General features: G+C 40.3%; 1 protein-coding gene across 2 annotated transcripts; it reads right to left on the bottom strand.

Moving 5' to 3' along the window:
* Positions 1-39,998: 39,998 nt before the first annotated feature.
* Positions 39,999-71,855, bottom strand: SLCO4C1 (solute carrier organic anion transporter family member 4C1). 2 transcript variants are annotated; one of them, XM_054186654.1, is made up of 13 exons: positions 71,620-71,855; positions 66,070-66,333; positions 59,456-59,650; positions 56,708-56,804; positions 55,689-55,810; positions 54,658-54,773; positions 54,203-54,347; positions 52,446-52,641; positions 47,637-47,790; positions 45,445-45,632; positions 43,323-43,387; positions 41,982-42,119; positions 39,999-40,840 (listed from the first exon to the last, which is right to left on the bottom strand). In XM_054186654.1, the coding sequence occupies exons 1-13, from the start codon at positions 71,831-71,833 to the stop codon at positions 40,716-40,718; spliced, it is 2,019 nt and encodes a 672-aa protein (XP_054042629.1). In that variant the 5' UTR covers positions 71,834-71,855; the 3' UTR covers positions 39,999-40,715. The 2 variants fall into 2 exon arrangements, with proteins under 2 accessions (XP_054042629.1, XP_054042630.1); XM_054186655.1 differs by having other exon boundaries at positions 70,467-71,759.
* Positions 71,856-72,089: the final 234 nt, after the last annotated feature.

The raw sequence follows: 72,089 nt of genomic DNA, 5'->3' as shown, positions 1-72,089 counted from the left end.
GTAAAATGGTCAGTAGCAGATCAGATTCAAACTGGCTTTGTAGTACCATGTCAAGATTAACACTGAAGCTGGACAGAAGGAAGACAACTATTTCTGACACCAGAGGACTGAAATTTGCAGGAATTTCACACCACTAAAAGCAGCAGGGAACTATCATCAGTCCAAAACCACTTACACTATCCACCAGGTACAGAAAATCCATCCAGACTAAGTCCTGTCCACCCAGTAGACTGTCTGCACCAGTATGGGAGATATGAAGGCTTATAAGGAGGATTTATTCCCTCGACTTTACCGACATGACCTGGTGGCCATCTTCACTCCCACATACTGGAGGGAACAAAGCCATGAAGTTGCACAGTCCTAAGGCAGGGTAGAGCTGAGCTCATATCTTTAGACCGATGGTTGCACAGTGAAGGTATTATTCCCCACCTCCTCTGTGAGGTGTCTTTCTCCACTTTCTTATAAACCTTGTAGACTTCAACCAGCTCAAATGTTTCTGTAGCTGACATATTCCGGGTGCTCTCATGATATCACAGATGCAAGGTTAACTTGGTGTTTTTTTCCTGTAAGCCCATAACAGTTTCTTTTTTGTTGTCCTGTGAAATTGTTTCACCTTGTTTTTCTCACATCTTCACAAGTTAAGAGATAGACAATAAAGATCTAGAATATCCCCTCAATAAAACATATACTCCCATTAGTGCTGATACCGATTATAAACCTGATCAGCAAGATTTTCAAATGGCAGAAATTGTATTAAAGTCACAATAAAATATGTAATGCCACATATGTGAATAAAGTCTAAATTAAATTTAAGAAAATGTACTTCAGCAGGAGGAGAAACTCCATATTGACATTTTCCAGCATCCTTCATCTTGTTATGAGGTAAATAGCGATGAATCTTTCAGCACAACAGAAAAATTTCTTCTGGCTTCAACTGGCCTTTTTCTCCACTTGGTAACTACAGTAGTAGAGCCATTGAAAAAAAAAAAAAAAAGAAAAAACTGAATTGCCCTCAATTTCTACCAGAATAAACATTCAAAATATAAAGATATTCTTAAGTTTAAACATGGTGCTATGGTGCTTAGGTTATGTCAACAGCTATAATTTAAAGGCCTTTGCTATTGTAAATTTTAGCCATTTATTTTTGCATTTTTTTAGTAATTGGATCTAGATTTTTTTTTAATTATTGTTGCTACTGTTACAGTGATCAAAAAGTAAAGTACATGTGGTTAAGTAACTTGTTTACGGTCAGGTAATGAGTCAAGGTTCATACATATAGGGACTGCCAGTCCAAAGTACTGCTAAGCACTTAACTGGGACTTGAGTAAGCAACACTTAAGTCGAGAAAAAAAAAAGAGAATGCTGGTTCATTCATGATGGTGCCAGTTATCAAGACTATGTAACTCCATAGAAGTACACTACTGTGGGAGGTACATTACTGGAAGCATGCACAGTCAGTAATTATTTGAATGCTACATTAAGTTAACTGTAGCACAGACATCACACCAACAAGAAGAAAATATAACACTGAAGGAATTAACACTGAACAAAACTTATGTCAGCAAGTATTAATTTAATCTTGTACACATCTCAGAAGATCTTCAAATTAATGAAAGTTTGTTTATCTAAAACAGATTCCAAAAGTCACTGAAGTACATTTCCTTGAATCTCTTTCTTGGCAATAGACCTACTAGTATTTGAAGTAGATTCTGACATATAAAATCATCTCTGTGTTATAACACATTATGAATTCCTGTTTGTAATATCTATGGCTTCGATATCCCATAACGACTTCTCTGTATGCCTGGATATTTTTTTACACTTTGCTATTGATACTTGTAAATATGATGTTGATAGCCTCTGATGGGGTAACCAAAGTTGATGACATCTGTTGGGGGGAAAGACTAAGCAAAATAGTCCCCATTAACCTAGAAAAGAGATGACTGAGGAAAGTTAAGACACATGCGTAAAACCATGAATGGCATGTAGAAAGTGAATAACAAATGACTGTTCGGTATTTTTATGGACTATCCATCTTTTATTCTTGAAAAAAATGAAAATCCACTGAAGTTTAAATCACAAGATGCATAATCTTAGATCCTACTCATTGTAATAATTTTACAGCAACAGAATCTGTGGGACCTAGACCCCAAACAGTAAAGCTTATCATGTTTTATGTGTGTTTCAGCTGCCGTAGCACTGAACACAAGGGAAAGTCAAAAAGGACAAGCTTATACTCTAAATCTAAAAAACTGTGTTATCATGAGGTTAATTAGAGGTTTCAGAAACTCGAAGTGTGACAATTTTAAGCCAGAGTTTACATTAACTGTGTGGTCGATTTATGTACTAAATTGGTTTATTAGCCGGTTGTGAGGTAATAGAAACAAAAATATGACAGGTTTGCATGGTACTTTTTGAAGTTAGGACAGGAAAATATATATATCAAATATGGGTTACTAGATAGGAAATTTGCTTATCATTAACTTTTCTTTACTGCCCTTTCCCAGGCTAATTAAGGAACAATTTTTCAAATCAAAATTTTGGAAACAGACCTTAGAGCATCATCACAAACCTCATTTCTGTTACTGAGATGAAAAGAGTCATATTATGCATCAATCTTTTGTTGCACTTTTGTTGCACTTTTATTCATCTGTGTGCTTTAATGAGTGCATAAAGTACATCATCTTCTCGCCAAGTTCTGTAAATAAAGATCATAAAGTTTATTATTGCTTAACGTATATTTCACTAGCTGGAAAACAGACTCTAGTTGCAAGGCCACAAATATTGGCATACTTCCATTCTTTCTCTTTACATTGGTCTGCATTCATTATTATTTAGTTACTTCAGCCTTGTTGAAAAATGTGCCACTGCACCAAGGAAAAATAAATTGCCTGTTCGCTGCAAGTCCTGTTTGCTTTCAGAAAAAATGGCAGCACAATGGAGCTCTTTGATGTAGCAAATACAAGCACTCTCCAAGTCGCAGACAGTCTTCCCTCACAAAATGGGTCAGACTATTAAAGAACACATCTGAGCTAATTAAAAAAATGGTAAGCCTTGTTCTGTTAATTAAAACATATTTTATTTAAGTGGGCAACTTTGACCTCCAATGTGCTCTGGGAGTTGACTCGTTTTCAAAGACAATGTAGAACTATCTCAGTCCCAGTGAAAAGGTAGCTGAAACTTACAGCCATCATATTTTTAGATGACTAGTTTTACCATCAGTATGTCTTCCTCTGGGGGCGGGGAAGGGAAGCATGCATATTTGAGTATTTTAATCCTAAAGGACTCAATTTTTGCAGCAAACTTCCCTGAAAAACAGGACATTGTTTCATGTTGTAGGGTCAGAACAAGGGATTGGGAGGAGACCTGTCAATACAATTGAAGATAGTATCTGCTCTCCATCGATATTTTCTAAGAGATATTTTCCATATCCCTTAAATGATCCTTCGTCAATATCCAGGAAGTTTGAATGATGAATGCGAGGTTCAGCTCTAGATGAGACAAGACTCCACGCTCCGCAAATCTTTGGCATCCTTGTTGCAACCATTTGGTTGCACTCTGTGCCGTAATTCATTTTCATGTCAGTGAAATACCCATCCCAAAGATCTGTGCAAAAATGAAAACAATAGGATCCTACTTGTCCAGATGGCCTCTCTCAACAGCAGCAACACCCAGTCCTGAGGTACTAGAACTTCAAATATCAGGACTACCTTCTGCTAGCTGCTCTGGAGGGGTGCAACATACAAACCCTGATCTCTTCAGAGTCCAGTCCCTACTAGTCCCCAGGAAGGATGTGAAAACACCTACTGATGAAGAGGACATCACACAGGGCAAGACTCAAGAGCCACCAAGTGGTCAGGGATTCACCAGAACTTTCCCCTAGAGGGGAGTATAAAGCCCCCTTTCTGGCATATATCAGAACATTGCTTGATATTTGAGGGCACTTTATCCAAACGAAAAACACTCCATAAAATATCATACAAATTTCAATGAATCATCATGATTGTGTGGGAAAATTCTGTATCCATGTTCTCCCATGATTTCCCTGCAAGTAATGCCACTCTTGGTAATTGAATGTGTGTATCGTTGGCAGGTGGAAGGGTGTTGTTTTATTTCGTTTTTCCTTAACTCCTGGCACTGACTGGATGATTTCCTGATATATGCTGCTGCAGGAAGAGGATACATAGCAATACTAAAAAGCATGCCAGTGGTCCTCACTTAGTACCTCATAGAAGCTGACACAGAGATAATAGAATCAATTTTCTTATACATAAAGGAGAATCTCAGTTGCTCTGCTAACCTGCGTATCTCGGCTCCTTAGTCATTACAAAGACAGTGAAAAGACATCACCATTTCTTCCCAAAACCATTCAGAAAGTTCATGTTTAAGGAGGCTGAGAATCTGATGCAGGAATTCAGACATGTAATCCATTACTTAAATATATGAAGAAGTTATTATGGTTCTGCTACTGTTTTAGAAGAGAGTCCTATAGTCACCGCTGTGATCTGCCAGCCATAACATCTGTAACCTATAGATTTCTAACATGAATGAGGCAGTAATTACTTTTTAGATGGCAGTGGGGTCTTTAAAATCTGTAAAATGCAATTATTGGTGCTACAGCCTAAGTAGTTGTATATTATTGAACATACATTATAGCCAACTGTGATAAGTAATGTTGTAAAGAAGTTTATAGAGTTCAGTAAAGTTGTAAGCAGAAGCACAATAATGACTGTGTATTGAGATAGCCTAAATGGACTGCTTGGACCAAAGCCAGCTGCCAGCAGGCTATATTTCAGTGCTATCTATTAGAGTCAGCTTCATTATTGCTTTTCTGTTTACTGCCACAGGAGAGAATACATAGTAATTTACAGATCCATACCTTCATTCAATTATCTCCGCAATCTAGCTTCACTTGAGATTCTCCTGTGCTTTAAACTAGTGCATCACACTGTTATGATTAGCTGCTTAAAAACTTACTTGTTGCGTTCATAAATCCAGCCCACAATCAGCATCTGCTTATCAAAAAAAAAAAAAAAAAGACAAAAGGACCAAGGTTTGGTAGTTCTGTATTAATATTTCTCCCAACACATACTTTCGCACTTTAATTACAAAGTCTTTGGATCATTTCAAGTTGATAAATGAAACTACTACTAACAAAAGATTGTTTAGACTCTGCTGAAGCTCTCTTATTTACTTAGCAGATATTTCAGCACCAATTAATCTCAAGGACAGTTCAGTGCTTTAAATTCAGTGGTTTATATGATCCCTGGATATAACTACTATGTCAGCTTGTTAGATCCTGCGGTACATTCAAGAGAGCCACTGCTGACACACTAATGTAAGATCAGTATCATCTTCATACACCTATTTCTATTTCAGTAGGAGGTATTTCAACATACACTGTTGGCTGCAAAGCTCAAACTTTTTACTTCTTTAAAAAACTCCAGAAGATCCTACTAGAAAAGAGAAGCAGATGGCTAGTCACCGGTTGATAAGGAGGAATATAGGAATCTACCTACCTCTAAATATAAAAATATCTGTTCATAGCACTTCTTTATTTATTTACATTTTAGTATATGCAAAGAGATAACCTTGTATGTCCCATCCAGACATTAGACACTTTCGATGTTTATAGCCAAGTAGTGAATTGGCTTACACTACTTACACACTTACAAACTTACAAAATTACAAACACACTTACAAACATACAAACTATACACCATTAACTTTTTTTTAATGAATTTACTTCTATGCATTTCATAAGAAAATTTCAGCCCCTTCAGGTAGTCATAGATACTCTAAAAAGTCAGTTCCTCAATAATCTCTGCGAAAATCGTTTCAGCATGTAAATTATGGACGAGCCATTAACTATGAATATTCACTCTATTGGTTTTGACTGAACATGAAAATGTCATTATAAGATTTTCCTTATTACAGAGCTGCAAAACAAATGTGCCACAGCTTTTCTTCCCACAGCAGATATGCCAGTGACTGCGCTACTATTGACTGAAGAGGGGAAGTTCAGGCTGCTTTGCAAATCTTTTCCTAAATACAAAATACTAAAGACTTAGTTCCAATTATTTAAGAGTTAATAAGGGAATTTTATCTCCACTTGCTATGTCACACTTTGAACTAGTAGTCCTACTACGACATTAATATTGCTGGAGATACTACAGGATTACTTATAGCAGGTGAATATCTAAAGTCTTATAACGCTGGCAGTCCATTCCAGTGCTGCAGTCATAATCTACTCAACAAAATGCAACTGAAAGCAGATCAAAGTTTCCCTACGAAAAAAAGAAAGGTACTTGTATTTCACTAATTATTTTATTCCAAAATCTTGGAAATTTTTATTGATAAATGACAGGGGGCCTGCAGGAAGGACAGGGAGGGACTCTTTATCAGGGAGTGTAATGATAGGACACGGGGTAGTGGCTTCAAACTGAAAGAGGGGAGATTTAGATTGGATATCAGGAAGAAATTCTTTATGGTGAGGGTGCTGAGGCACTGGAACAGGTTGCCCAGGGAAGCTGTCAATGCCCCATCCCAGGAAGTTTCAAGGCCAGGCTGGATGAGGCTTTGAGCAGCCTGGTCTGTTGGGAGGTGTCCCTGCCCACCACAGTGGGGTTGGAACTAGAAGGTCTTTAAGGTCCCTTCCAACCTGAACCATTCTGTGATTCTGTGATCATGTCATTGAAAACAAAAAGTGTATGTTGGGAGGAAGCTAACATTTAGATGTAGAAGTGTAAAGCCCTGTATAAAGTGTATCCATTAACTTAATGCACAAAGTGCCAAAATTCCAAGCTCCCAGTACATATCCACATGTATTTGAACTTTATAAGTAGTGTCATTGCAGAAAATAACAAAAGAAATTCGGCACAACCCTGAGTATCACAACATGTTCTTATATAGCGTACATGACTGACACCTTTTACAGAAGTATGTCTGGCAGTGCCATTTTAGTGCTTACTTATTAAATTTCATGCTATGCAAAAAGACCAAGCACCAGCTCTGTTGGATAAATTGCACTATATTACTTAGCTAAAGTGGTTTTAGAGAATTAACTGTCATTGCTGGGTTTTGCATTGTCGTTTTAGGGTCTTATCTCCACAACTCTGATATATTCAGCATGAACATGAAACTAGTCAAGTTTATAAAATGTTTAAAATATTAAACATAATATAGTCATTTTATGTCCAAAACCAAGTAAAAATAAATCTAAACAGGTAACACTAACACTAGAATTGAGGTCAAGCCATCTGACAAGCCATAATTCATTTTATACCCTTAAAGTACTGTTTATAATACTACTCTCTGCAGTATAGGCAAGAAGCAACCCCTAGTTAATAAAACATACAGTAATCTCTGTCAGTTACACACCAATAACTCCAAAAAGCTAAAGTACATGAACAGATTTCACATGGAAAAGACAGTCACTTTTAAGAGAAATCCCAGTAACTACCCATAGCCAAATGATCAATTACCCACCTTCGAACAAGCTTAATCTTTAAAATGATGGATAAAATGAAACCTAAGTCTGTATTTACCAACTGTATTTTTATAATTCACAGTGGAATAGAAATATGAATTTTATATGAGTACATCAGTAACATTGAAGTGTCTCAGCAGTAGTAAGTACCTATCCCAAAAAAGGTTTAATCCTTGCATTTGCATAACATCTCTGCCTTACCAGGGACACCTCAGTGAGAATAACTGTTTAGCCCACAGAGGATGAACAAAAATACTTTAAAATATGTGTATACACAAAGATCTGGGAGTTTGGGTTGATGGCAAGTTGAATAGGGGTCAACAGTGTGCCCTAGCAGCCAAATGGGCCAACCATGTCCTGGGTTGCATCAAGGACAGCATAGCTAGCCAGTCAAGGGAGGTGTTTGTCCCACTCCACACTGCACTGGTGTAGCCCCATCTTGAGTACTGTGTACAGTTTTGGACACCTCAGTACAAGAAGGACATCAAATTATTAGAGTGTGTCCAGAGAAGGCAAACCAAGATGGTGAAAGATCTTGAGGGCAAGACTTATGAGGAGCAGCTGAGGTCAATTGGCTTGTTCAGCTTGGAGAAGGGAAAGCTGAGGGGTGACCTCATCACAGTCTACAACTTCCTCAAGGAGAGCAGCAGAGTGAGAGGTGCTCCCAGAGGTGATCCCAGCAGAAGGAGGGAGACAGTGAAAGGACACGAGGAAATGGTATGAAGCTGTGTAAGGGGAAGTTCATATCGGATTTTAGGAAACATTTCCTTAATGGGAGGGTGGTTGGTCACTGAAACAGGGTCCCCAAGGAAGTATTCGTGGCACAAAGCCTGTCAGAGTTCAAGGAGCATCTGGATTACACTCTTAGTCATATGGTTTAGTTTTAAGAAGTCCTAAAAGGATCACAGAGTTGGACTTCATGATACTTATGGGGCCTTTCCAACTCGAGATATTCTATGATTCTATGCATTTTGAGGGGTGTTGCAAGCAGGAAAAGGGAGGTGACTCTATCCTCTCAACTCAGTCCTGGTGAGACATGGGTCTCACCGGGGTCTCACTCTATGGGTGCTGCATACAGGTCTGGGTGGCCATGTGCAAGATAGACATAGACATACTGGAGCAAGTTCAGCAAAGGTACACGAAGACTATGAAAGTTCTGTGAAGCTTCTGTCGTATGGGAAAATGATGTTCAGCCTTGAGAAGAGAAAGCTCAAATTCTCAATGGGTGCCAATAACGAATGGGGAAAAGGAGACAGATAGTGAAATATAAGCTATCCCACTTAAACATGAAAATTCCATTTAAACATAAAAAACCTTTTTTTTTTCTTTTATTGTGCGGTGGTCAAACACTAGAACAGGTTTCCCAGACAGTTTGTGGAGTGTCTATTTGCAAAGATATCGAAGAGTGACTGGACAGCAGCATGGGAAACCTGTTGTAGGCCCTGCTTGAGCAGGGGGATGGAGTATGCAATATCCAGAGTTCTCTGCCAACATCGGTCACTCTGTGATGTTGGATCCGAATTCTGAGATATGATAGTCATCTGTGATTGAGTTTTGAAAGTTTAGCACTGAAAGGAGTCTGAATTGGTTTGTAATTACTTGTTTCTTTCATAATATTAAAAAAGGTGAGTGTGTCTACACCTAGTTAACTGGGCTGCCATTTTCTCCCATTTATCTTGAAATTTTTTTGCAATTTTCACATTGAAATATGTAAACTAATATTATTGCCATCATTCCATAGTAAAAGAAAGTAACCCATCAGAATTAATCAAGCACGCAGAGATATTAGACATACACTTATGAGAAAAAATCCTTTTTAATATTTTCAGACTAGCAGACTCTCTTTAACAAAACAAAATGAAAAAAAAAGCCCAGACGACGTAATTCAAACAGGGCCCCTGCAAGAGCACAGGGCTAAGCGCTATGGCACTTGGCTCAAGGGAAATGGGCCCTGCAAGAGCAGAGGGCCAAGACCCACGGGCCTGTGCTCTGGGAGAGATGCACCCAAAGAGCACAGCTCCAGGCCCCACGATAGCCAAAGCAGGGCAAGGAGATTGTGGCAGGCCAGATGGAGAAACTCCACGGTGTTCCTCTAAGAGCAAAGAGAGGAAACAGTGGGCACAGGCCCAGGAGAAGGGGGAGAAGTCAGCACGGGTGAGGACAGCAATGCCACCTGCATTATTAGTAACACTGAGAGTTCTTCTGTAGCTTTCATGCCTGTATTTTGTTTCTCTGAGCATTAGATCTAGACTACTAAGGAGAGACTTCTGGTCTTCTTGGGGGCCAGCTGATGATGCAGCCCTGGTTTCAGCAGCTCCCAGAATGTTCTTCTAGTGCCGCCTGAGGGCTGGCCTCATGTTGGGTGGTGAAGAGGCCTCAGGTGGAATGTTCTTCTACAGCTGCCTGTGGGCTGGCCTCATGTTGGGTGGTGAAGAGGCCTCAGGTGATGATGCAGCCCTGGTTTCAGCAGCTCCCAGAATGTTCTTCTAGTGCCGCCTGTGGGCTGGCCTCATGTTGGGTGGTGAAGAGGCCTCAGGTGATGATGCAGCCCTGGTTTCAGCAGCTCCCAGGATGTTCTTCCAGCGCTCCCTGTGAGCTGGTCTCATGTTGGGTGGTGAAGAGGCCTCAGGTGATGATGCAGCCCTGGCTTCAGCAGCTCCCGGGATGCTCCTCTAGTGCCGCCTGCGGGCTGGCCTTTTGTTAGGTGGTAAAGGGGCTTCGGATGTTGATGCAGCCCTTATTTAACCAGCTCCTGGGATGTTTTTTAGCTCTCCCTGTGGTCTGGCCTCTTGTTTGGTGGGGAAGAGGCCCCAGGGCTGCCAGCCCTCCTCTTTCGCGGTCGCCGTGGCTCCGCAGGGGAGCGTTCCCTGCCCTCGCTGGAAGTGGGGGGATCTGGTGCGGTCTCCTCCTGAGGCTCTTCTTGCTCCCCCAGGATGGGAACGGGGGCAGAAGGGCGGCTGCCAGGATCCCCACCAAGGGCAGCCGTGGAGGTGCTGGGGAGCTCATCCACGTCGTGCCCCGTGGCAGGGCTGCTGGAGGGGGCTGGGCTGGGTGCGGGAGAGGCCCCTCGGGAGGCAGAGGGGCTGTGGGCAGCCGCAGGGCTGCCCTCCTGCTCTCCAGCAGCATGGGCATCCTCCAGCCCCAGCAGGCGGTGGGCCTCCCTGCTGCACAGCCGCACGACGGCATCAATCAGGTCGTTCACAAATGCCGCCGTGCGGTCATGCAGGAAGAGCCCCAGCAGCCTGCCCAGGACCTCTTCATCCAGGCCGACGAGGACGAGGCTGGACATGATGAAGTCCTGCACGATGGCTGCCTGCAGGTGGTCGTCCTCAAATATCAGCCCCAGCACCTCGTGCAGCCAGGGCAGCAGGGGCTCGAGGAGGGCTGGGGGGACCCAGAAATGTGTCACCCACGTCTCGGCCTGGAGGCTGCCCACTGGAGCCCTGGGCACCTCTCCAGCAGCCGGTGGTGGGGATGCTGCAGGGCTATGGGGGACGTGGTGGACGGCCAGTGGTGATGCCGAAGGTGGTCTCACGACATACTCTTCAAAGTCATCGTCCCCCCTCACTGAGTGCACGATGGACTCCACCTTCCCCTTGCAGAGGGGGCACTCAGGCTTGGTGTCAGCCCACTGCCGGATGCACGTGAAACAGAAACAGTGGCAGCATGGCATCACGAAGCTGGCCTCGTCCCAGCTGTCCAGGCATATTGGACAGCGGTTGTCCAGCTCCGTGGCCATGCTTTCCGTCTGCTGCAGTGGGCTGACGAGAGCCGGCGATCACGAGCCGCTCCTTCTCACTGGTGCTTGCAGCAGCCGGTGTCGCGCTAGAAGAGGAAGAGAGGCCATGGTCATTGGCTGGCCTGGGCAGGGGTGAAGAAAACACTCAGGTCCCTCAGGAAGCAAACCCTCCCAGCTCCCCAGGGTGAAGCTTCCCTGTACAGCTCACCTCTGCTGCTGCAAGCGTGCCTGCGTGTCCCGGCTGCCTGACTCTGGCAGGGCCGCGGAAAACCTGTGAAGTGGGGCTGTGTGGACGTGCGCTGGGAGCTGCAGTCAACAACTCTCCAGGCACGACCCCCGACCCCAGCGCCAACCCAAAGCCTTGCTCGACGCTCCAGGCTTCGTGTGCTCACTCAGCTGGAGCGAAGGCACGAGCCAGCTAGGTGAGACTTGTAGCCTGGATATAGGCAGCGAGGGAGGCGTGGTCACATTCCATCCCTTGGAATGGTGACGTCAGAACCCATCGCTCAGGGATCCCACAGCCCGTTCCTTGGGGATGTCCAAACGGGCTGCCTTCGCACATGGCGCTCGCCCCATCGGAGCTGCAGAAACAGCGGATGCATCTGGGGTTACCACACCACCACTGCCCACTCCCTCTCCCACCTATTGTCCTGTGCTTGGCATTGGTGTTTCGTGCCAGTCACTGAGGTCTTGGCTGCATCTTCCCAGGGTCCCATCTGGTTTCTGCAGCCATGGAACACATCTCCAGGATATATGGCAAGAGGTTCATTTGGTAACATCCCATGCCTCTCTGGGAGGCTGCCGGACAAAGTCCCACAGGCTCTCACCACACCCCAGCACTGCTGGCCAGTCCTCTGGGTTCCCCTGGTTCCTCCGGTGGGGAGTCAAGGGCAGCACTTGGCTCTATTGCAGGGAGTTTTTCCCGTCTTTCTTTCCTAGCCAGAGGGCACAAGGCTGATCCTCTCTCTGCTGAGTGCCCATCAGGCCTCACCTGGGCACTGTGTCCCATTTCAGGTCCCTCCTTCAGCAATGGGCCCACATGTTCTCTAGTGTTCTGGAGAACAGAACTGTAACTGTAGCATTACAGCATTGGCAGGTAAGGGAAGAGCAGCTGATATGATCTACCTGGACTTATGCAAAGCACATCCTGATCTCTAAACTGGAGAGACATGGATTTGACAGCTGGACCACTCGGTGGATAAGGAATTGGCTGGATGGTCGCACTCAAAGAGTTGCAGTCAATGGCTCGACGTCCGAGTGGTGACCAGTGATGAGTGGCATTCCTCAGGTGGTTGGTATTGGGACCGGCGCTGTTTAACATCTTTGCCGGTGACATAGCCAAGTGCAAGGTCCCGCACCTGGGTCAGGGCAACCCCAAGCGCAAATACAGACTGGGCAGAGAATAGATTGAGAGCAGAACTGAGAAGAAGGACTTGAGGGTATCGGTTGATGAGAAGCTCAACCTGAGCCAGCAATGTGTGCTCACAACCCAGAAAGACAACCACATCCTGGGTGGCATCAAAAGAGGCATGGCCAGCAGGTCGAGGAAGGTGATTCTACCCCTCTACTCTGCTCTCGTTAGACGCCACCTGGAGTACTGCATCCGGCTCTGGGGCTCCCAGCACAAGAAGGACATGGATCTGTTGGTATGAGTCCACAGGAGGGCCACGAAGATGATCAGAGGGCTGGAGCATCTCTCCTATGAAGACAGGCTGAGAGAGTTGGGGTTGTTCAGCCTGGAGAAGAGAAGGCTCCAGGAAGACCTTACAGCTGCCTTCCAGTATCTGAAGGGGGCCTTCAAGAAGGAATGATTCATCCCCGAGTTTCATCATATGGGGCTTTTTTGGCCTGGAGGAGCTATACACATTGTCAGTGGTAGGGTGAATTTGCCTAATGGCACAGGAGCACGAGTCTGTGAGTTAGACAAAGCAACTGTTCAGCTGGAAAAGCTTATGAAAAAATACTAGTTGCCTGAGTCTCCAAGCTCAGGCGAATAATTTGAAGGAAGATGGGGAGGGACTCTTTATCAGGCGAGATGTAATGGTTTGAAACTGAAAGAGGGGTGGATTTAGATTCGATATCACGAAGAAATTCTTTTCTGTGAATGTGGTGAGACACTGGAACAGGTTGCCCAGAGTAGTTGTGGATGCCTCATCCCTGGAAGTGTTCAAGGCCAGGTCATACGAGGCTTTGAGCAACCTGGTCTAGTGGAAGGTGCACCTGCCCATGGCAGAGGGATTTGAACTAGATTATCTTTATGGTCCCTTCCAACTCTAACCATTCTATGATTCTATGATATCTTTTATAATCTCCTGATTTTATCTTGAGGATACTGCAAATATAATCAAGTTAGCGAATGGCTAGAGCAACCTTTAGGTACTGTAGATGTATTTTTGCTTGGTGTTGGGCTTTACTGTGAAACGATATGGTTGCAGTACTGGGTTAGAGAGATGAGCTAGGATATGGTCTTGATTGTAACGTGTTTTTTCTAATAACCAAGTTCATTAGCGGCTATTGTCACTTGTGGGTGATTTAAGCCATTCCATGGGGGATAATTTTATACCTTTGAATGCAGACCAGTTCATAGTATCTACATTTTACGGTAGATAGCACCATGCTTCCACTTCACAAGACAAAGTTAGAGAAGAGATGTGTGGGTTTTGATCGGGGATTCTTTCCTTCATTCTTCAGTGCAAACTTGCCCAGTCATCTCATACTCTACTTGTGCAAATATTATCTGTGCTTTTAGCAGCACTTGGGGCAGCCATGGTTCTGCCTGTCTTCAGTTGCAGTGATGGATCTGTTTTAATTTTCATGCTTTCGTGACAGTTGTCCACATTACATCTACAAGAAGACTCATTGATGGAAATATTCACTTCCTCGTTAGTTTAGGAAAAACAATAAAAACACAAGAGTGGTTTTTGTATTGCCATAATGGCTTTAGTTGTTGGTGTAATTCAGAAAAACCTTTGCCCATTTCAAAAAGCGATTCAGCACACGGGGGCAGCCATACTCATGCACCCTGAGAGAAGTGCAATGTCTATGCAAGGCTAATAACACTAAATCAGAAGTAGGACCTGCAGAAAGAAAGTTGTGTTTTTGACAGAAGTCCAAATGTTAGATTCTTGAAATCCCTGAGTGGTTGCTGTCTATCTCAGGAAGTGTACAAAGTCTAGAAACACCTCAATTTCTGTTTGCAAGCTTCTCCAGATGCTTGAAGATGCACCTTTGGATAAGTCTCATTAATTGTATTTGAAATAACTGTATTTCTGTGCTAATTGGATCTGGAATACACATCTCCTACGTTCGAGCTAATTGTTGTAACAAAAGCTTTGATGAACGCATCGTCATGGTGTGTTGCAAGCAGTTGGAAACTAGTTCTTCTCCTTTCCTGATTTGACCAAAAGACATGATTTTAATTAATGTGATGTTAAACTCAAGTTAATAAGCTTTGCTGAAAAGTAAAGACATTGCAGCTCAGGCTTAGCACCATGCTAACATGATTGCATGGCTCAGCACACACAGAGCACTTCATGTGTCTACAATGCTGGTACGTCCAATCTCTCTGAGCAGCAAATACTGAATGGTTCCATACATAAGGCTAAATATGCTCTATCTATCTGCTGCAAAGTTTCTTTCTTTCCTTTTTTTTCTTCATATTCCATAAATGGGGAAACAACTTTACTCTTAGGAGAAAATACAATACATACAATAACATACAATAAAACATACAATAAAAAGAGGAAATAACAACATGTCTGTAAAACAACCATGTAAAGCATGGTTGGAAAAGTATTTCTGTGAAAATGATGTTTTGGTGCTCCATATTTATTTTCTGTTGAAGTTCTTCTAGATCAGATGTGCTCAGGTAATAAGTCAAAGCAAGATTTTTCTAACAGCCCACACAACATGCCTAGTGATTTATCTGGAATTCAAGCTGAGTTCATTCCTCTTCCTACATCACCAATAATATAAGCAGTCTGGAGTCAGAATTTCATTGGCAATCCTGTTGATGCATTTTGCAATGAAACATTTTTCTTTTTCTCAGTTATTTTGGCTCTAAGACATTGGCAGTATACATTATCATGAACTTGATTTGGACACTGAAGTAAACAGTTGTATCGCAGAAGGTAGAAAAGAAGAATATACGTTCAAACGACAAGGCTACTTTTTTTCCAAAATCATTTGACAAAAACTGTAAACAAAACAAATTGATTAGGAGACAGTATATAACAATCTCTTTTCACAGCCACCGAAAACTTCAGTGCTTACCCTAACTTTTTGTCTGTCCCTGTTCAAAATCAAAATCAAACTGAAGCTTTTACTTTATGGTGCAGAGAATGACTAAAATCTCAGAAATGTAGCCTAGCTCCTCCTTCCAATTAGTGTTTGGAAGTAATGAGAATATTTAGAAAGATAGTGGTCATTGTTATATATAAAGTAAATCTACATGCTACTTTCTAAACATGGTACAATATTATGTTTATTATACTGCAATAGTACTGAGAGACCGTGAATCAGATTAGAGCACCTTTTGTGTGCTAAGAGGTTCAGTCCAGTAGGAAAGAACATATAGGGCAGGGATGCAGTTTTGCAGTTACTTTAAGCTGAAATCGTCACATTCCCCAAAATTTACCTGTCTCTCAGACGAATAGTTTTAACCCGGTCACTTCTCTGACTTGATTTCCTGACCAAAGTGTTATGCTGGCAAAAAAGAAGGGGTTGTTGCAGGGACAAACAAAGGTGTTTGGGGAGGGGTGGTGAGTGAGGAGGAGGGTGTAGGGATGACCTTCTGATGGTATTTGGTGGAGTTAGTGCAAGCTCATACCACATCAGTGAAATGATACCCACCCTGCCATGAAAGGTGGGAAGTCTGGAGAACATTAGTGCTTTATTGGACCAAGTGAAGATGTAAACTTGTTCATCTATCATTTAATGTTGCTAAATCTTATTTCACTTGTGACTGTTGATTTATGTTTAAAAAACCTTCTATTTAAACAGGAATAAAAGTGGATGAAAATAAGCTTTCTGTTGTTGGTCTCTAAGGGGGCAAGTGAAATGCACGTTAAGGAATAAAAAAGGCTTTCTAACGAGAGGAGGCCATGACTCTGAACGGGTAGTTGGGAGAGGCTGTGAACCCTTAAGGGGTTTAAAAACTTGACTGGACAAGGCCCTGAGCAAATTAGTCTAGGTTTTGAACTAGTGTTTGGAATAGGAAGTCGGACTAAATGACCTTCAGAAGTCCTTTCAAGCCTATGATCCTATGATAATGCTCTAAGTGACCTCTCCAAGATTATATAATAAGGCTGTGGTAAAATTTGGGGTTTTTTTCCCCTGATCTCCAAGAGAAGACATGTCTCACAATTCAGTGGGAGGTAGTCTGTGTGCAGTCTATCTGTTTTTCTTTACTAAATGATCTGAACCTAACCATTAGAAATTTTTTTTCTCCCCTTTAATCCTCTTTGCTGAGCTGCAAAAGTTGACAGCTTAATGATGATGACTCTTTGTGGATGGTGATTATCCTTTCTTTAAACTCTAATTGACAAAACAGAAAAGACAAATTCCTTCTGTTTTAATGTTTGGGTGTGAATAAGGTGACTTACTATCCAAAGAGCTCAATGAATGATTCTTAATCACAGTTGGATTCTTGTTCTTTTGCTAGTTAATGACCAGTTGGGAGGAGTTAATGGTCCTCAGCTGCATCTTGGACCATTAACCGCTGAGGAGATTATTTCTTAGTAAGTGCTTGCTGTTAAGAATTTTACTATTACAAGCTAAATGTATTTTAATGTCTTCTGAAATGCTTGTGGTTTTTTTCCCTGAACTTGTTTTGCCCATGTGTTGTCATTGCCCAAACTTAACTTTTTACTTGATACCACTTAAACTGTCAACAAAGAAAGCACTAAAAAGAAAGTTCCTTCCAGTTTAAAAACGGAAGGAGTCAATACTCAAAAGTATTTTCTGTAATTGGGATTGAAATCCATTCTTTTTAATCCATTTGACCAAGGAAGAAACATTTGTATTAAAAAACCCTTGTCAACTTCTGTCCTTCACAGTGTGCTTGGGGATAGCATGAAGACAAGGATGGTGATAATCTCTATAATTTGCGTAGTGTTGGGTTTGTTGTATTTTGGGATTGTGCAGCATCTATGATAACTTTGTAATATGCACACTGCACATAAATGGACTCAATGTATTATAGTTTTTTTCCGTTACATTCATGTTTTATAACTTATTGGCATCAGCTGTACAAATAAGTTTGAGATGCACAATCATGAAATCTTTGTACTGTCTCAAATCAACAGATGTACCTAATGACAGAAAAGATGGGAGTGGGGGGAAAGTCTTAGATTTATAAGTGAGTTCATTCTGGAAAATTTTTACATAAAGCAAGTATCTTTGGTGTAATTAATAATTCTATTTACTGGCCCTGGAAATTACAAAGGCCCTAGAAATTACCAGTGGTTTTCTTTTCTTTCTTTCTTTTTTTTTCTTTCTTTCTTTCTTTCTTTCTTTCTTTCTTTCTTTCTTTCTTTCTTTCTTTCTTTCTTTCTTTCTTTCTTTCTTTCTTTCTTTCTTTCTTTCCTTCTTTCCTTCTTTCCTTCTTTCCTTCTTTCTTTCTTTCCTTCTTTCTTTCTTTCTTTCTTTCTTTCTTTCTTTCTTTCTTTCTTTCTTTCTTTCTTTCTTTCTTTCTTTCTTTCTTTCTTTCTTTCTTTCCTTCTTTCCTTCTTTCCTTCTTTCCTTCTTTCCTTCTTTCCTTCTTTCCTTCTTTCTTTCCTTCTTTCTTTCCTTCTTTCTTTCCTTCTTTCCTTCTTTCCTTCTTTCCTTCCTTCTTTCCTTCTTTCCTTCTTTCCTTCTTTCTTTCTTTCTTTCTTTCTTTCTTTCTTTCTTTCTTTCTTTCTTTCTTTCTTTCCTTCTTTCCTTCTTTCCTTCTTTCCTTCTTTCCTTCTTTCCTTCTTTCCTTCCTTCTTTCCTTCCTTCTTTCCTTCCTTCCTTCTTTCCTTCCTTCCTTCTTTCCTTCCTTCCTTCTTTCCTTCCTTCCTTCTTTCCTTCCTTCCTTCTTTCCTTCCTTCCTTCTTTCCTTCCTTCCTTTCTTCCTTTAAAACATTAGACCAGCCCTCCTCTTTCAATTAGTATAAAAGGTAGTATTTCTACACCATAATATTACAATATGTCTACCCATAGCATAATTCATAATGAAACGGCTTCCATATTTTAGATTTCCCATATCAATTTTGAAAATGATACGGCAAAATGTAGTCCCGGACGTTGTTTTCATTGACTTACTCTTCATAGGAGACCCAACCAAATGATGGATTTAAAAAAAAATACAATAAAAGACTATTTTGTAGTTGAAGTTCTATGCTGAGCTTGATGTGTAAAAATGTAAAAGATGTAAAGGTGTTTTTAAACACTTCTATCCTGGCTGAGAGAGAGGTATAGTAAGAGTAATCACTTTTCTTTTACTATAACATGTAACAAACTCTGAACAGTTCTGTTTAAAATTAGAGAAGGCCTGTTCAGTTTGGTCTGCTTTATGGCTGACCTGAAAATACTTAGCTTATGAAAAAATATCTTGGTATTTGGGGTTGAAGCAGAATATCATATGCCTGGGTTATTCAGTCTTAAAGTAGTAAAGCAAAATCTAGAAAGAAGGAAATGGGAACTTGTATTTTCTGCTGGAAAATTGCAATTGGTTGAGCTACTAAGCAAAATATTGATGAAGGAAGACACATCCTTGCTGAAGAACAGCACTGGAATAATAAAGGGAGTCAAATCACTGTTTTGCTGCCATAGATCTAAAGGCAGAAATTGAGACAGGCCCCAGAGAGAATCTTGTGGACTTGCACTAAGTAGAAAACAATCAGAGGAAAAGGTGGCAGGAATGTCACAAAGTGGACCTAGAAGGTTGGAATGGGACATACAGGAACTGACCAGAATGCTGTTGTACCTGGACCCCACCTGATTATATTTCATCCCATTGTATCATAATGTATCATACTGTGCTATTTGAAGGAAAGAGTAAAGAATTTATTGAGAAAGCATAGTAAATATTGCAACTTAGAGCTTGCAACTTTTTTTCAAAGACATTTATTTCACTGTTGTGGTTGTGTTTCGTCATTGGTTCCTTATTCTATCTGTATCCGACAGAAAACTAAAATGTTCTGTAAGGCAAAAAAAAATAAGACAGCCCTGCCGGGCCCAGCTGAGTTCCCTCTGCTCTCTTCTGTAATGGTCCAAAGCGGAAATCTACAGAGGAGCAATAGAAAGGGAAAAAGACAGTACAGGAAACAGTAATGCTTCATATGGACTATTCCCAGGCTTGGGCAATTTTCTGACTTGGAGATTTTGTGAGTGGTTTCTCTGACTGCACTCTGCGTTTATTAGCAGATGAGGTTTCCATTAACATGTCCATTCTTTCCTTAACTTCTAGAAACCTTTTGCATCCATGGCATCATGTGTTAAAGTAGCTCATGGGAGTGTGTCTTGCAGGAAAAAGGAAAAATTTTATGCGGGTGGGCTTAAAGATGATAAAAATTGAAGACTTCTGAGTTTCATAGAATCACAGAATGGTTAGAGTTGGAAGGGACCATAAAGATAATCTAGTTCCAATCCCTCTGCCATAGGCAGGTGCACCTTCCACTAGACCAGGTTGCTCAAAGCCTCGTATGACCTGGCCTTGAACACTTCCAGGGATGAGGCATCCACAACTACTCTGGGCAACCTGTTCCAGTGCCTCACCACATTCACAGAAAAGAATTTCTTCGTGATATCGAATCTAAATCCACCCCTCTTTCAGTTTCAAACCATTACATCTCGCCTGATAAAGAGTCCCTCCCCATCTTCCTTCAAATTATTCGCCTGAGCTTGGAGACTCAGGCAACTAGTATTTTTTCATAAGCTTTTCCAGCTGAACAGTTGCTTTGTCTAACTCACAGACTCGTGCTCCTGTGCCATTAGGCAAATTCACCCTACCACTGACAATGTGTATAGCTCCTCCAGGCCAAAAAAGCCCCATATGATGAAACTCGGGGATGAATCATTCCTTCTTGAAGGCCCCCTTCAGATACTGGAAGGCAGCTGTAAGGTCTTCCTGGAGCCTTCTCTTCTCCAGGCTGAACAACCCCAACTCTCTCAGCCTGTCTTCATAGGAGAGATGCTCCAGCCCTCTGATCATCTTCGTGGCCCTCCTGTGGACTCATACCAACAGATCCATGTCCTTCTTGTGCTGGGAGCCCCAGAGCCGGATGCAGTACTCCAGGTGGCGTCTAACGAGAGCAGAGTAGAGGGGTAGAATCACCTTCCTCGACCTGCTGGCCATGCCTCTTTTGATGCCACCCAGGATGTGGTTGTCTTTCTGGGTTGTGAGCACACATTGCTGGCTCAGGTTGAGCTTCTCATCAACCGATACCCTCAAGTCCTTCTTCTCAGTTCTGCTCTCAATCTATTCTCTGCCCAGTCTGTATTTGCGCTTGGGGTTGCCCTGACCCAGGTGCGGGACCTTGCACTTGGCTATGTCACCGGCAAAGATGTTAAACAGCGCCGGTCCCAATACCAACCACCTGAGGAATGCCACTCATCACTGGTCACCACTCGGACGTCGAGCCATTGACTGCAACTCTTTGAGTGCGACCATCCAGCCAATTCCTTATCCACCGAGTGGTCCAGCTGTCAAATCCATGTCTCTCCAGTTTAGAGATCAGGATGTGCTTTGCATAAGTCCAGGTAGATCATATCAGCTGCTCTTCCCTTACCTGCCAATGCTGTAATGCTACAGTTACAGTTCTGTTCTCCAGAACACTAGAGAACATGTGGGCCCATTGCTGAAGGAGGGACCTGAAATGGGACACAGTGCCCAGGTGAGGCCTGATGGGCACTCAGCAGAGAGAGGATCAGCCTTGTGCCCTCTGGCTAGGAAAGAAAGACGGGAAAAACTCCCTGCAATAGAGCCAAGTGCTGCCCTTGACTCCCCACCGGAGGAACCAGGGGAACCCAGAGGACTGGCCAGCAGTGCTGGGGTGTGGTGAGAGCTTGTGGGACTTTGCTTGCTTGCTTGTTTTTCTTGTCTTTGTTGGATGCTTTGTGACTGTGCTGCACAGCAAGTTATAAGTCCACCATCAAATTAGACTATGGCTTTTGATAATGGAATGCATTCAGTCTTTTCTCTCTGTTTCTTGATGACACGAGGCAACTTATATTAAAATGTCAGATTGAAATAAAGAACCTGGGGAAATAGAAATAATTAGAGGCCATGCTCTTTTTTCAGACTCCCTATAGCACACTGTATTTATTTATAAATGGAACGATTTTAACTCCTGAATAGCAGTGTGCCCCTCAAAATCCTTTGTGAGCAAGGAGAAGGGCCATGCAGTGCAGTGAGTAATCTCACTCCTTAGTTGTTTAGATCAAATGGCATCAGTGGTCTCTATGTAGAGTTTGTGAGCATTTCCTGGGGTATTCACGGTATTCCAGCTAAAACATTCTGTTGCAAACAGTAGCAACAAATCTCAAATATGTTGCAAAGTTCAAAGCAAGAAGTGGAGGAAGATTTTTATTTCAAAGTAAAATTGATTTCACCCATTCTCACGCATGGTGGCACATGCACATATTTATAAGCAGCTAAATGTGTATTTCCACCCAGTCTGGACAGAATTACTCGAGGTGAGGCAGAGGACAAGAGACACAACCTTTGGAGGCCTCTTCACATCTCTTGGATTGCCCTTAGATGGAAGTCTGGTCTGTCTGCGTGTTTTTCCATGTGCTGTGGGAGGAACAAGGGAAGCCCAGAGGGCTGGCCAGCAGTGCTGGAGTGTGCGGAGAGCCTGTGGGACTTTGTCCGGCAGCCTCCCAGAGAGGCATGGGATGTTACCAAATGAACCTCTTGCCATATATGCCTGGAGATGTGTTCCATGGCTGCAGAAACCAGATGGGACCCTGGGAAGATGCAGCCAAGACCTCAGTGACTGGCACGAAACACCAATGCCAAGCACAGGACAATAGGTGGGAGAGGGAGTGGGCAGTGGTGGTGTGGTAACCCCAGATGCATCCGCTGTTTCTGCAGCTCTGATGGGGCGAGCGCCATGTGCGAAGGCAGCCCGTTTGGACATCCCCAAGGAACGGGCTGTGGGATCCCTGAGCGATGGGTTCTGACGTCACCATTCCAAGGGATGGAATGTGACCACGCCTCCCTCGCTGCCTATATCCAGGCTACAAGTCTCACCTAGCTGGCTCGTGCCTTCGCTCCAGCTGAGTGAGCACACGAAGCCTGGAGCGTCGAGCAAGGCTTTGGGTTGGCGCTGGGGTCGGGGGTCGTGCCTGGAGAGTTGTTGACTGCAGCTCCCAGCGCACGTCCACACAGCCCCACTTCACAGGTTTTCCGCGGCCCTGCCAGAGTCAGGCAGCCGGGACACGCAGGCACGCTTGCAGCAGCAGAGGTGAGCTGTACAGGGAAGCTTCACCCTGGGGAGCTGGGAGGGTTTGCTTCCTGAGGGACCTGAGTGTTTTCTTCACCCCTGCCCAGGCCAGCCAATGACCATGGCCTCTCTTCCTCTTCTAGCGCGACACCGGCTGCTGCAAGCACCAGTGAGAAGGAGCGGCTCGTGATCGCCGGCTCTCGTCAGCCCACTGCAGCAGACGGAAAGCATGGCCACGGAGCTGGACAACCGCTGTCCAATATGCCTGGACAGCTGGGACGAGGCCAGCTTCGTGATGCCATGCTGCCACTGTTTCTGTTTCACGTGCATCCGGCAGTGGGCTGACACCAAGCCTGAGTGCCCCCTCTGCAAGGGGAAGGTGGAGTCCATCGTGCACTCAGTGAGGGGGGACGATGGCTTTGAAGAGTATGTCGTGAGAGCACCTTCGGCATCACCACTGGCCGTCCACCACGTCCCCCACAGCCCTGCAGCATCCCCACCACCGGCTGCTGGAGAGGTGCCCAGGGCTCCAGTGGGCAGCCTCCAGGCCGAGACGTGGGCGACACGTTTCTGGGTCCCCCCAGCCCTCCTCGAGCCCCTGCTGCCCTGGCTGCACGAGGTGCTGGGGCTGATATTTGAGGACGACCACCTGCAGGCAGCCATCGTGCAGGACTTCATCATGTCCAGCCTCGTCCTCGTCGGCCTGGATGAAGAGGTCCTGGGCAGGCTGCTGGGGCTCTTCCTGCATGACCGCACGGCGGCATTTGTGAACGACCTGATTGATGCCGTCGTGCGGCTGTGCAGCAGGGAGGCCCACCGCCTGCTGGGGCTGGAGGATGCCCATGCTGCTGGAGAGCAGGAGGGCAGCCCTGCGGCTGCCCACAGCCCCTCTGCCTCCCGAGGGGCCTCTCCCGCACCCAGCCCAGCACCCTCCAGCAGCCCTGCCACGGGGCACGATGTGGATGAGCTCCCCAGCACCTCCACGGCTGCCCTTGGTGGGGATCCTGGCAGCCGCCCTTCTGCCCCCGTTCCCATCCTGGGGGAGCAAGAAGAGCCTCAGGAGGAGACCGCACCAGATCCCCCCACTTCCAGCGAGGGCAGGGAACGCTCCCCTGCGGAGCCACGGCGACCGCGAAAGAGGAGGGCTGGCAGCCCTGGGGCCTCTTCCCCACCAAACAAGAGGCCAGACCACAGGGAGAGCTAAAAAACATCCCAGGAGCTGGTTAAATAAGGGCTGCATCAACATCTGAAGCCCCTTTACCACCTAACAAGAGGCCAGCCCGCAGGCGGCACTAGAGGAGCATCCCGGGAGCTGCTGAAGCCAGGGCTGTGTCATAACCTGAGGTCTCTTCACCACCCAACATGAGGCCAGCCCTCAGGCGGCACTAGAAGAACATTCTGGGAGCTGCTGAAACCAGGGCTGCATCATCAGCTGGCCCCCAAGAAGATCAGAAGTCTCTCCTTAGTAGTCTAGATCTAATGCTCAGAGAAACAAAATACAGGCATGAAAGCTACAGAAGAACTCTCAGTGTTACTAATAATGCAGGTGGCATTGCTGTCCTCACCCGTGCTGACTTCTCCCCCTTTTCCTGGGCCTGTGCCCACTGTTTCCTCTCTTTGCTCTTAGAGGAACACCGTGGAGTTTCTCCATCTGGCCTGCCACAATCTCCTTGCCCTGCTTTGGCTATCGTGGGGCCTGGAGCTGTGCTCTTTGGGTGCATCTCTCCCAGAGCACAGGCCCGTGGGTCTTGGCCCTCTGCTCTTGCAGGGCCCATTTCCCTTGAGCCAAGTGCCATAGCGCTTAGCCCTGTGCTCTTGCAGGGGCCCTGTTTGAATTACGTCGTCTGGGCTTTTTTTTTCATTTTGTTTTGTTAAACAGAGTCTGCTAGTCTGAAAATATTAAAAAGGATTTTTTCTCATAAGTGTATGTCTAATATCTCTGCGTGCTTGATTAATTCTGATGGGTTACTTTCTTTTACTATGGAATGATGGCAATAATATTAGTTTACATATTTCAATGTGAAAATTGCAAAAAAATTTCAAGATAAATGGGAGAAAATGGCAGCCCAGTTAACTAGGTGTAGACACACTCACCTTTTTTAATATTATGAAAGAAACAAGTAATTACAAACCAATTCAGACTCCTTTCAGTGCTAAACTTTCAAAACTCAATCACAGATGACTATCATATCTCAGAATTCGGATCCAACATCACAGAGAGACTCAGGGCTGCTCTCAATCCATTCTCTGCCCAGTCAGTTTTTTTGCTTGGGATTGCCCTGACCCATGTGCCAGGACCTTGCACTTGGTCCTGCTGAACTTCATGAGGCTGGCATGGTCCCATCTCTCAAGCCTGTCCAGGTCCCTCTGGATAGCAACCCACCCCTCCAGCTAGAGGAGGGCAACTAAGAGGGAGGAACTAATTAAGGAGCAAAAACCCCAACCTATGCACATAAAGGATGGAATGGCTCATCTCACTGTTTTGAGCATTGAAAGAACAGATACAGATTTGTTCTTTCTTGTCACCTTGAGGCCTATTATTGCATCCTCAACAATCATTTTCATGGGATGCAACTCTGAATACAAAAGGGTATAGTACCTTATGAAAGGTGTTTGTAGCCTATCACCAGAAGAATACTTTTAACTTGCAGCATATATTTCCAGCTCTCAAAGCCAAATTTTTTAAGAGATACACTTTAACATAAGGTAAGTTTTCTATCTGTTGTCCCAAGATCTGAAATAGGCTAACTAGCTACCTGGCATTCTGAAAGATTTACTATTTTCTCTAAAATTAAGTTCATTATGTAAATGAAGTAAAAAAAAAGGTAAAAAAAAATACAGTATAGCATAGGACTTGTGCTCATTAAACTTCTTTGCTGATGGACCCTTCAAAAGTTTAACCCCCCAGCTTCCACTGCTAATGCAGCAAGCCAAACATTTTGAATCCCTGTTAAGCATTCAGTATCAGTGTGTGACACCTTCCACAGCTTCTCAGGAGCCATTTGGACCACACACACACACTGGGCCTGACAGAGGGTCACCTTCACACTGGGTGTGTGGACACAAGTACTGCATGAAGCATTGTCAAGATTTTTAGCACTGGGTCATTGTTGAACTGTACACCATTACAGTAACGTTTTAATTTGTCAAGGAAAAAAAGGCAAAAAACCTTTCTAACATGCTGCAGCTGACATGGCATGTTTTAGATTTGACTCTTTTTCAGTCTGTGAAAAAAATAAACCAAATCTTGTAAGAAGCTTTATAGGGCTAGAACACTCTGTGAGAATTAACAGGAAAATTCAAACCCAAGAATCTGAGGCTAATACTATAAAAAGGAAGGGACATTTTCTGCAGGAACATAATTCTTTAAAAATAGGCTCTGCAATAGAGTTGAATTGGAAGTGTTAAAGAATGTCATCATTATCATCATTGCTTTCTCTCTGCAGAGAGAACAGAACAATAAGATTTAATGGTTACTGGTGTATTGCTCTGCATCAGATGCTGACAGTTACAATTTTACTTTCATTTTAATTTTCTGCTACCAATATGCTGCTCTCAGCAAATTAATTTGCTGCTTGAAGAAATAAACTCTCATTAGGATCATAATTTTAAGAGAGCAGCAACTGCTTATACTTGTATTGTTAGATCACGTAGCCACTGGACTATAGTTAATACAATAATTTAGAAGTGTATGGGGGGAGGGGAAGAAGGGGACCTCAGTGTCCCATTTTATCTACCTCGGTTACTCTTATTCTCCTAATACCCTTTCTGTAAAGAAATTGCTCTCCCAAGAACAACTAGGCATGGCTCCCTGGGACAAAAAATACATGCTTATAATGCTATATAGAGGAATGTCAGAAGGCTTTGCTTTTTAATGCAAGTTGAAGTTTAGGATCCCCTGAGGAATTCCCTGACTATGGAAAATGTGAGCCCTCTTGGGAGGAAACAGGAAATTTGGTTACCCCGGATATGGACAAGGCTGAGGTACTGAATGACCTTTTTGCCTCAGTCTTCACCAGCAAGGGCTCTAGTCACACCACCCAAGTTGCAGAAGGCAAAGGCAGGGACTAGGAGAATGAAGAACCACTCACCGTAGGAGAAGAGCAGATTTGAGACCATCTAAGGAATCTGAAGGTGCACAAGTCCATAGGACCTGATGAGGTGTATCTGCAGGTCCTGAGGGAACCTGGAAGATGAAGTTGCCAAGCCACTCTGCATCGTATTTGAGAAGTCGTGGCAGTCTGGTGAAGTTCACACTGACAGAAAAATGGGGAAAATAACCTCCATTTTTAAAAAGGGACAAAAGGAAGACCTGGGGAACTACAGGCCAGTCAGTCTCACTTCTGTGCCCAGCAAGATCGTGGAGCAGATACTCCTGGAAACTATGCTAAGGCACATGGAAAATAAGGAAGTGATAGGTGTCAGACAACATGGCTTCATTAAGGGCAAATTGAGCTTGACAAATTTGGTGGCCTTCTACAATGGCATTACAGCATTGGTGGATAAGGGAAGAGCAACTGACATCATCTACCTGGACTCATGCAAAGCATTTGATGCTGCCCTGCCCCATATCCTGATCTTTAAATTGAACAGACATGGATTTGACGGGTGGACCACTCAGTGGATGAGGAATCGTCTGAATGGTCGCACTCAAAGCATTGTGGTCAACAGCTTGATGTCCAAGTGGAGACCAGTGATCAGTAGTGTTCCTCAGGGGTCAATACTGAAACGAAAACTGTTTAACATCCTTATTGGCAAAATGGACAGTGGGATTGAGTGCACCCTCAGCAAGTTTGCTAACATGACCAAACTGTGTGGTGCAGTCGACACACTGGAGGGAAGGGATGCCATTCAGAGGGAACTTGACAGGCTTAAGAGGTGGGCCTGTGAGTGGCCAGTCCTGTCCTGCACATGGGTCAGGGCAACCCCAAATACAGACTGGGCAGAGAATGACTTGAGAGCAGCCCTGAGGAGAAGGACTTGGGGGTGCCGGTGGATGAGATACGTAACATGAGCCAGCAATGTGTGCTGACAACCCAGAAAGACAACCACATCCTGGGTGGCATCAAAAGAAGCATGGCCAGCAGGTCGAGGGAAGTGATTCTACCCCTCTACTCCGCTTTTGTGAGACCCCACCTGGAGTACTGTGTCCAGCTCTGGGGCTCCTAGCACAAGAAGGACATGGATCTGTTGGTGTGAGTCCCCAGGAGGGCCACGAAGATAATCAGAGGGCTGGAGCATCTCTCCTATGAAGACAGGCTGAGAGAGTTGGGGTTGTTCAGCCTGGAGAAGAGAAGGCTCTGGGGAGACCTTATAGCTGCCTTCCAGTATCTGAAGGGGGCCTACAAGAAAGATGGGGAAGGACTCTTTATCAGGGAGTGTAGTGATAGACGAGATGTAATGGTTTTAAACTGAAAGTGGGGTAGATTTAAATTCGATATCACGAAGAAATTCTTTTCTGTGAGTGTAGTGAGACACTGGAACAGGTTGCCAAAGTAGTTGTGGATGCCTCATCCCTGGAAGTGTTCAAGGCCAGGTCATATGAGGTTTTGAGCAACCTGGTTTAGTGAAACATGTCTCTGTCCATGGTGGGGAACCTGATGACTATTAACATTCCTTCCAACCTAAACCATTCTATGATTTTATGATTCTGTGATGTATACATTGAAGAATTCTATTCACCTAAAGTTGCCTGAACAAGCATAAAAGCTGAAATGTTGGATAAATTAGTCCATGCAGGAGCTTCTACCTTCAGTATTTAAAATGGAACTCAGGTACCTCTACCTTTTACTGCAGTTGGACATATAGATAGTCCGTTCAGGTATCTTATTAAGTGGCCTTACTTTTTAGATTGCTAAGGAGATAAAACTTTCAGCAGAGATTTCTCTGGAGACCCTGAAGAGTCTCCACAATGAAACACGTAGCTCCTTCTAGATATGCGCACATTAATATATGTGATATACTGGTCTCCTAATAATGTTCTTTTACCACCTACAAGTGATGTTATGTAGTGTGCTAAAAGAACATTGTTTTTCAGGCAAATACTAATAAACCTAATCAGCACATGTTTCTAATGGTTTTGTGTCTTTACATCGAAAAGTAAAGAATGCTCTCCATTCCTAATTCCATATAGAATGTGCAAGACATTCCTACTATCTAAATCAAATTTTAAAAAGGAAATGAAAAAAAAATACTTTGTTTTACATAAATAATGTGAAAAAGTTACAAGATAAAACTAGTAACCATCACCTTCTGCTTTATTCATTTCAATATGAAAGTGAAGAACAACAAAATATATAATAAATGCACCAAGCAATCCATGCAAACTGCTACCAAATTCACAGGCAAATTAAATAGCATGCTAAGTAAGTATGAATCTATTCAAAAAACACAGTCTTATAAATGTGTGTATAAGAAGATTTCACGGTTTTTCCACAGAGCACACAGTGACAGCATAGAGCTCTACTGAGCACAGGTCAGCGCTTTCTGATGATGATTTAAAAACTGCAGTATTAGGAGACACTGACTATATATAAACAAACTGAGCAAACTAACAAATGGAAGAATTAACTAGATCACTGCTGTCAGTCTACTTTATTTTGTTATTTCTTCAGAAAGAGGCAAACTTAATCACTGTGCGCATACCAACTTCAATATTGCCAATAATGTACACAACGGATATCATGTGGAAATGCACTTATTTCAGCATGAAATGTCATCATAAGACAATGCTCAAAATGCAAAGCTCCCCCAAACACTGAAATTGAAGAGTAAGTTCCAAAAGGCACATTAATATGCAATTATATATATGCAAGGTACTACACAGAATGTCCACTCAACTTACTGTACAAGCTTTTTCCATATTTTTGCATGCAGCAATTCCATCTCTTCTTTCTAAGGCTTCTCCTGAAATTGGTCTTTGTGGTACAAAAATATTCATTAACAAATAGCATATAATAATATATTCTAGCTGAGTAGGAAACACCACTAGCACAAAGTTACTTAAATATAAAAACACCTAACTGAAATGTGTATAGATCTTTTTCCCTGTTTATTCAATCATATTATCCTGGGAATATAGCTCTTGATTGGTTCATATTCTATTCTTGAACATCTTTTATCTTCATGGCCACTATGTACTTTGATTAAGTAATAATGTACTAAAACTTACCTATGTGTTTCCAAGTCTCCATTATTTATGTAGCTTTTGTATATAGCTAACAGAATTATGTCTTACTTCTAGTGCTCAGGACAGATGTTCTACTGGATCAAATTCTATCCAGTCAACATTGATTTCCATCACACTTTATTGTCAACAAACTGTTGCTCTGTAGCTTAAGGGCTTCAACACGCACATCAAACCATCCCATTACATGATACACTTTCTGGCCCAGCAGTGATATCTCCTTAAATATTTCAGGCAGTGTTCATAGCAGCTGCTCATTATGGTTTTTGAGTTTTACAGAAATTTTATTTAAAAGTTTCCATGCTGTTCCAAGCAGTTTTATGTTTGTTATTTTAATTGAAAGGGGAAGGGAAAAAAGCAAAGCTTTTTTCTCAGTTAATGCATGTTGCCTCCAGCAACAACCATCTTACCTGCTACATGCACTGTAGCACAAAAAAAACCCACACAAAACCAAAAAAAAAAAAAAAACAGAAAAGAAAAACACCACACAACTGTGAACAGCAAAAAAATACAAAGAAATGCAAAACTCATTCAGGCTAGTAAGTGGAACTGTTATTTAACAACATTGTGCACTCCACACATCTGTATCATCCCAAACACATTCATTATAGCAATTCGTTTAGAACAGCATGATTCTGAATTGACTTACAAAAGCTTTAAAATTACTTTAAACCAAGTACATGTTCAGCACAGCATGCACAGTGTACAAGTTCAAAGGGAAAAAAAAGAAAATCAAAATACTTAGCATCTACTACGGATTGGCTGAATTCTTGCCAATCTTACCTACTTAGTCTGATGCTACTTGACTGTTGCACTCTGAAGGTTTATTTCACAGCATGTTTGGATAGCATGTTTTTTCTCCAGCAGACCACTTAACACTGAGTTGTTTGATTGTAACGCAGGAAACGCCAGAAAACATGTCTTGTTTGCTTTTCACACATAATCTCAACTTTTCTTTCAGTTCGCATGCCTTGAAATGAAGAAAAATAACAGACTGATACATAACACTGGAAAACTTCCATTGTATTAGTCAATATCCTTCCAGTTAATTTGACTGCTCACTTGCACCTGTGCTAAGCACTCCAAAGTTTGCATGGGAGACCAAGTAACAACGCACAAAAAACTCCTGAGTAGCGTCTTAGACTGACTGGGCTAAGACATTTAGTCCTCTTCAGTGCCTTAATGCCTGACTCTCACTATTTCGTTAGACATGGGTAATTTTTGAACTTAGCGAAGCTGAGGCACTTTTTAGTTCTCTTCACATACATAGCCTCACATTTTTGAAAAATAAAGAAAAAGCTAAAAAAAATATCTATTTAACTATTCTCTGGATTGTAGCTTCAGTATTCAAAACATGTCCAATATACTTCAAATTATTAATAAAGAAGGTAAGAAAACAAAAGAGTGCTTGTTGTAATACAGCAATAAAAAAATTCTAACTCCAAAAGGTTCTGCAGTAGGCTTTCCATTTCCATTCCATAGGCTCAAGTATTTGAGAAACCCCAAAACGTTGCAATAAGTCCTACTAACAAATGCAGGAAGAACCATAAAGTAGGAAAGACTTAATTATACAGGAACGGCATTAATTAATTAATTAGTAATAGATTTTGCAATTTTTTTTTAATATCTTTGTCTTTTTTATGAGCTTTGTGCTTTAAATAAGATCATGTTTGTCTGAAGCATGAACATGATGAGAAAACCATTTCATGGTAGAAGCCACTGCCTCAGTAGCTCAGAGTTGCTTATATCATTTTCCTTGCAAACATTTATGCACCTGCTTGGCTTGAAATCTATAGATATTTTAAGTGACTGAAGTTAAATATTTGTACACAGAGTGGTAGGATCAAAACACTAGGCAAGACCTTTTCCACATATTCCAGTGAACAGGGTGTGCAAGAGACAGTTCTTGAATAGTAAGTGCTAAGCAATGGTAAAAATGGTACTTGCATAAAGTCAGAGCCCCGTTTGAATCAAAATTAAGTGAATCTGAAATTTTTGTTATTAAGTATAAAAATAATTGCCTGGATTGCTCTCAGTATTGGTTACTGCAGATTTGAAGCAGAAAACTTCATTTTGTTATCTACTTCTTAGGGAAGTATTTTGAAAGAATAAAGTTGCTCTTTGTAGTGTTCTTAAAATTCTTTTTTTCTGGGGAAACAATCAGAGTAAGGAAAGAGAATAGATGTATACGGTCACACAAGAAAGTAAACAAAATCTATATTTAAGTGAAAGGAAAGTAAAGGCATTTACAACTAAAAGAAGCTGATCCATGAGCTTGGATCAACTAAGCCTGTTTTCCTGTGGACTTCTCCTACGTCCTCAGCACAGCTCCTAGCCTCCCCAGTGCGGCCTCACTGGGCATCTGTGAGCAGCATTTTCTCCTCCAGATCTACCTGTCTGACCTCTAGCTGTAAAAAAAGGCAGATGGCTGAGTTATAACTCTCTTTAGTGCGTGGCACCCGCACCCAGCTATCCTCTCTGATGAAGTTTGATGAACTTTTCTGGAAGTTTCACATATTTGTGTCTTCTGCATGTGTCAAATTTGGTACAGATTCACAGAGTCACAGAATCACAGAATGGTTCGGGTTGGAAGGGACCTTAAAAGACCATCTAGTTCCAACCACCCTGCCATGGGCAGGGACACCTCCCACGAGACCAGGTTGCTCAAAGTCTCATCCAGCCTGGCCTTGAACACTTCCAGGGATGGGGCATCGACAACTTCCCTGGGCAACCTGTTCCAGTGTCTCCCTACCCTTACAGTAAAGAATTTTTTCCTGATATTCAATCTAAATCTACACTTTCTCAACTTGAGGCCATTACTCCATGTCCTATCATAACACACTGTGATAAAGAGTCCCTCCCCACCCTTCCTGTTGGCCCCCTTTAGCTACTGGAAGGCTGCTATAAGGTCTCCCTCGTGCCTTCTCTTCTCCAGGCTGAACAACCCCAACTCTCGCAGCCTGTCCTCACAGCAGAGGTGCTCCAGCCCTCTGATCATCTTCGTGGCCCTCCGCTGGACCTGCTCCAATAGGTCCATGTCCTTCTTGTGGTGAGGACTCCAGAGCTGGACACAGTACTCCAGGTGGGGTCTCACTAGAGCAGAGTAGAGGGGCAGAATCACCTCCCTCAATCTGCTGGACACACTTTTAATGCAGCCCAGGATGCGGTTGGCTTTCTGGGCTGCAAGTGCGCATTGCCTGCTCACGTCGAGCTTCTTGTCTACCAGCACCCCCAAGTCCTTCTCCTCAGGGCTGCTGTCAAGCCATTCTCCGCCCAACCTGTATTTGTGCCTGGGATTGCCATGACCCAGATGCAGGACCTTGCACTTGGCCTGGTTGAACTTCATGAGGTTCTTACAGGCCCACCTCTCAAGACTGTCAAGGTCCCCCTGGATGGCATCCCTTCCCTCCAGCGAGTCGACCGTACCACACAGCTTGGTGTCGTTGGCAAACTTGCTGAGGGTTTTCCTGAGATTGATTCACAGCCAAAAATTCTGAAGGACATAGAGCAGAAGGGAACTGACAAGAATAGGTCACATTCGTCCTTTGTTCTTAGATGGTGAAGTTAAACAGATTCCTCATTGCAGTGTTCTTTCAAATGATGGGGCAACCAAAGAAAATCTGACCCACACTCAATAGAATGTTGTTGAAAAATCAAACCCACCTAGCTGGAAAGGAAACACGGGCATATTACCTGGTAAGCGAAAATCACAAAAATTAAACTGGTACATGCACATGGAAGAGCCAGCCTTACAAGAGGGTAAATCATTTTTACAGCATCAGAATTTTAAACTTCTTTAAATTGCCTATAATGTTATCTTTTTTTCTTCTAGCTATCCCAGCACATATTGTAATGTGCACACACTACCTGATTTGTTTCTAGGGTTTGTTTCCAGGAGGTTATGCCCTTATGCAATCAACCACTGTATGGCCTTGTGTTCCCATAGGCACAAATATCTGATTTACAAAGCATTTCAAATCAAGGTCGTTCACTTCGACTAGTATGAAATACAATAGCAATGTAATCTTCATCTCCTGTATGAATTCCCTTCCATGTGTCACATTTTCAGCCCTCATTTCTTTTGTCTCATTTCATGTCTCCTATTATAGCCGTTTTAGTATGTTTATTTGCCAATATCTTGCTGGAACTGCTTCAGTTCACTTATTGCAGGTAATTACTTCGGTGTTTTGGAGCCTCTATTATCTGTAGCCTGACAGTTTGCCATTTGGAAGAATGGCAACAGATGCCTGGGAAAAGCAAAGCGCAAAGGTGGAGATGTGGATTTGCATTAATTGGTAGACTTTTCCTTATCTATGAAACCAATCTCTACATCAAGCCAATTAAAACATGACAAGTGAGACATTTCTAAAAGATGACTAGGTAGGAAAAAACATTCTGAAAAGCACTAATTTTCTCTCTCTAGCTTGTATTTCTGTCATAGCTCAGTCATTTCTTAAAGTTTTATAGGTTACCAAATCCTTTCAATTTTGTGACACCAGCTTCCTCCATCTGGATAGATGGTAAATGCAACAAATATTAAACAATTATCTTGCAATTCATCTGAGCACCCTGATTCCCTTTAAATAAATAGCAAAACCTTCACTGGTTTCAGACCAACTGAACCTATTTCATTATTTTAGTTTTCTTTACAAACAAGATAAATATTTACTCACTTTGCTCCTTTAAAGACAATCTCAGAGCAAAATACTGGGGGCAAAGCAGTCTCAAGGTCTCAAGTTCGCCCAGCCATCATTAGAAGTTTCTGAATAATTTGAAGGGAATGACCATCTCCATACTCAGCTTGGAATTTATTTTCCTGGTTTATATTTCACCTCTGCTCAAGAGCTCAAATTCACGCTAAAAATTCACTTATTCAATATGAATGTTTAAAGATTAATAATGATCAGAAAAAAGTATGTATGTGCCCCTGGGGCTTCCATTTTGTGCATTTACTGAGGTATTCTGTAGACTGGAGAGGACTGCGTGTTTTATAACCACTTACCAGCACTCACATTACACAGATTTTGAAATGCATACACAGGAGTAAGCAGGCCAAATTCATAAGACTCCTCTGTACAGCAGACTCACTCTTCTGGGTACATTTGCCACGGGAGCAGCACACTAATAATGTATTCCAGCTTTTTTGCATCATTTATTACTGAGATATAAGATTAATTGTCTCCCTCTGTATTTTTGTAAAGCTTCTCTAATCTAACACTGACATTGTTGCCTGGGGATTTCTGTCTCTGGGGAAAAAGAAACACAAAACATACAAAAATAGAGTGCATAGAGTGCTGCAAAGACATGTCATAAAAAGAAAAGAAATCATAAACAGGAATAATCATGTATTTACCAAAAGAATAAAGTCACTGCCACTGCAAAACCAGAAATCAAGAAGACAAAAGACACCAGTCACACTTCTGTTAACAGAATATTTTTGCAAAAGCTGCATATTTTCTGCTCCGCATTCTAAAGACCCATAATGTTCATAATGTTCAAAAAAAAAAAATCTGACTTTTGTTAGCAGAAACAGAGCCATCTGCTGGCAAAATAAAAACAAAAAACAAAAACAAAACACAAAAAACCCAAACCAAACCACGACCCAAAAAACCCCAACAAACTCACATAATCAATAAAAACAAAAACACCCGACCCCAGTCACGTTAAATCACAACTGTATGTTCTGCTACTGTACCAAAAGATTATAGAAGTATTTCACACCCATTCATTCCCAAACTGAAATACTACTCAACCCACAACCCTTTTGAAGACTTTCAGACCTGAAAGATGCTTTCTCAGCAATTTTCTTACACTTGTTCATACCTGATCTACCTTTAACATGTTTTAGACCTGGAAGCAGCGCAAGACCCATTGTCATCACCTCAGTAATTGTCAGCAACTGAACTTCATATATATAAGGGCAGCTAGCAAGCTGCAGCACTTCAAAGGTGCCCACGTTTACGTCTATAATCTATCAGCAGACATACTTGGATCTGCTCTGTTTACAACCAACCCATTTCAGATCATTTTGTTCAGATACCTTGAATCATGTGCAAAGAGACTCTGCAAGAAAGGTATAGATACAAAATATTTTACACTTCTAAGTAATGACACGTACGGTAGACACATGCAAAATAAAATGCAGATTTTCCCCTTTCTCAGTGAAGGCTTCTCATGAAGCCAGGAAGAATGTTCTCTTGCCATTGCAGTGAATTTTGGCATTAAACTATTCACTTTGGAGAAGTGCTCCAATAGAAACAAATAGCTTATTGTCCTGGTTTGAGGTAAAACAGAACCAATTTTCCATTTTGTAATTTTACTTTTTAGCTGGGCCTCTTCTAACTGACCAAAGTCTGAAAGTAACAGCATGTTGTTCAGACACTGTTCCCTCTCAGAGTGGTAAGACCTGATTACACCAAGGAATGGTGTGCACAGAGGCTCTTGCTTATACCTATTGCTATAACAACCAAGGTCAGCTAACGTCGCTGCTCGCCCCGTTAGCGGGTCGGAAGCAGAGAAGCGTAGAGGGGTCCCACCTGCAGGGAGGAGCAGAGGGGACGGGTGACCCCAAACTGACCAACAGGGTATTCTGCCCTATCTGCCATGCTCAGTGTAAAAGCTGAGGGATCAAAAGGTCAGCTCTCTGTTCTTCAATGGCCATCGTCTGAGGAGGACTCTCTCTGTTCGTCTGCCTTTGATCCCAATATGTGCATTCCTGACTCCAGATCCAGAATGCAGCTCCTGTCCGTCGCTGACTCCAGTCTGCGACTTTCCCTGTGTCTGCTGGTGATGTCATCCTGGGAGCTGGATACAGTTTTGTATATATTGTATACTTTTTAAAAAATTTTATTATTATTTCTTATTTCCTTATTTGTAATATTTTCATTAAAGTAGTTTAGTTCTTTCTCTAAACTCATAAATCTCCTTATCTCTTCCTCTCCTCTCTTTGGGGGGGGGGGACGACATCTGTCGTTCTGATTGGCCAATCCGGCCAAAACCACGACACTTATTTTAACAGGGGCTCCAGCTTCCATTCTCCAAACACAGCTTCAGATTACCTTATCATCCTTCCTCTGCAAAAGAGAGAAACGCAGTCTTGATTTTGAGATAAAAGAACACAAAGCAACAAAGAAAGTTTAGATGAGAAGTTTAGTCTCAACTGTAACAGCTAATTACCGTCACTCCCTTGTAAGACTCCTGGAATCCTACAGATTTAGCAATCAGAGGCTCCAGTAAAGTTTTGGAGATTTTATTTGTGCTAGCCATGCAGGGCAATATACTTAGGTTTAGAAGCTTACTTCTGGCACATAAATGAATGAAAACTTATACTCAACTACTTTTAGTTGGGCAGACTCATTTGCACTAGGATATGTTTCTAAAAATAACCATCCTACTTAGAAGATTCAACTTTCAAAAAGTTTTAAATCATCTTTATTTTGGACAATACTTGAGATTCTTCTTAAACCTCAAATCTGTGGTAATTAATACAACATCAAGGACATGAGTTTGTGCATTTAGCAGTCCAAGCACTCTATAAACAGTAGTTCACAGAGCATGTACAAATCACAGAAGACTGTCAACTGCTGTTTGAAATGTTTTGTCACTGTTAGCATTCTCATGTTACCACCCAGTGAGACGCGCACATAGTATTAGCTGCTAAATGTTTTTTAATGTGAGATACAAGCTGATACTAAAAAAAAATAAAATCCCAAAACAAAACCCCCAAAAAGAAGCCAAAGGACACTGCACAAGAACAGACAGGTCTTCCCTTGCAAGAATCCTTATAGAAGTTACACATCACATGGTGCATGGGACAAAGGCCACACTGAGGAGCATCTCACAGAAACACAGAACCTTTTACGCTGGAAGGGACCACTTGAGATCATCTAGTCCGACACTCCTGCTCAAGGAAGGTCAGCCAGAATAGATTATTCAGGATCATGTCAGGTTTTAAACATCTCCAAGAATGGTGATTCCACAACTCCTCAGGCAACCTGTTCCAATGCTTGATCACTTTCATAGTTAAAAAAAATAACTCTTGTGTTCAGATGGAACTTCATGTGTTTCAGTTCATGCCCGCTGCCTCTTGTTCAGACAGTTGGACATTAATAAGAACAGTCTGGCTTCCCCCTCTTCTCCTGTCTGAAGAAGCTTCCCCAGCTCTCTCAGTGTGAAAGATACTCCAGCCCCTTTATCACCTTTGTAGCCCTGCACCACACCCCCTACAGTAAATCCGTCTCACTCTTGTTCTGGAGAGCCCAGACCTGAACCCAGCACTCCAGGTGTGTTCTCACCAGGTCTGAGTAGTGGGGAAGGATCACCTCCCTAAACCCGCTAGCACTGCTTTGCCTAACGCAGCCCAGGATGCTATTGGCCTTTTTTGCAGACAGGGCTTACTGCTACCTTGTGGTCAGCTTGCCCACCGTGAAACCAAGGACCTTCTCTGAAGAGCTGCTTTCCAGCTGGGTGGCCCCCTGCATTTTACTGGTGCATGGGGTTATTTGTCCCTGGCTGCAGGTCTTTGCACTTCATGAGGTTCCCATTTGCCCATTTCTCCATCTTGTCAAGGTCCCTCTGGGTGGCAGCAAAACCATCTCTTCTATCAGCCACTCCTCCAGAGCACAACCTATCCCATCATTCAGGTCATTAACGAAGAGGTTGAATTGGATTGGTCCCAGTATTGATCTATGGGGTACAGCACTAGTAACTGGACTCAAACTGGACTTTGTGCTTTGACCCTCTGGGCCCATTCATTTGGTCAGTTTTTAATTCACCCTCTCTGTCCAAATACCTAACACACACTTGTTCAGCTTGTTCACCTTTACTCAGTAAAGGTAAACCTTTAAAAGATGTTTACCTTTACTCAGTAAAACCTTTGACACCATATCTACTGCCCTCCGCTGTCTATCACACTGTACATAGCAATGTAACATTGCTATGACACAAGGTAAAGTTACTCAGTTCTAAATATTTGGTCTCTCTTCTAATCATTGTGCTGCTCCTCCTAAACTAACAAGGGTAACTTTAACAAGTCACAGGCTAGATTATAAATTGCAACAGCCTTTAGCATTAACCGTAATTTTACACCATGGCAATACTTCCTTCCTTCTCCACCCAAATACCCACTCCAATGCAACTAAGTGCTGATAACTTCCTCAGAAGAGGAAGCTCCTGTTGCTCTGCCCCACAAGTTTTGTAATCCATGCAATCATGTTATGCAGCAGAAACTGTAAGCTATGATCTCACAGCCTAAGACAGAACAAGAGAAGCAAGTTTACCAGTTTAGCTACCACAGCGCATGTCTTTACTATGATTAAGTGATTTGATATAACACACTCCGTGTTAGAGCTGGAAACTGAATTCAGAGTTTTGGGCCATATTCCCAAACTTTATGGAAGATCAGCATTTAGTTCTTCAAGGGCAGTTACCAATCTTGCTCCGAGATCATTTATCAGGAAATTATGTTATCAGGAGACATTCAGATAAATAATGCAAGCATTAATTCAGCTGTTGTATTCCGCCCCTTTCCTTCTCTGACTGAAAAGCCGTGAAGTCTTCTGGCTTTCAGGAGGTATAGTCTATTTTGCTTCATTTCCTGAATAGTTCTTTCTAAATAGTTATAGAAGATCCTCTTCTTGAGTTGTATACTTAACCTCTACCTAGTTTAACAGCTGCTGCATTTAAAGAATTAGATGAGACATGACCCATATGCCATAATCCTTTGCCATAGCACTTGTTTAAAACAATCTTGGTAGAGTCAAGGTGTAGAGTCCATGTAACCAGATGAAAAGGGCACACATGGCTACATAAGAGTGACATGCATAGACAGTGCAACAGAAAGGAAGTTTACATTAATTCAAGCAAGTGCAGAGGATATCCTGCTCATTAAAAATTTCCAGTCACTATTGAACAATATTTCAGTAGCAGGCAAATATAGTTTAATATCTGGTAAGAGTGGCTAATTTGTGTTGTGCTATATAAACACAGCTTTAATAGCACGCAGTGTCTAAGTCAAAAGCTATATTTTTCTACTTTTGAAGATTGCACACATATTCTTCGCAAGCTTTCAGCACTGTGTTTCTTGGAGTTGAGAAGCCTAGTACTCAGTCACTTCAAAATGACACAGTATACACAGAATTAGTAAGAAAATAGGTTTTATTTTCCAGTTTTATAGAAAAATGTTAACAATGCTTAAAGCAAGCAGCTGGACAGCCACTTTCTATATGAATTCCAGATAGAAACTCAGGCACTTAATTTAACAAATATTTTGTTGTTACGAACCCAGCTACCCTGTAATAACTATTTACATTTTTCTACAAATACTAAAGAGTGAACTCATGCCATTGAGATAACATACAAAAATATTTTTAAAACATGTTCATACTTGCACATTGCCAAGTGTATCTACACTCAAAATCCCCAAATAAGGCAGTAGCCCAGATTATTTGCACATTAAAATAACTCCATTTTAAAACATCCACAGTTCCCTTTAATATACCAGGTTACTTGTTTTCTCCCACTACAGTCTTGCTTCAGTATTACTTTAAGAAGGGAAATGAGGCTCACAGCTCAGTTCAGTTCAGTTCATTTTTCCTAGTTCGGTTTCTTTTTTTGATCAGAGTGTCCCAACTTGTTTCACTTATAAATTAGACATTTAAAACTAGACTGCAAATTTAAGTGTCACTTTTTGGATATACACAATGTATTGCTAAAAAGTATGTTTACAAAGTTAGAGAACACTACACACATTCACAAATATTCTAAGTTGTTCAAGAATTGAATATCATCTTTTATATTTAGGTAATGGTGTACGAGAACTTTGGTACAAGAGTTGTAATAATGCTTATTCTTATTGGCTCTTTCGAAAGCCCCCAATTTGCTCATGATTTATGTGCGTATAGAAGATATCATTTCTGAATCCTTTTGCGACTGGGCTGCACTTGCTGGTGGAGGCTTATACAAATATACTGCCATGACCACAAAGATGATAGTGATGATTTTGCAAGCAGCACCTAAATGCAAAGAACAGAAGAGTCCTTATTGCAGTCACCTTCAATAGTAGTTAAGAGCATTTCAGTCATTTACAAAGTTTCACATGGTGAATTACACTGATTTAACACAGATGCTGTGAATTTCAATGTATTTTGCATGAACCACAAAGGGCAGGTAAAGGCAGCCTTACCAACTTCAGACCCCTCACCTGCCTGCCAGTTCTTGCTTGCAGCAGCTATTGCCATTACTTCAGCTCTGTATTTCTTCACCCCATTCTAGCCTGCAGTGCGTGTCTTCCTTATTTCTTGCTTCAGTACTGCTCTTCATTGCATCAATATTCTCTCTGCCATAAACTAAAACTCCCCAAATACAAGCCTGTTAAGTATTCTCTCCTCAGCTACCTTAAGAGGTTGCTTCATTTACTCCTCACTGGTACATAATGATGTTTGTGCAATTTGGGGGCGCAAGGAGTCAGGGAAGAGGAGGGATTGTATTTGATCACAAATATGCCTGAGATACTGAAACCTGAAGTTGTGACGCCTGCTTTTTCAATTTCAAGATTAGATGTTAGCAGTTCATTTTATGCACTGTAAGTGTCACAGTTGCTAGAAGACAGGACAACAGCAGTTACCACAGATGCAAGCTTAGCCTGCCTTTCTTCCCCCAGACATACATCTGTCACATACTTGAAGGGAACAGATTGTTAAACAGGTTGGGAAAAATTTTGACTAGTGTTCAGAGATATTTTCAAGACCTTGATATTAATTTAGGGAAAAGAACTGAAATACGACAAGAGGAAGAAAGCTCTTCAGACCTTAAGCTGCCAACAGACCAAGCCAGGTAAGAACGAAATGTGCACCAATCTCTTAAAATTCAGTAAATGAAGTGTGGCAATGAAGAAAGACTGAAGAGTAAAAATATTTTGATTATTGTTAAAAAAAAGTCTTGTGGGTAATTTTTAAGAGCCACTTAATGTGTTCTTGCTCCTTCCATGATATTTTGCTTGTCATTATTTATGAAAAAAATAAAGTGCCTTTTTAAAAAATACTGCTGCTAAAAGATAAGAGTTTAAGGTTCTATTTTAAAGTAATTCCCATCAAGCAATCAAAGTCTGTATATCTATTACTTTGTACACGTACTTAATATGAAGAAGTCACTTACTTATCCCCATCAGCAGATAAGCCATTTTTTCATTGTCATACACCCAACAGGCTCCTTTAGTATTACATTCATCAATATCCCACAGAGTGCAACTGTTGTCTATAGCAACACCAAACAAAATTGGTCCGGGAACAGTACCTAAAAATCACAGTAACATGTTAGAACATTTGAGTTACTTGGAATAGCCTTACCTGGCCTTAATGCATACAGTAAAATGCCAGGCTGGTGGGGAAGATAAAATGGGAGAGCCACACACTAAACATAACGTTTTAATCAAAATCATATTACATAGCAAGTGTGCCTCTTCCATTGCTCTCAATTAACAGGCAGGATGCATAGAGTGTCAGTTAGTTATTTATACTGCTCTCACTTTATCAAGCAAGAAGTTTGTTCAAAGACTTGAGCTTCTCATAACTTCCTCAGTTTTCATTGGAAAAGGAATCAAGGAAGCAGGAGTTCAACTGAAGGAAAACAAGTCTCTTTTCTCAGATCATATACACTAACCTGTTCCAAATGCAGAGAACTAAAATATTATGTTAATAAGTTCAACTACACATTTTTTCCCATCCCTCAGATGCAGCAAACCTTCAAGGAAAAAATCCACATGAAGTGAGTAGTGTTTAAATTATTCCTGTGTAGAATTTATTGGATTTGTGTGATATTTGTTACAACAGTGCTTCATAAAGCACAAGTGTTTTGCATCCAGGTATAGCTAATTTTATAATAAACACTCCAGGTACATCATTGCATGTCTATTTAACCTACTCAACACCTAAACTGTTCTTAAGCTAACAATCAGCTATGTCCTCACTGCAGGTTTTCTGTTCAGGACCCCTTGAGTCCACACCCTAAGTATCTTGTTGGTAGTAACGCTGTTAGTTACTGCCTTTCCACTGCCTGTACTGACTGAGGCTGAAGAAGAGCTCTCCTATTCTAAGCTCCACAGCGAAGTCAAGATTTAAGACTCTGCCATAGATATCTTCTGGATCTTCAGATATCAACTACATGAAGCTGTTTTCTATCACTTCACTTTTTCCTAACTTTCAGAATAGGCCTCCTTCTGGGGGAAGTGGCAGCAGGTGCCTTTTGCTGAAAGGATGTCAGTTACCTGTATTTTCTTCCTGGTGATAAGAACAAGAATGGCTAAAATGAGTACACGTGCACTATTTAAAGAGGAATTTGAATACAGATGGCATCTGCCTTAAAACAAATGTATTCTATAAGCCAATGACAGGCTATTTCAAGCTCCTCTGAAAGCTTCTTAATACATTATTTTTTAAGTCTAGAAAAACATCAAATGTGTATCACTCAGAGGCAGGCATTTCAACAAGAAAGTCATACCCAGTAGTCGTAGGAACACTGACTGTACTCCAAGAGCAAATGAGCGCTGTTTATCTGGCACACACCTGCAAACAAGATTTGCAGTTTAAGACCTAGTAAACAAGTTTTAACCATTCTATTTCTCTGCTTTGTCCCTCAGGGAATATGCTTTGTCTTAATATACTGTTTTAACCTGTTAATTGCAGAGTGTTTTGGAAATCCAATGTGCAGAACAAGTAAGCAAACAACTTCAAGACATATTTTGACAAATGATAGAGGCAACTCCAATAGCTCACCAAGGAATTTTAGATTGAGCTAGTTTAACAAAACAGCATAAGTAAAAAGCTAGCTAACCAGTATCACCCTGATATACTGTTGAACATTTTTTCCACAAAACAACCAAGGATTTAAGGACAGTGCTAGGATGCAATCTTGAACTACTGTTTCTAAAGAAGCAATACACGAATAGGCTTCAGCACAAGGTGTTGTACTTCCCGTAACCTTTACATGTAGTCACCTGACAATGAATCAGTTCCGCCCTACACTATACAAATCAATATACTGATTTAATAACTAGCAGAATTTACGCCCTTACCTCCTACCCATTTCTTTCAGATATTTCTCCAGCAACAAACATTTTATCCTGACAGTGTCTTAATGATACTACCGTGAAGATCAAATATAACCTATCTTAATTTATACGATTTAGTTTCATCTCTGTTTTCTTTAATAAACTCTAGACAGTAAACTTTTAAACAATATCTAAATACTCTGGAGTTATTCCTTCATTCTGGAGTATGTATGAGGATTACCCATACAAAAATATCCAAGATGAGCCGTTATCAACAGTCACTGTTAGAATCTCCTTACCCATAAAGGTAAGTAGAGGAAGGAGAATGAGTTTTGCATAGTGTGGGTAGTTATTTCTAGCACTAGAACACTGTCACATACATGGGTTTACACTTGAAGTTGCACAAAATAGGCCCACTGAAAAGATCTCAGAATATACTGTAGTAACTTAGCTCACATTTAGCTATTTAGATTAGGTTTTGCACGTTTAAACAGCTCTAGTCTTCCATAAAAACTAATTCACTATTTCAGTTGAAGCGTAGAAGGATCCAAGATTCCAAGCGTTATTGCTTAGAATTATCTAAATAAAACTATTGCAGCTCAGTTTTGAAGATAATTCAACACTTCACATTATTCTGCCCCCACAGTAATATGACAAGCTGTTAATTCCAGATTTACACCAACTCTGAACAGAAGCCTATTACAAAGCACTGTTGCAGTGTATCATTCCCCTCCTCAACCCCATGCCTAGAAGGTTGGAAAAAGAGCATCTAATCACACCCTGCCAAAACATCTTGTGTATAGTGCATGTACGCCTATGCATCCTGAACATTTTCACTCTAGAAGTACCAGAGGTACGAGTCAGATTTCAACATAAAGTGAAATAGCTCTACTTTCAGAATAGGGACCATGTATCAAAGGAAAAAAAAAAGCATATCTAGCTTTCATGCATCTGAAAGACCACCAAACCATTGGTTAACAGCCACGTACACGGTCTCACGTTTTATATTAATGACTGCCACAAATACAACAGCAGTATCACACAAAAGGTAGTCTACAGTTCTTGACAGACTACAATTTTGCAAGTCAGAACTCTGACCTGAGATAAGAACCAAAGGTTGATATTATGAGACTGAATGCGGTTTTGTTCGTTTCTTGGTACAATCTGAAATTCTGGCACTACCAATATACAGGCTAGTCAAATATTTTCTTCATCCAAGCACATGGCATCTTTATTGCTTCCTGCTTTGACTAAAACAGTCATGAGTGCTCCCATAAAAGAGTGATTTTGCTAGAAGTAGGAAAGTTTTTTGGGTTTGTTTTTTTTGCTTTTGTTTTGTTTTTTAAAAAGATTCAAACAGTGTCTACTAACCAAATGTAATTAGAGAGAGAGTGAACGCTGGTATGACTGTCCCCTGCTTCAAATATGTCTGCTTACCACACAGAGTACTACAACAGGAAATCCCTTGCACATTGGTTTAAGTTCACATTCCAAAGCAAAACGGAATTAAAGTATTTCACTGATATTAGTTCTCACAAGAATGCTACCTATTTCTCAGCCCAAAAAACATACCTGAGAATCGCCACAGTTGTTGGAGTAACAGCCATAAATGTAAAAACAACAGTGAAAAAGAAGAAGGTCAGGAATAAAGGTAAAAATTTGCATCGTGTTGGACATTTCCCAGGGACAGCTTCAAAGATAAAGTCTTCTGAATCATTTTCTCTTTTTGGTCTCCCAATACAGGAACAGTTCTGGTACATCTACAAATAATTTACAAAACAAAATTCAGCTCTAAGAATGACACTGAGTGATGCTAATACAGCAGATGGTCATTGGGTCTGCATCACACTGACTTTACACTATGGGAAACAGTCTACTTCCTGATGATCATATGACACTAACCCTAATTTTTAAAACTGGTTCAGAAGAACTTGACTGATCCAGCACACCAGAGGAAAAGTCATTTTTGATTTTGTGATCTGAAAATACAGTAATAGTCTCCATTTTGTGTGGAGCAAGTTTTTAGGACAAGCATAAAAAACCTGAAAACTAAAGATCTGGGCGTTAGAGGCACAAACATATGCAGTACATAACATTATACAAAGACACCAACAGAGCAAGCCTTGAAGTGACAACTTCTGCATTCAAATCTTATTACAAATCAGTGAAGATAACACACCAATAACTGTGTATAATTAAGAAAGGGCAAGCCACAGCATCCAAAACAAGATTTTTCAGAGATGTTGGCAAGTCCCAGATCACCTAGCTTGACAGCCTTGGCTACAAACAGGCTGGTTTTTACACTGGGCTGTACTTGACAGTAAGTGAGGTGAGCTCTACTGACAGAAGCAATGCGGGATTGCTTTTGTAAGCAGGTGAACAAATGGAATAGTTTTATGGTCTTCGTTTAAATCCACCCAAGTCTGTTTTCAAAGGAAAAAAAACCCACATTTATCAGTGCAGTATGAAGTTTTCACAGCAATAAGTAGTCAGACCCCTACATTTTCTTCTAGATAATACTTCCTCTCATTTACAATTGTTCTTTTCTGATATGAAAAGTCCCCTGAGGCATCCCCTGGTTCAGCTTGCCTACCTTTAGGATCTTCCTACACTCCTCCACATTCCTGCTCAAGAGTTTGTTGTAGTAGTAGAGACAAGCACAAAAGGTCTTTCAGTTCTGGAAGGTTTGGTAATAACCAGCCACTTCCATGGCTTACCATTCCTACATCAGGGGCAACTGACATTCCAGGTTTGGAAACTCACAGAAGCAGGTTGCCATGCATACAATAAGTGTTACGTTATGCTTATAAGATCTAGATAAAAACTGCAGTTTAGTGTCAAGGCAGTTGCTGATTTCTACTTTTCTGATTGTCAACTCCATTTAAAGTACGTTCATGTTTAATGTATTTTCAGCATTAGAAAGTTTAGCAGAAATGAAGATGACAACTGACCAATAAACCCCTATAATGGAAGGAGGCTCAGAGGAGACAGGAAAGGGCAATGTGCCCATGAAGGTCACAGAACAATGCACACTGTGAGTGACCACAGCTGTTGCACAGAAAGTTATGCAGAAAAGAAACAGCTATGTCAGTTGAGTGAATCAAGTGGTGGTGTAAATGTTTCTCCCCGAGTTCATTAAGAGAGTGCGAATGTCTCCCTAAATCAGCCAGACCAGCATGGGGTGAGCGTGGCTGAGCCCAACACAGACTATAAAAAGCCAGACAACTAGCAGAAGAATTTCAAAGGGAGCAATGGGCTTGAGCGTGCTTCAAACCACGTATGCCTTCCCAACAACTGGGGAGGCCGAGCATTGTGACAGTGAGCAAGTTACAAAGAGCAATAGTGGGAATCACACTAGTATTATGACTGAACTGTGTATTGCAATTGCTGTATTTTGCTAAGCATAGCTTGCATCTGTATTGTTTTCAGTTTTCATTCTAAGTCAGAAATCCTGTGTAACATCAACTGTCATCAAGTAAGTAAATTTGATATTAAACATTACACCCTCCCCAAGGGTATGTAAAAGCACCTGGTCAAAGGATATCAAACTTTGACACATACCAACATTCATCCTATTTAGACATGTGTTTCCAATCCACACCTATTTTTCTTGTAGTAATTACCACTTAGATTCAGAAATACTGTGATTTCCTGTCATACTAAGAGAAGAACGGGGCAGGGGGGGTGGGGGTGGGTTTAATATAGAATGCATTTTGCAGGGAAGCAGAACAGACCACATCAGCAATCTTTGTAGCATGAAGTACCTTTTTCATGTTGTTGAAAAGATGTGATGAACATCCTGCGAAACAGGGAGAAAAGTACTGGACTTCATCTCTGCCACAAACTGGGTAGTACATGGAGCGCAAACATCCACAGTTAGCATTGCATGGCGCTGTTAAGTTATATAGCATGCCTGTTCTGAAAGGTAAAAATTAATTGACTTAATTTAAAAACATCGGATATCCAAGTAATGCAGTATTTATAAGATAATAAATCTCAAAATATTCAATTCTGGTGATTTATGCACTTAATTGTTTAAAAATAAACAATACTCCTAGTTGTTAGGTAATCCCTAGGTAACTCGCATTTGTCTTATACCTAGATATTTTTGTGCTATTATTCCTTCCATAGATTACTCTTCCAATTTCCATTCACAAAACAGATTATTAAATTCTTTGTCTCAACCCAACTCTTTTCTTAGATCATCTCCTCCCTCACACACATTTATACATTTGAATTTCTTCAATTTACAGTTTAAAGAAAAAACCAACAACAGTATTTGGTGTTGTTTATTCTAATGATCATGTTCCAAGGTTTTTTCCCTGTTTTGGATTCAAGACCGGTTGCAAAACTCTGCATGTTTCAATATTTAACACTGCTATGCAGACATCTAGATTGTTCCAGCACCAAGATGACTGCACATGCTAAATGCAGAGTGCCATGACATACAAACAAAGTTTTATCACACCCAAAAGGACCTTAAAGACTTTCTGTGACTGTTCAGGGAATAACTAATGAAGAACAGAGTTTAAATTTAACTCTTACTTATAATACTACTCTCAATTTAGGCATTTACTTCTAGTATAGGCCATAGTATGGTTGCATTTGAAGTAGTCCCACTATATTAGTAGTATGAAAAAATAATTTTTGGATGTGTGGGTACCTTCTTAAGATATAATTGGAGAGAATAAAAAAATCTTTGATTTTTTAATAGTAGTGGATAAGTAAAGAAACCTCACAGGTTCAGAATTCAGTGAGATGAAACCAGGGTATCAACACTGCCAGGAGTTTAAGTATTGCACTGTAAACTTAAAGTTACAGATTCATTACCTAAAAGGTTGGTTTCTTCAAGGGAATTAAAGATGTTCAAAAATACTATTAGGAGAAATAGTTTATCTAGGAATTAAGCTGATTACTTACATAGAATTCAAACTGCACATGGAATATTGGGGACATCATAACTACCTATACATTTCATTTGGTTGTAGTACAGTTAAACCCTACTGAGTTACATTAGTTCATTCTGCATACACAGAAAAGTCAGTTAGTTTGCTCTGGCTTAAAGCACTACAGTACATGACAAGCAAATTCACTAATCATAGGTTTGTTCATACAGTTTCTTGTTAGCCTATGAGGCATGTCAAGCCTAAAAGTATTTAATCAGTTCAGTGGCAACATTTGTCCTGTTTACATGTGCAGATAATGTCCCTCTTCCCTGACCTACAAAGTGAGACTGAACCTTTAGTTACGCATGGTCAGAAAAAATTTAAAATACAGAACAAATGCAGTTTAGTGCACATAGGTTCTATATGAGATGGAACTTCTTGATCTAACATCACTTTTCTAAAGAAGTCCAGGAGATGAGGCCATTAAATGGTCTTTAAAAGCTCTATAGGTTGGGTATTCTTTCACAGCAAAACAAGTAGTCCCAGAGATTTGTGGGAATGAAGAGAACTACAGAAATAGTCACTGCATTTCCGATACGGCAAGTTTTAAAGGAAATATTGGGCAAAAGAATTAGGCTAAAGAAATTCTTTGAAGTGTTTAGTAGATGGAGTAAACCACACTAGTTCTTCTTATAGCTTCATTCAGTAATAAACAGTTACTAAAAAACAGTATACTTCGTTCATTAATATATGAACTCAAAAGTGATCCTGTACTCATGTGATTGTGGTATTAAACTTACAAAAAGCTTTCCCCACACACACAACCCCCCAACCTCCAGTCTATTTTTGAATACAAAGAGAATGCTTGCCATGAAAGATTTCTTCAAAACCTCCACAAAAAAAAAAAACAGTTTCCAAGTCAACTCACAGAGCACTCTCATAATTTATTCTTTCTGAATCATTTATCCAATAGCATAAGGAGTCAGACTCTTGGCTATTTTTCCAGAAGCTTATAAATTTGTTAAGCTACTACTACATATTTTAGTTGCTTATTCATTCATGGAAAGCAGTTTCAGAACTGGTAGTATATTAGTGATACTGGTCACATGTCCAACATGAGAGTGAATTAGATAAAACTAAAGCTTTTTTTACTTTTTATAATGGATATTGAGTAGAGAGATTTATTTCAGGATTGGTTAATTCCAAACTGCTGTAGAGAAGAGGTCTTCAGCAACAATTAAACTACATAACTGCTGAAGTTACACAAAACTATTAAATACAATTTAACTGTATTTAACTTAGGACAACAAAAAAATCAATTCAGCTGTACCTTTTGGTAGCTGTTCATTATCATTGGGCATGATATAGAAATATGGATATCTTCACATACTATTGTCTACACAACCTCTTCAGTATTCAACTGCTACATACAGATTCTTTTGCTCAATACGTAACTACAGACTTTCCACAACCAAAGCCTACATCCTAGTTTTCACAGTTCTGAAGTGTCCGCAGTAATCTCACAACTAGCATTTTTCCAGACAATGAAGCAGAGCCATGTTTTAAGTGTCAAATGTTAACAGTGGCCTTTGAATGTACTGTCAATTGATACAGCAAGTTGTAAAGATGGAATCAGAATGAGTGGTAACTTGGGTTTTAAGAATTATGCCCCGCCCGCCCCCCCTTTCCCCCTCAGTCATCAGTGTATTAAATTTGGTTTATTCATTTTGTATGCCTTCTGGTAAAAGCAATACAAACAAATGCTTAAGGTATCATGGCATTAAATTTCTACTGTTAAGAGAACTGGAAGCCTCACTGCTTCAATCTATTATCTGTCTCCTTATGTATTTTACTGTTTCCATATTTACCTACATGAGAGACCTGAAAAATATCTGGTTAGTCTTTCATGCCACTCTTTGCATTTTTGGGAAAATTTCATAATATTTGTCAGTTATGTTTATGACAATGATTCCCTTAAAGGACCTAGGAAAATGAATAGCCTTCATATTTTATGGTATTTGTGCATGTAGTTGCCTCCATGAGTAAGATGTTCTATGTTCTTCTATTTGTTATACATTAATTTTAAGTCAGTCAAAAAGCATGATAAGCATCAAGTGAAGAAACTGTATAAGCCTAACTGTTGATTAGATGTTTATCATTTTTTTCCTAGAAGCATTACCAACTTGCACATGCCTTGGACACTACAAAACCAATTTCACCCCCCTAACCCATCTTCTGCATTTTCATGGTGCAGTTCATGCTACTGTGTCAGTAAAATGCAAAGATCCTCTTCCCCATCCTATATAGGTTCAAAAGCTTTTTTTATGCATTGCAGCATAAGTTACACATGCCGCTTTTGAACAAGATAGTGTACCTAACCCTTTTCTAAAATGGGGGATTTGGAGAAAACAACAAAAAATTACTGGTAAGTTATTCACTCAGTTGCACAGCATGCTGTTCAAACTTATGATTTTTTCAAGTGGCAGCTAGCAGTCCCTAGCTACCAGCCTACTAGAGTTATTTTGCAAAACAGCATCTGGCTCTTTGGCAGACCGTCAAACAGCTGGAGCTGCCTCTGGCTCTGTCAATTCACAACAGAGTAACCGACCACTTGAGAGCACAGTTTTGTCACAGCTAGCTGCCTTCCTCCTGCTTTTAAACACTTGTCATGCTACAGAAATGCATACAATTTAAAACTACAACAACTGAAACATTATAATCTTATAGTTAATTCCTTAATAAGGCATGATTGGGCTTTTTATACAACATGGTGGTTATTTGATCTCATACATTCAATGTTGAAGTTTTAAAAGCAGACCTAGAAATCCATTTTCTAAAGAATGTTTATCCTTGCAGGTATTTATTTTTAATCTTGCTTCATTTTTACTTTCGCTTTTGCGACTTTTTTTTGCCCTAGAATTTTTATCATCATACTACAAGTATCTAAAAATGAGTGATAGATTGCGTTCTCATTAGGAATGAGAATTGTGTTGTTTAAGGGAAAGAAAAGTACATATTGCTTAGAGAATTCTTTCCTACACATTAGCCGAAAATGTTTTGAATTATGTTTCAGTTAACAGTGTTACTCTCCCTGTTTTATTCATCCACTCAGGTCACTGAGCTATGCTCTTTGCATTAAATTTCTACCTCTAACAGCTATTTTACAGGGAAAAAAGAAAGCCTCCTTCGTAAATGGAGGCTAGACGTCCTAGAACCTGATGCTACAATAACATCTTTGTTTTCTAGGGAAAAATTTGCAATCAGTTTAAGCTGCAGCGCACCTCATCGCTCTCTCATGAAATTGTTGCATGTGGCAGACTCCTTCCAGGAACAAACTGCAGATATTGTCAACAGCTAGTTAATAAAACAAGATACAAAAGACATGCTACTTCTGCAGAGATACAAAATTAGCTGTAGTCAATACAATTACAGAAACTGGGATATTTTGTTGTTGTTTTTGAGGACCACCAGGCTGCTCAGAACATTTTGCAGGCAATGTATCATTACATTTTCTTAGTCATCTACTACATAAAGATTCCAAGAACAAGGTTTTAGAGTTCCATAAAACATTTCAGTTTCATACATCAAGCTAAAATATGACATTTTTAAAGGTTTTGTATTCTGTGATGTAGCTTATCTATTTTAAACATTAACACCAAACCCAAGAGTGCATTAAAATATATTTACCCATTATACGTTTCAGAGACACCTGCGAAAGGTTCATTCCCACATTTAGCAAATAAAAACACTGTGTTTAACAGTAGGGCCACTGAACAAGTGCCTATCATGAACTTGATTATGCTTTTGCAATCCAGTTTGCACTTGGAAACCAAGATGCCACTTATGATTTGGCCTAGTGCTGCTGCTGGAATTAATACAAGCCCTAGAGGAAAACAAGACACCAGCAATTACACAAAAAAAGCAAGATATAATTAATGAAGTAGTTTAGAGTATAACTTTATGCTAACAAAAAAAAAACCAATCACAACAGTTACCTGTATCTTAAGATGTAGTCCACGTGATGTCATTTTCAAACCATCCTACCAGAATCTGACCATATGAGTAATTTATTCTACCCTTACATTATCTCTAGCCTTTCCAGGAGTTCAACTAGACAGCGTAATTTATAGTTGCTCAAAACCCAAGCTCAACACAGCAAAACTAGATTATTTAAGAGTACTACATACTGGGCAGGAATCTCTGAACCAAGGCAGTTTAAAGAGTTACCATGGTCCTTGGTAACACGTAAGACTATCTAGCTCAACATTAGTTCAGGTACAGCTACCTTTCAACATTAGCGTAGGCATTTCCTTAAAGCTGTACATTTGATTGACACTGTCAATATTTTCAAGTCAATATTTTGAACTCAAATCAGAAGAAATTCAGACAAGGTCCATAGACAAAAAAAGGAACACTCAGTTTTCCACTTCACTGCTGATTACTGTTTAACAATTGAGCATGTATTCCAACTTATTTCTGTTTAAAACTTGCAGATACTTTGTTTTGAAGCAATGATGTCTGAATAGCGATAGCACTGCCTAGTATTATCCAGGGAAGTAAGTCATTCAGAGTCTCCCCCAAACATATTTTTGTTGGAGAAAGAGCACTTCAACTAGCATATGTCTATTATATTGCAGCACTATATGGCTGAAGTAATTTAGCAAGACATATTCCAGGAATACTAAGTCTGCCATATTGCAAGCAGCTGTCGGCCTATCTGCCTTGATTTGGCTGCTGTTCTTTAGAAGTAATTGTATCAGAGTTAATGATGCAACCCTACCGACTGCAGCTCTTCCATCAGATTTCTTCTATTTGTTTCTCCAGCACTTAGCTTTTCATAGCCTTCCCCTGTTCTACCTATTACTGCTGCATATCAGATAATACAAGTAAGCAACAGTAAGGCAACAAGCAGCAGTTACACAGTAGTTTTATAATATATCCTAATTATTCATTTTGTTGTAAGCTCTCTCACTAGTAATGTTATGGTGGATTTGAAGAAGGAAAAGGCCAAGTCAGCCCCTTACTTGTGGTAAGCACAGCTTTCTTTCCAGCTGCCCTTCATCTTGCTTCCTTTAGTAGGGACTAAGGCTTAATGCTCCTTCAGCTGATTTTAAATGAGTAAAATTAATTGGTTTTCACCAAGAATAAAAAACTAAATAAATTACAGTTTCAGCAGCACACAAAATTTCATTCTACTTGGAATATGACTATCAAGGCTTCTGAACCTACAGACAAAAATTAGATTTGCACCCTTGATGAATTAAGTATCAGGGTTTTCACAGGGCAGGCAAGAATAATATAAAAATACTGTTTCTGCTGTGAAAACTGCATTTCATATAAGCATATTCACAAATACCTCAAAAAACACAAGATGCCTATATAAGCTTCCACCTATAATGTTAATAAGGTGTGCAGCACAAAATAAAAGTGAAAAGCCACATTACCTCCAAGAGTTGCTGAAAAACTTGATGTCTTTCCAAACTGATTTTCGATAAACTTTGGTAGAAATGTGGCAAAGCCAGTGGCAACTAAGGCTTCTGAAGAACTGGCTATTATTAGGCTCATAAGTACTGGATTCTTCAACAGTATCTATGGGGGGAAATTAGCATAACACTCAGGAAGTCATTTCATTGTAGTACCATGTAAACTAGAAGTCACATTTTAAACTAGAAGTCATAATTTAAAGCAGATACTCTCATGCAGAACTTGACTAATACGCTTTTCTTGCTTTAACAATCTTAAGCATCAACAAATATGCATTAAATTATTAGTAGCACTAGACACTTCCCTATTACAACACAATAAAGAAGCAACTACCTTTCTAAACACCTGTGTACTACCTGAAAAAGAATTTATTTTCTCAGAACATATCAGTTTCAGTAAATTCAAGATTTCTTACCAGGAGAGCCATGGGAAAGTCTTTAAAACTTTTTCCAATATTCTTGCTCTCAACAAGCACCTCACTGCCGTCATTATGAGTTTCAGAGATTTTTTCAGCCTGTATTTTTGCTGTTCCTAAAAATGAGCACATTTACTGACAATGAAAACATTGAATACCTGTGCTTTTATACTTAAAGTCAGAAAAAGCATCAAAATAAGCGTTTCCTTTCCTTGGTAAAACTAGTTCAGACATTGTAAGCCTTCTTAAATATTTTATCAGTACACATCCCTATAAAGATCAATAATGTATTGCTGCAGAAAGAAGAACTCGGCTGAATGCATCAGGGTTCCCTTGGAAGGCCTTGGCTGTAAGAAGATATAATCAGGGATATCCTAAGAATTTCAGACTATCCTGAAGCCCTTTCAATATATATATATATATAGTTATTTTTTTTTTTTTTAGAAGTGTCTTTACATTCTCCACAGTTCCCTACTTCATTTTTCCTTTTCCTTCATCATTTCTCTTTCCAAATAAACATAGTAAGATCTTTAGATGCTCTCCCAAGGGACTCCTAGATAATATCTGCCCGAACAGAAATTATACTAAAATTATTATTTTTAGAAGACTGCTCTGGGATATTTTGATTCATGCTTTGTTATTCCACCCAAAACAGTAAGGCAACAAAGACAACAATGCATGAGTTAAGTCAATGGAATTCCCGTATGATTCTTGGTGGGTAACACAGCAGCTTTAAATACAGGCCTGGATGATTAGCTGCAAGCCTCTTATAAACTTTTACCATCAGTTTCCATGCTGTACCTGTTTCTAGTCCTACCGTACATCCTTACATACGCAAGATCCTCCCTCTAGCCCATTCACCTTGTTTTAAAGGCTGCATATTGGAAGCAATGTATTTATCATCAGGTTTTAGCCAAACACAGTTTACTGAGAAACAGAATCAAAAAGGAATCACACAGGCCAGCAGTCTAAAATTCACAAGTGTAAACAAGTCTCTCTTCCAAAGTAGCCCATTGTTGTTAAACAATTACCTGGTAGGTGTTTCGGAAAGCACGAAAAAGGTATTATAAGAAGCCAAATTGCAAAACAGCATGCAACAAATGCTATCCACCATGCTCCAAGCCAACGTGGGTCATCTTGATCCATCTTTGTACTGGGAAAGTAATTTGGAAAAAGCAGGTTTACCATTCATTAATTTAAATCAGAAATTTCAGAAGTCAGTGAGCTGGAATTTATTTTTTTTTAATACTGATTTAAGAGAAAGACTTTGAATATTGTCATTTTCTTGTTTTTTACATGAATTAAATTTATTGTTTGCTTGTTTAAAGCACATTCATCAGCTTTATTATAACAATATTGCATTCTATACCAAATATAGCTTTCAACTCATTAGTCGAATTCATTCTGATTTAAAAGCCATGACTTGGCCCTGATTTTCCTGTAACGTTCTCAAGATACTGAAAAAGCTTTTTTTAGAAAGAATCTTCATAATCAATGAGTTATGTGAAAGCCAATAGAGAAGTTCACAGTGACATTGCATTGATCCAAAGTCCCTAAAACCCAGGAAATAACTGTAAATGAAGTTGTTGGTTTGGACATCAGTACAATTTATAACATTATTTTTTGAGTAGTCGACTGTTACTCAACTGGTAGATTTTCTAGCAAGCTCTTCCTGAGGAGGTAAGTACGGGTATCCTACCCTGCATATCCCACCTCAGAGAAACTTTGCACAAGAAATCAATAGTTGCAATCTAAACATAAATGAACAACTAATCAAAAGACAAAGCATTTTTTCTTAATCAGCTTTAAAACAGTTAATATCTCAAAAAGCTAGAAGTAAGCATTTGGTCTACAGAAAAACTTTCACACACAATGGCGTGACTCACTGTGGGACGTAACTCAACTTGTTACCAAGCTAAAGAAGCTCTTGAAGATGCAGTATTTTCCAAAGAAAAGCTCTTTCTCCTCCTTACATGGAGAAAAGCTGAAGATTTTAATCTGAATTATTAGGAAAAGAAAATAGAAAGCAAAAGACTAAGTTGTATCTTGCCTTTCTGGGATCTGGATATCAATATAAATATTAAGTAGCTGCCCTCCTAAGACGTAGCCAATAGCAGGACCCAGCAGTGACATGGCATAGCCAATTCCTAGAAGAGAAGATAAATACATCAAGTTCACCGTAAATTTTTAAAGCTTTCTTTAAAAAAAAAAATTCCGAAATCAACTTCAGACCAAGTGGTTTCTGTAATTCAACCTGTTCTTTCACTTTCATTACTTCCACCACAGCATGCAGAAGAAAAAATTCATAGTTGTCCCTTGACAAGAAAATTTGCAGCTCTCATTAAAAGCTGCAACTCCAGAGGTTCAGCAAAAAACACTTCACTGAAATCATCTTTATGCATTACTAGATTGCCTTTTGCACATCTTGTGCCTGCAATCACAATCCAGCTCGTGAAAAAGTTTAAGTGAGGTTGTTATGAGCATCAGTTACTAATAGTACATGCCCAGAACCTTTAAGAACCTACTTATTTTATTTTTATTTTGAGTCTTGTTGATTTTTAGATCTGCCAAAACCAGAAGCCAGGGTACCATTAAAACTTTTGGCATGGTATCTGCCACACATATGCATTACAATTTATCGATATAAGCCTTAAAATACAAAGCCAGGGCTCTTAACAGCTCCTGACAGTTCTAAAAAACAAACAAAAAACCCAACAAAAAACAAAGTGCAGGTGTAACCATATCCTACTAAAGAGCACTCTTAGGTTGACCCTTTTTTTTTTTGGCCTTAGGACAAGATTTTCTCAGTGTTACAATAGTCTCCCTGGCCAGCCAGATTTCTGTTGCAATGCTGGCAGGAGCATTGTCTCCACCAATAAAGGTTTGCAACTAATAGTAAAAAGCTGTCTAAATAATTAGTAAGACAGGCATCCTTACTGCTGATATTCTATTGAAGGTTGAAGAATCTGGATTTTTCCAGAGCACCTGGATTCTGAGTATTTAGTATTATTTCACTCTCTGTAGACAGCAAGAAAGAATGACAAGAGGATGGGGTGGGAAGGTGCAAGAAGGGGAAGGGATGTAGAAGGGGCCACTCAATTATCAGTAAGCAACCACTGATATTGAATGGACATATCCCAGATTTTTCTGTATTTTGGAAATAATGACATGCTCATAGGATCTTACGAGTTAAGTCTATATTCCACCTACAGAAATTCAAGCCTATCTTAAAAGGTGTCTATTCCCTCCTACATATCATTCAATTTAAATTACCATTTGGAATTGCTTAACTTTTCATTGGCTTTAAACATAGATGCCTCAGCTCAGCAAGAGAAGAACAGTCATCATGAAAATGCACCCAGTTTCAGAAGAGAAAGAAACTACTAACTTATGAATTGCAAACTTATAGTCTAAGATGCTAGCAGCTATTTACAGACACTAGCAGAAAGTTTTAGGGTTTTTTTTTTTACTGCCTTGCACAAGCCTTCTTGCATTAAGCAAAGAAACACAATATATTTTAAATCCTCAATAAGTTGCATAAAAGCAAGAAAAAGAAGTGAAGCTTAATGTAGCTACCTGTCCACTCACTTGCATTCTAGTTTTGTTATATTAGGCAGAATACACTGTTTTTTTGAAGTCAGCAGTTGTCTGAAGATTGCACAAGCACTGATTTATTGTATTGGTCAGTTACATTTTAAGTACAAACAGAACACTGAAACCATTTTCCTGAGTTTTCAGGCCACTTCTTGATCCTCTAATCATGCAGACAGCCCTAATTCTGCTCTATTTATTTTACTGGCCTCAGAAAAAAAAAAGTGTAATAATCCTCTCCCTCAATATAAAGAAACAGCAAAAATAAAAGCTGTCTTTGTTATTTAAGATTTAACAAATGCAACTATTCTATTTATTGGAATCAAATGAAGTGGCTTACCCGGAACAACTAATCAAGAATTGTGTGCAAATAGATGATGATTTCAATTTTGCCCTCTAAAATATTGATTCAGTCTGGAAAACAGTCCAGGAACCTAAAAGCTTTTAATTCCTCCTGTGAGTTACCAATATGGCTAACATACTTTTACCAGGTTACACCTAAAATTTAGGGAAAATAGCAAACGTCTTCATACCCATAGAAGACACAGACTGCAATGAGCCTGGCAGTAAAAACACACACAACCCAGAGAATGCTGACTGGAAAGACTAAAAGCCAGTGCTGAGAATTAGTATTCCTTAGCTTTCAAACAGCCCTACAGTAAGACAAAACACATTCTCCATGTTCCTAGGCAATCACTTTACTTTCAGTTAAGGAACGATACTTCCAGTATTTACTCTATGTGGCTAGAGGACTGTATTGATCACATGATCCACAGGAGTGTCCCTGCACTGAGGGGACAGCCTACTGACAGAAAGTAAATAAATAAAACCATTAAAGGATACAGTAAGATCTGGCTACGACCTGATATACAGTAGTTTTCAACACGTGTAACACTAAAAAGCAAATTTTTTCTACAAATAGTTTTGTTGTTAATGGACAGGCTATTTAACCACTTAAATCACTTTCAGTTACTGACATGAAAAAACAGGACAGGTGCAAAGTAGCCTTACCAAGCTCTGCAAAATAACTATTGAAAAGACTTTATACTTATAGCAGACTAATACCTAACTTGCACAGTAACTGATAAAGAAACACTTTACACACATAAGTAAACAATAATACTGATTTAATTAGAGGAATTCATAAAAGCATTTGAAAGGCTTTGATCTACCCAGACAATGTGTTATAAACAGTTTTAAAAGTTACCTATATAAAGGGAAGACTTGTGTTTTGGGACACTATCATCAATAAAAGCTGTCCCCAAAGTATATAGTGGAGTTCCTCCAACTCCCAGCAGCAGCTGTCCCAGGATAAACACATACAAATAGTTGTGAAGTGAAGACTTTGTGCTGGCATTGCAAGTGAAGTTAGCAGAGCTTGCTCCTGGAACTTGACATGTATCTGAAAGACAGAGACAGCAGGATTTTAAAATTCTGTTACCCAGCTCATCACAGTCCAACTGAAGAAAAACCTGTACTGAAAGTTAAACTACATACGAAGTGCTGTTAGTGCCAGGCTCCCATTATAGTTTCCAGGCCTACTAATATATCCTACATGACAGGGCCATAACCTTCTATGACATCATATCTCCCGAAAGAAATACTATCATGGCTTGGTTTTTGTTTCCTTATCGATAAGGAAAGATGGATGCAATTGTCTTATTAAAACATTTTGCCTTATTGAAAGCATTATTGACCAGATGTATGCAGAAAAAAAAACACACCAAAAACTGCACCAAACTGTCAAACGGTCATTCAACAGGTTAGTGAATACTCCTAGGTAACAGACACTTCGTTTTGTTCTTGTACCTTATAATGATTCTGAGGAGCACTAACAACAACTTCCACTCTTAAGTGACAGAGCAGCCTGAGCAACCTGAGTAAAGTTGGACTGCTGGAGAGGAAAGCACAGTCATCAGAGTCACAAGAAAAGATAATCCTCCCTTCTCATACACTGTTTTGAGAAGTGTTTCCCTAAAAAAAGAGAGAGACACCTTAAAAAACCACACCACTATCTCTTGTAGGGCATACAACGCCGTATGTCCAGAATTAGAAGTCAATGTAAAGCCTCTGTAGTTGTCCAAACACACAGACAAAGAGGGAAGCAGAGGTAAAATAGCTTAAGGTTGCATCTGCTCCTGTAATGTTTGGCACTATGAGGAGGGAAGAGAAAAGAGGAACTGAAGACAGGGAGTATGTTTTCTCTTCTCCTTCCTCTTGCTATCACTGCATTTTTAGTAGCAGACAGTCCCAAGTGACAAGATGAAAAAGAGGACTGTGGTTCTTTCCAGGTTTTTCCATAGAAGAGGGTACAACCCTAAAGACAACAATAAACCCTTTGGTGGAAACAGGCCATGCTGAGCAAATGTATGAAAACACCCTTCAGGTCAGGTGAGTAGACCGCTTGATTCTCAATACTTTGCTACAAAATTATCACATTGTTTTTCCCAGGTCCTTTTCTACTTAAGAGCACTTTTTACTGAAGCAAACAAAGGGCAAGCTTGTCCACACTTCGGGCTCACAGGACATAACACACAAGAAAGCGCTTGCCACACAGCAGATATTTAAAGAGAGCTGCCTACGCTGATGTTATAAATGCATCCATGGGCTTCACCCTGTTTTCCTCCAGAAGGAGCAGCACTATAGTGGTAGTAGAATCATGTAGCACACAACAGGTAATTCAGTGCTGTTGCACAGAAACCGGTCAACGTAGTCATGCAAAAACTTCAAGAGGAGGAATCATTAAAATTTTCATTCATTTCCACTTAGGAACAATCCTCATTTTAATGCTCTAATGAAGGCATGCAGGGAACATTTTATTATGAATTACTACTCTGAAAATTAAGTTTTTTAGAGTGTATTTTCCACTTATTGTCAATCTGCTCTCTTTAGCGAGATTCCTCTTTTCTGCAGGAAATTAAGTCTTAAACCAGGATAACTTCATACCATTTACATGCACAGTTTCTAAAACTGACTGTAGAAGGACATCATGTCCTACAATATCTTGCTAATATACACTTATTCGTGTATAGCACATATATACAATATACCTGCTGTCATAAGTTACATTCTAATACTCATTGGGCAAGTCCAAAACAGCATTTAGATAGTTATTTTACTGGATTGCACAAATAGTAGTATCTTGTTAAAACATACACATCAGAAAACAAGCAATGCAGAGCAAGAAAATGACACGAACCATGTTCAATGACAAAAGTGTAGCCTAATTTGAGATCTACAAATAGCTTCATGAAATAAGCAGGTTACCTATGCTTGGTACTGGTGGTCTAACTCTGGCAGACTGTGGTTCTTCATGAATCCCCATCCTCACCCTCAATGTCTCAGTTCATGTCAATCTAAAAGCCTGTGCCACTGTGTAACTAATTGATTATAGCCTCTCTCCTTCAGTTTTCTAACTCTTCAGTTTATATGCCCTAGGAAATTTATCCTGATGTTGAGAGGAGAAAAAGCTTATCACAGTAGTTTGTTTTCAGAACCACATAATCAGGTATAACTACAAAATTAAGAGAACAATCAATATGCACTTTAATACAATTAGAATACTTTTATTTGCATCAGCTATCGGGCCTCTTTTTTTTTTTTTTAAGATCAGCAAGTACACTTGGTCAGTGCAGTTAGACCATATTTCATATTTCCAAGAAACACTTTAAAAGCAAAGATGATTTACCACAAAACTATGAGATTAGTTTAAACCAGCATGTCAGAACTGCCATCAAAGAACAGTTTACTCTCTCAGCCATTCGTGTCATCCCCTTCTTGTACCAGTCCAAGGTTTAAGCAGATTGGTAAAGTGACACAGGTTAAATCTAACCTGAAGTAGATCCAGAAGCCTGTTTGCTGCTGTCATAAGAATGGTGGAGAGGGAAGGCACTGGCTTTTACACGGTCAAGAAAGTCTAACCTGAGATAAGCCAAGCTCTAAGAGAAGTTCAACGTGTGTGACTGGCCATGTTTAACTACTGTTTCCTCATTAAACTTGTTTTCCCTTCTATAAATCAGTGAATTAGACTTGCATTTTAAAGAGCACAACTGCATTAAAGGCAACGCCATCTAACAGAGTTAGTCATTATAAACCTTCTTGCATGCTTTAATCCAACACATCTACCTGAATCCAAGTTATGTAAAGACCAAAATATTACCAAATATCTAATGCAACATACTACCCAAGAAGGCGGAACCAACTGTGAGAAGCTTTAGCAATTACACTAAATAGAAGACAGGTCAAGACTAACCTTACTCACTTCTCAAACTGCAGCCAGTAGGTGCGGGGGGGTTTTGTCTTTTGAGGGGTGGGGAATAGTTTAAAGAGAGTTGCAAGAAATAACACACAGCTTGTTTTCTAGTTCTTTTTAAACTTAAAAATTTGTGCACCCTTTAAGTCTTGAATAGGAAAGCCACTCAAAGCTTCAATGAATATGTTGAATGAAGACTAAGTTCTTGGTTTCTAAGGACAGATGTTACAGTATTACACAACATCTAAGTAGTACAGAGAAACAGACCAAACAGTGTAGAGAACAGCAGCACTATCCATTATTCAACTAATGAGATAGTCTCTTCAGAGAGCAAAATCAACAGAAAAAAACACAGAGATAGTAATGGTACATGACAAAACAGTCAAATTAGAGGCTGGCATCACACATATTCTATTGCCATTAGTACCCAAATGCCATAGTCTTTTTCACCCTTTAATTGTCCTCGACATGTTCTGGGAAAAAAAGATCAATTAATGCCCTCCTGAGAAGATTCACTAACTCTCAGACTCTAAATGACTTATCCACCATCTGAGTTTCCAGTAAAACAGAGAACTGAAGAAAGGCGTTCAAGTCATTCTTCCTCTTCTCAAATCAAGCACAAACATTTCAACTCAAATGGCTAAGACTTGTTATTAACAAAGATATTTCATTTTTCCAAAGACATCATTCACATCCTGTAACTGAAGAGACTCATGGAATAATTCAAGTTGGTAGAGGCAACAGGGACTCATGTAGTTCAACCTCCTAATCCAAACAGTGTCAAAACTGAATGCAGACCAAATTGCTCAAACCTTTATTCAGCAGGGTCTTAAAACCCCTAGAGATACAGACTGCACAGTCTTTCTGGGTAATCTATTGCAATGCTTGACTGTCTTCACAATAAAGTTACATTCCTTGTGTAAAGTGAAGAGCTACACTTCAAATTTGCTCTGACAGACATCTTTTACAAACTTAAGCATATTTCAGTAAGATCCAAGATGGAAGTTTAAAAGCACATTGCTTATAGTATCTGCAGTTTTCACAGTCCTTTGTACTGTCTACCAGTAATAAAACACAGAACCGTTTCATTACAGATAAACCACTAGATGGAGCTTCTGACTACAAATATCAGAGCCAGCTGAGACACTGACGACCCTATGTAACCTAAAAAAAAAAGTTTTATCAGAACAAATAACTGGTTACATCTAGATTACAAATTTGAGTCTGAAGCCTTTCTGGAGATTAGACAAGACATGTTTGTTGTGGCTACAAATTTTGGTAAATAGGTAGACCACTGGTTAACTGCTCTTTCAATATGAAAGTGGATTAAACTATTTCTAAAGAATGTTTATTATGATAAATAATTCAAATTGAGTAGTTTTGTAGAGTACGATATGTATATACTCAGAATAAAAGTAAATTAATACCTGGAGGTAAAACAGTAAGTTCCGGGAAGTCTGTAAGCCTTATAGTGGAGGCTAGATATATTTTGTATTCCAGCCTAGATCTATTAAATGTTAAAGTAGCCATATTAAATGTTGCTCTGAACTATACTTTGAAGTTGTCTTGCAAGTGAAACTCATGGTACTTACATATAACAGATGAACATAAGTAATCAAGTAACCAACTAGGAACTGTTCAAAAGTAAATTAGGTGGTAGATTTTACACTTAGTACAAAGCATCAAACAAAGGAGCCTAGTCCTAATCCATTAAAATCTCTATAAACTACTCATCCAAAGAAATAAGCAAAGAAGCTTTTTTGGGGGTGTTGCTATTAATTCTGCAACCAAATGTATAGTTAAGACACTTCACCAACGTCAGAACTAGCTAAACCAGACATTCTATAAAATCATGTACTGTGGTTCACTTAACTGTTAAAGGATGCCATTGCACAGCACGTGCAGGTTTACATTGAGTCTGTCATAGTGCAGACATTTCCTACACTCTGCAGTCATTTACCTCTGATAGTGTTTTGTTTAAATCAGCTTAACTGCTTAAATCTGTTCACCACAGTCACAGCATAGGTACCTGCATTACAGCATTCAAACCAGCATGAGTTCAGTCAGATTATAGTGCCATGGAGAAGTTACATGTTCCATTTAAAATTTTTGCTACAGCTTTTAGATTTCAAAAGTCCATGTAGAACATGATCCCTAATAAAGTATCAAGACCCCTACAGCATCTTTAATGATGGATGAAGTGGCAGATGTTTGATGAGACAGTAACAGCTTCTTTGAGATTTCAACCCAAATTGGTAGGACCAGTTGCTATAGTTGGCCATCTCCCGTCACACTCCCACCCTGTCAGAACCTTGTTTCAATAAAAAAATAAAATCAGGTTGGAATTTTTTTGTATTAAATTCAGCTTCTCTTCCATACTAGAAAAGCAGGGAGTGTAATACTGAAACTGAAATTGTAGAGAAATGGGACTGTAATACAGTCAGGAGTAAGTTGTTGTCCCTCTACTAAGGGGTAACAATCATCTGCTTATAGCCTCCCAACACTGAAGAGTTTTTTCTTTTGGCCTTGTTCAGTTAAAAGTTCAATTGACTTCTGCCTCATATCCTCGTTTATTAGAAGGTGAACAATTGCTTACCAAAGTTATTTAACTAATGGTTGATTTCTGGACAGCTCATGGAAGTGTGTGATGTGATTAACACCTAAACTAATTTGAGAATCAACAACCGGAAGACTGAGAACCTTCCATGAGATTGCCTAATAGCTACTGATTTTTTTTTTAGTGACCACCCTAATGTGCTTAGTCATTGAAGACATAAGTCTTATTAAACACTACAATAACAATTAAGACAATCCTAAAAGATTAAGTCATCCTGCTTTAAAGATATCTAGATGTTTCTTTATTAGTTACAGGTGTGCCACTAAGTTGAGATGCAAATAGTTGGCATTAAGCACACTACACTTAAAGCTTTGTTTTATGAGGAAAGATATGCAAGATCCAAGAGCAAGCTACTCCCACAATTTCAGTACTACTTTGTTCAGTATTGTTCAGTACTGTCCCCTCTTTATTTCAGAGACCCACAAGTTTCAATCAACATTTTAGAAGAACTTAGTGAAACTTGTTAATGAATTACTCAAGACGCATTTAATAGTTCAAAACCCAAAACAACTGTAACACATAGCCACCTTTCAACAAGAAGACTGTAGGTCTAACAGCCTTCCTGTAATATTTATTCCACACCACTGACCTAACTTGCATGCCTATTCACAAAGAAATGCCAGATTTTTATTTTTTTTTTTTTACACAAAGTGAGCTTTAATTGCATTAATCAATGCAAGTCAAAAAAGCACTTTATTCAAACGTTGCTTATGAGCAAGAACTGACATTGACACTCAGATCTGTTCTGAAAAAGAAAGTTCACTGTGCAGAGAGACAGATCTTGAACGTACAGATTCCACAGAACCATTTCATTTTCATTGTTAGAGATAATAGCCTATTTTTAGGACTTTGACAAAGATTAACTAACTTGTACCAAATCAAGAGTTGCACCAAGTTGCTATAGAGATTTATTTTTTTTTTAATCATTTTCAAAACATAAGGATAAACTTACCTTCAAGTTTAGCTCCATACTGGTATTTTCCACTACTGAAGTGTGGTAAGGAAAATATAAGTGAGCCCAATCCTAGCATAAACGCTGAGAAAGCAAGCCATCGTGGTTTGTGCCCTCTTTCTCCAAAGTAAGATACAAACAGTGACAATATACAAAAAGCAATGTCATAGCTTGCAGAGATTAAGCCAGTGAGGGAACTGTTCAACTCATAACGCTTCTCAATTGTTGAAATACTAATGTTAATCAGGCCATTTACCACAATACCTACAAAAAGAAAAAAGGAGATAATTAGTCAAAGATACTGTAATTTGACAGACTTGCAAGGGTAAACTTACCATCATGTGATGGAAGGGTTAAAATGACTGTACTTACAAAGCTACACTTTAGGGTCTTTATTAGCTTTAAAATGCAAGTATATAGTGGATTGATAGAGCACCAACTTAAGCCAGCCAAACTGCACAGGACCTATTGAATTTTGTTCTCTCCTGTGGGCATTAAAGATGCAACACTCAAGTATTAAGACGGCAAAATACCATGTCTCAAGTTCTGTTCATGTATTAAGGTTCCAGATTCAGTTTGAAGTATGGACAGATTTCAAACAGAATGCATTACAGTATCATAAGATACTGTATAAGTTAAAAGGAAATTAGTCAAGGTTATGACTTGCATCAGAATACAAGCTACAACTGAAGCAAGTTCAGGACATAGCTTTCAAATAATGATTGTCAAACAAACATCATTTCTTCCCTGCCATCATAAAGAGAAGATACATGAAGGCTTTTGAACGTCCTTCCCCTATAATATAAAGAAGTGTAAAGCTTTTTAAAAACACTTTGTAACTGTTTCAGCATAACTGAGGTGATCTACTTTAACTGAGAAAAAAGTTCGCCCTCTGAATCTTGAGGTTCCCTGAGGCAGAAATATCAGGCAACCTGGAGAAAAGGTCATGCACAAGCTGTCCTACTTAGGCACACGAGAACTCCCAAAAACTGATCCAGAAGTATAAGCAAGTAAGCTACAATTGCCAGTGCATGCTTATACACACTGTCCATGTTTACAGAAGTGTTGTCTCTAGACACTAACTAAAATCTCCCATCCTGCATCACATTCTGTTCATATGTGAAACACCAAGTAGTTAAACTCACAGGAGTTTACTTTTAACAGTCACAAAACAGGATTCTGTTAAAAATGAGGTGAATAGCTGTACTTCATGACAGTGACAGATAACTTCAGGGTAGCCTAATTAAACTGTGCCCATAATAAAATATTTACCCTGGAAAAAAGTTAGGAAGTCTTGAAGTCACAGTTGCAAACAAGATTTAAGAGTTCTGTAAACTCAGAGGCAACTGATTGAGCATCTCTCATGACACAGGCCCTACAGTTATCCTTCCTCTTTCTAAAATTCAAACACGATTCTTTACTGTCATTCCAAAACCAGATGAGAGGGACAGATGACTAGGGACACTAATGGATTTAAGTTAGCTTTCAAGAAGAATTGCACCATCCAGAAGAGCAACTACACAGGCTGAACTTCAACAGATCTGCTTAAAGTGCTCTACATAGTAAAAAAAAAAAATATTACTCCAAATCTGTGATCAACCAGCTATTTTCTTATCAGTCCAATTCCCACCATAACTAAACACTACAGCTTTCTATAAGGAGGCAGTTCTTGGCACAATCTTAATTTTCTAATACGCTACTACAGCCGCTTTATTAAGAATGCCAATTTCACCTGTCAGTCTGACCACCACCTTTAAATTCACAAGGGATTCACAGAAGTATTCAGGTGTTCCTCCACTGCCTTTTTTTATACATTTGGCAGCTTGCTTCTTTTCTTCTTAAGGGAGCATTGACCAAAGAACAATACTAGCATGAAGGAATGAACAAACAAGCATTTCCCATTTGCTAACACTTGAAACATTTACTAAGGCCTTAAAACATTCACATGAAGTAGGTGTGCTATGTAACAAGTTGATTACAGAACTAGAAGACAGTCTCTTTTACCTGTGGTTTAAGTTGCTACCTTTAATTTACATCCTAAAAGCCATAAAACCCTGCAGTTAATTTTATCAAATAATTAGACTTCATCTGTAAAATGTAGATATGATGAATGGTAGCATAACTTCTCTAATGCCATCATCTAGCAATTAATTAGTCTCTTCAGATACTGGCTGATCTCTTCAGATCTCTGGCTGATACTAACTTGATCTGAAACACAAATCCTACAAGGCCATCTCAACATTTAAATAGTAGTATAGAGATTATTTTTTAACTATTCTCACCCAAAACCTTCTTGTCCTGCCCCATCTGTTAGAAGTTTAGGTACAGTGTGTACTGACCCACAAAATCCAGATTAATCATAAGCCAACTTCATTTGCCCTAATGAAAAACAGGCATATTTTTCCTTCATCCATTTAAAAAAAAAGTTGCTTTACATTTGTTGTAAGTATGGTAGCTTTAAAGCAGTGGTTCGCAGCCACCAAATTAAAAAAAGAAAAAAGAAGATAAATTTAAAAGTCCTTCCAGCAACAAATCTAATCAGAGTATAAAATATTAGTGCTATCCAAAGTTTTCAGACAAATTAGACCAGACCAGTTTCAGACAGTGGTTCTGTTGTTTTGTTTAAAAAAAATTATTACTGACATGAGGAATAAACAGTCCTTCTTGTACTCAGAGTGACATACCTTCTGTCTTGTTTGCTACTACAGCTATGAACAGCAGTATATCCATGTTCTGTATTACAAGATGCAATCATAATTTATGCAACTCCAAGTGCCATACAGAAAGGTATCAGTCATGTAACCATGTTCTATGCAAAAAAAAAAGTGTTTTCAATTCTGGAAATACAGGTTTTGCACACACTTGAAGCGGAAACAGCCAGAAATGAGGAGTTATGTTTCACTTGGGATCTTCTGAGAAGCTGAAATACAGCAAATCAGGTGCTAATGATAACGATAACCTCTTTCCTAGGGCAGCCTGAAAATGGCCTGATAAATACATTCCTTCAGTTAGACACACACATACAAAAATCTACACACATATCCCAGGTCACTGCAGATAACTGCCCACTATGTTCATTCATTGTTTCTAGTGTAACAATTTGTATACATCACAAGTGTGTTAAGGATTACTTCATTACTCTTCAGTGCATTAGGAAATAAACTTTCATGGAGATTTATTACCATTAGCAAGTTTTATAGATATACTTTATCATCCTCAGTGATTGTTTCTGTAATTTGGAGGGTAAATTAAATAATTAGATCCAAAGCTAAAGCACAGTACTAGCTCACATAACTTCAAAACCACAGTTGGTTTTTGTGTGCTTTTATCTAAACTCTGAAGCTGCAAGACCTGAATATTTTCACAGTCCACATGCAGCACTGAATTTCTTGTCTGAAAGCGATTCTTGTTTTTTCTGCTTCTCAAAAAGACTTGCAACTTGAGTCTGCAGTGCCCAGTTTCCTTTCTATGATCTAGCCAAAGGAAAGGTACTTGTTCAGAAAATCCAGATAACACATCATTAAGAGTGCCACAAGGTCTACATCAGCTTTCAAAATAAGTATCAGAAGTTTCCTTACATTAAGGCCCTAAATCTGAACTAGATTAGATAGGTACCTCTCCTGAGGTCTGGCACACATCTCCAGTCAGATAACAGGAACAAGACCTGGATAAGTGGCATAACCACCACCCATAGCATCCTACGGGGTCAGAGATTCTTATGATACAAGAGCTTTTTGACTGTGAACCTATCTATACTACTACAAGATAAAATTTAAATGATACTGAATTCATTATTCAGCTGTGCAGATGATCAAATCAGCACAGCAAACTGGATTTTAAGAAATACTACTACAGCAAATTTAGAAGTGTTGGAAATATTCAAGATTTTTTGACTAGTGTAATATAATCTGAGACTTTTCAGTGTCACATTCAGGGCATTTTTGATCACCTATCCATATTCTTAAACTACAAAAATACACACACGTGATCTAAAAGTCTTCTACCACTCAGCTGCCATTGAAATCTGCTATGTAAGAAGCTCTTCCACCCCGCCCTTTCTTTTAAGTATGTTAGAGAAAATAAATTTGAGCTAACAGCAGGACAACTGCAACAGTAATCACCTCCTAGTCCTACCAGCTGTAGCATGGCCTTTCAAATACAAGCAAGAAACAACAGGCTCTGCCCAGAATTCTCTAGATGCTTCTTTCCTAACACAACATGTGTATGCTAAGAAAAGATCAGATTCTGAACAGGTCGAAATCAGAAAGAGTTCATAGAAACACATACTGAGACACACCAGTTCTTCTAAGGATTTTACAAGCAACACAAGTAGGAATCAGATCCTTCTAGGTTTTAAGCAAACTCCTGCTCAGTTCTCCTCAGACCATCCCAGTTACCTCAGCGTAGTTCCAGGCAGGAATGCAGCCATCCATATCCCACATGTCTTCAGCATAGGCTGCCTGCTCTTCTAGCACTGAATCTCTTCTCCTACATGCCCACCCACCACTCTACAACAGTCTCATTCTTTATGAGCAACAAGGATGAGCTTTAAAGACTCCTAGTTTTTCAGGGAATAGTTTTCTTTTCTAGCTAGTCCAATGAACTTGAAGGGTTCTGAACATTAATCCAGTATCTCAATTTGACGGACAAATATCTAACCTCAAGTTTGTACATTTGGTACACTACAATGTCCTCTCTCCCTCAGCCATTATCACTGTTTTCTAAGCCTAAGGCTTGCCAAAGCCCTAACAAATCTTATTACATAAAACCAAAAATACGGGCAAGAATATCTGAAGCGGAACAACAAAAAACCAAGAGTAAGATAAACTTCAGGTTCCCCGCCAGGTTAAGTTAAACTGTTAGCTAAGTGTTAGAAAGATGGCTGCACTGGGATCCACAGAAGAAAACCAGATTTTTTTAAAGCCATCTTAATTACCCTAAGGCCCACCCAGCCATTCCAAGGTACCTTTTTAATTGGCAGGCAGGTAACAAAGCATATGCAAGGGCACTAACGCTTTGCCTGTTGTTTTGTATCATGTGTTTCACACCCTGGCTCATGTGTCTCAACCCGTGAAGCGCATATGGAGCACTGCTCCCCTGTGAGCAATGGGGACGCAGCACAGACAAGAGCATGAAGCACAGAGCTCACGGAGCCATGGACTCAGCACTGGTCAAAAAGATAGGTGGGAAAGAAGGAAAAGAGGAACAGAGTGAGATACAGAGAGTAATATTGTATGAGCAACTTCCCTATCCAGGGCACTAGGCTACTTACTTCCCCCAGTGAAGCCACTACTGTCACTTTTCAGCAACAGCACCAGACTTGGGCAGCTGGAGGAACCCTGCCTCCCCCTATCCACCACCCAAATCGCCAACACTCTCACACTGTCTTCCCCAGCCCGGGCTCCCACCTGGCTTCCCCCGCAGCTCCAGGATGGGCAGGAAGATGCACCCAGAGCAGCAGAAGGCCAGCAGGGGCCAGGTCCCAAGGGGAGGTGGAGAAGAGGCAGGGCAAGGCCTGGGGCTCTGGACAAGGTTGTAGGGACGGGTTACCTTGGAAGATAGCCAGGAGGCTGTAGGCAGCCAGGTAGCCCTCAGGGTTGTTGCAGAGCTGCAGAGCCTTAGGGGTGCAGCGGCCCCACCCGCAGGGCCCCTCCTCAGCCGCCGGGACGCTGGCATCCACCTCGGTGGGACTCGCCTGGCGCTGGCGGCCGAGGTCGGGGCTGGACGGCTCAAACACCGGGTTCTCGATACCGCCACCTTTCATGGCGCTAAGAAGCCGCTGCCCGGCACCGACTGCAAACGACACTCGCCGCAACGCTCCTCTAAATACCACGAGGGCGGGTCGGCCCTGACGGGGGCAGGTGGCGGCGCTTTCCCCCTCCTTCTGAGGAGGGCGGTGCGGCCCGGCCCCGCCCCGCCCTGGCCGTTGGGGACCGTGTCCCCCAGCTTCCCGCCGGCCGGCGGGACCCCTGGCCTTGGTGGTTGCCGCCTCTGAGCCCGGGGAGGGGGCTGCAGTGGTG

Source organism: Rissa tridactyla, chromosome Z, assembly GCF_028500815.1.
Source record: "Rissa tridactyla isolate bRisTri1 chromosome Z, bRisTri1.patW.cur.20221130, whole genome shotgun sequence".
Taxonomy (NCBI): Eukaryota; Metazoa; Chordata; class Aves; order Charadriiformes; family Laridae; genus Rissa; species Rissa tridactyla.
Note: the sequence above shows the minus strand (reverse complement) of the source record. Positions and strands in the feature narration are given on the sequence as shown.

What these genes read in the sequence shown, in the direction of transcription:
- SLCO4C1 (XM_054186654.1), bottom strand. Translation starts at nt 71,833, where the DNA reads ATGAAAGGTGGCGGTATCGAGAACCCGGTGTTTGAGCCGTCCAGCCCC. An exon ending in CAAGTCTTCCCTTTATATAG is followed by an intron (nt 56,805 to 59,455) that starts GTAACTTTTAAA and finishes CTTCTCTTCTAG; the next exon opens with GAATTGGCTATGCCATGTCA. An exon ending in TTTTCAACAACATGAAAAAG is followed by an intron (nt 45,633 to 47,636) that starts GTACTTCATGCT and finishes AATTATTTGTAG; the next exon opens with ATGTACCAGAACTGTTCCTG.